The 72,089-nt window shown below is 43.4% G+C and overlaps 2 protein-coding genes and 1 long non-coding RNA gene across 3 annotated transcripts; all 3 read left to right on the top strand.

Annotated features, from left to right (window-relative positions):
• Positions 1 to 14,537: 14,537 nt before the first annotated feature.
• On the top strand, positions 14,538 to 15,548 carry LOC147985801 (uncharacterized). Its single transcript, XR_015615154.1, has 3 exons — positions 14,538 to 14,661; positions 14,744 to 14,773; positions 15,151 to 15,548. It is a non-coding gene; the product is annotated as an uncharacterized LOC147985801 (long non-coding RNA).
• Positions 15,549 to 46,490: 30,942 nt separating this feature from the next.
• Positions 46,491 to 51,276, top strand: LOC125538676 (NAP1-related protein 1). The gene is made up of 10 exons (XM_048701945.2): positions 46,491 to 46,745; positions 48,790 to 48,912; positions 49,016 to 49,066; positions 49,312 to 49,383; positions 49,456 to 49,569; positions 49,661 to 49,722; positions 49,907 to 49,967; positions 50,131 to 50,187; positions 50,284 to 50,322; positions 50,854 to 51,276. Exons 1-10 carry the CDS (start codon positions 46,623 to 46,625, stop codon positions 50,911 to 50,913), a joined length of 762 nt encoding a protein of 253 aa, XP_048557902.1. The 5' UTR covers positions 46,491 to 46,622; the 3' UTR covers positions 50,914 to 51,276.
• A 628-nt stretch (positions 51,277 to 51,904) lies between these two features.
• On the top strand, positions 51,905 to 55,285 carry LOC125538677 (ran guanine nucleotide release factor, putative (Mog1/PsbP/DUF1795-like photosystem II reaction center PsbP family protein)). The gene is made up of 8 exons (XM_048701946.2): positions 51,905 to 52,412; positions 52,550 to 52,850; positions 52,938 to 52,973; positions 53,067 to 53,204; positions 53,376 to 53,462; positions 53,699 to 53,746; positions 53,827 to 53,903; positions 54,845 to 55,285. Exons 2-8 carry the CDS (start codon positions 52,776 to 52,778, stop codon positions 54,990 to 54,992), a joined length of 609 nt encoding a protein of 202 aa, XP_048557903.1. The 5' UTR covers positions 51,905 to 52,412; positions 52,550 to 52,775; the 3' UTR covers positions 54,993 to 55,285.
• The last annotated feature ends 16,804 nt before the right edge of the window (positions 55,286 to 72,089 follow it).

Genomic DNA, 72,089 nt, shown 5'->3' with positions numbered 1-72,089 from the left:
GACGGGGCAGCCCAAAACCACGTCCAACACTTGCCAAAACTTCGTCCCTCGTTTTCTCTGTGTTTCGCACGCTCGACATTGTGTGGGCATTTTGACTATGCATCATATGAAGATGTGCTATGCATGAATGTTGATCAGCATGATGTTAACTGGCTGGTAGTTCCATTTTCGACCATGAATAAAACTTCCAACATGATGTTAACCCTGTTTGAAAAGGCCGTGTTAATATAAATGCTCTGCCTCTGAAATTTGCAGTTTCTTATCTGAAACTGAACTTGCAGTTTCTTATCTAAAACTAAAAGTTGCAGTTTCTTCTCTGAGAATCACATTGTCTGCACTTTTATACTCCTATGAAACTACATTTTTTTAAGTGCTAAAAATAGATCTCTAGAATTCATAAAATACTTTATATGCTCAATACTGCAAATCTGAAATTCAAAAGACATTCATATCTGAAAGTACTCTCAAAATACACAACACAAAACACAATTCACAACCTGCAAATACTAACAACCCTAAGCTCCTCCTGACAATTCACAACCTGCCCGACTATTGGGCTGGGGGGCCAGCCCCCTCCTATTTCTCGGCGGCAGACAGCCGCCCCGTGAGACGATGTGAACGGCGAGGGAGACGATGGCGGGGAAGCGTCGTCGGGCCAACTGCTTTTCTCCTCTTGCAGTTGGGTTCGGTCGACGAAGACTCCACCAGCTCGCTCTGGCAGGACACCCTCACAAACGGCACCCTGTAGATGCTCAATCCTTCAATCTCTAGTGGATTCTCCATCTGGGATCGATACTCCCACCACCGCTCCCTCACGATCGGATTCGGTGAATTTGTTTGCTCCATGGCCCAGAGGAGCAGCTCTATGTACTCTGGCGCGACTCCCTCCGGGAGTATCGCCGCCTTTTCGCTCTGTTGCAGATATTTGGCCATGGATGTCGCCGTCGCTGCTAGTTGGTCCTTGTTGTCAAACTAAGACTGTATCTCCAACATCCTAGCTAGCTTCACAGGGTCGCCGTACGCGATCATCATGTATCGGTTGTACTCCTCCATCGATCTACTTCTCCATAGCACCTTCACTCGCCGGCGGTGGTTTTTGAATGGAAGAGGAGAGGAGCAGCGCTGGTTTTGGATTAGAACGGGAGAGGAGTGACGCGGGTTTTGGACTGGAACAGGAGAGGAGGGGCGGTGGTTTTAAAATGGAAGAGGAGAGGAGCGGCGCTGCATTTAGATTGGAATAGGAGAGGAGCGGCGGTGGTTTAAGAGGAGAAGAGCGGAAGAGCGGCGCTGGTCTTGGAAATATTTTTTTGTTGTTTCGCGTATTTTGGGTCAAAGTTTGACCACGTACTGTATTTGACAAGAAAAATGTGAATGCATGTCACCAAAAATTGTATCATTTGGTTCGTATCTGAATGTACTTTCAAATTATACTCCCTCCATTTTTGTATACAAGGCAACAAACTCATATTACAGGTACCAAGGTAAAAATCAATGCTATGTTTAAGTCAATGTTGCAAGCTAGCTTGTCACCTTGATTGTCGTGTTAATTAATGTGGTTTTTCTCTCCCAAGCACAACAAGCCAACCCTCTTACTCCTCATTGGTTGATTAATGTTGGGAATGCAAGCTAACCTTCTCACTCCCGCATGCACACAAGGGATATTAATGTCCTCGGGTGCTAGTACGAGGCAAACTCCATCAATTTTGCCTCGATTAATGTTAGTGGCCTTGTATAGTTGCAAATTGTAATTTTGATAGTGGACTTCTATACAACGTATATCATATATTTTATGTGCGAAAATCATGGTCAATTATGACCCAGAATAAAAGGGAGACTAGTTAATGTGGGGTCGCTTTCTTAATTCAAGGGTAAATTGATTTTGATTTTGATCCAGTCAGAGCGCGTTGGCCCTCTCGTCCAATCCTAAATCTATGTCGCACGCTCCTCTCCCTCTTCTCCATTGCAATACCACCTCCTCTCCTCTCCATCATCTCCGTTCCAAAACCACCGTCTCGCCTCTCCCTCTTCTCTATTGCAAGACCACCGTCTCTCCTCCGTTTTCTAGATGCTTTGCTCCATGGCGTGGGCGCAATCCATGGATACAAAATTAGTATACTGTATACTATTTAAAAGTCGAGGGCGGGGCTTTTCCTGCGCGGTAGGCGGCGGGGCAGTTCCGCCTAGTCGGTTCGATAGAGACGCGAGAAGACGAGGGAGTAGGCCGCTGCAAACGTAGGGCTGTGTGATTTGACGGCGAGTTACTGCTGGACAGGTGGGGCCCCATGATTTGACTTGCCATTATCATTTTAACTGCGGCGCTACGACCGGCGTGAGTCTCCCAGATTCCTCACCACCTCCATACAGGTGCCTCTCCCAATGCTCCACCATGTAGAAGAGGCTGGCTCTTGCATGAGAGCCCACTTCTCCACTTTTTCCTTGCCTCTCTTTCCTCCACATATGCAAAAATGACATGTAAAGCGCACTATTGTACTTACTTTTACTTGCTCCTACAGATGCTTAAGCTTGCCACATAGGCATAAAGTCTGATGCGGCAAGTTAATCAAGAAGAGAGAGACTAGTTTGGTGACCCAAAGAAGAAACGGTGCTAAGCACGTGTACCTAGGTGAAAAGACAATTTTGAGTCTATAGCTAATTAAATGAAGCAAACTTAGCAACACCATTTCATTGGAAGAGGTCACTCCTTGGCAAATGTAATAAATACACGCGCTTAGCACCGTTTCTTCCTTGAGTACGAAGAAAGAGATAGAGAGGAGTAAAAAAATACACTTATAGCCAACCTTGTTGTAGTATGAGTGACTAAGTGATGACTATGTATGACATGCCAACATCAGATAGCCTAACGCACCATGTTAAATATCCAAGGGTGCGAGCGACGCGACGTCGTGGTAGGCACGACCATGATACGGGCTGCTGGCAGCCCTTGGATCTGAGATCAAACGGTCGCATGCTAAGTTGTTGAAAATTTGCAGAATAACCCTCCAGGATAGGATATTCACCCATAGGTCTAGAATCACGCCATGCAACCGTTCGATCTCAGATCCAAGGGCTCTCGGAATCCCGTATCATGGGAGAATGGAAAGCCACTACCCTGTCGTTCGCACGCTGGCAGTTCGCTCCTACTCGTCCCCGCATGTCCTTCAATACTATGGCGGTTTGCTCCTAGTCGTCCCGTCCATTCACATTACGGCAGTTCCACTAATCCTAACCCTCCTCCCAAATCCATGGCGTCCCAAATCTCCATGATCGGCGGTGAGTACAAGGTTAGAACCATCACCGGCGATGAGTTCGACGTCATCTACACCCGTTCTTCCGCGACGGTGGAAGGATGCCTTTCTCGCTTCAGCCGCATGTTCGAAAACTCAAATGATGAGTGGGTCGCTGGGCTAGATGTTGAGTACACCACAGTCCTGGGACGAGAGAAGGATCTAAAGGACGAAGAGAGGAAGAAGCCCGCCGTGATCCAGGTTTGCGTACATAATGTTTGCTTGGTCTACCACATATGCCATGCCGACATTGAGTGCCAGGATTTTAAGAACTTCCTCAAGGACAAAACAGTGAAATTCGTTACTGTAGACTTTGGTAACAACAAAGAAGTCATGCGTCAGATAGGCCTCATTGTAGGCAACACCTTCGACCTCCAGAAGAATCGGCTGGTGTCCTCTCGTCAGCCTTCAATGCTGACCCTGGCAGGAGCCATGGTTCATCCTTCATACGGTAAACTGGAGAAACCTCATTACATGTTTCATTGTCATGCATGGCAGTGGAATGTACTAGATATAGACCACATCCACTATGCTGCAATGGATGGCTACCTTTGCTTCAATATCTACAAGGGTTGGATGAAGAGCAACAGCCAAGTGTGCGGTTCAAACAAACAAGTATCGGCCAAGAGGAAGAGGGACAAGGACGAAGTCAAGGACGTGGACGAGGACTCCGAGTAAGGTGGCAGTGTCGTTGCTCATGGTGGTTCTAATGCAGTGTCTACCGGAATAGTTGCAAAGTTTAATTTCAGGTGTGCTTAATTTAATTTGAGGGGTGTGTTGTGCTGAGCCCCCAGCAGAACTATGTTATGTTTCTTCTCGTTACTTTAACTCTTCAGTACGTACATACTAGTACTTCTTACATTTCATCTTTTAGTTGGTATAGTACTACCACTCGTTTCTTCACATTATATACGTACAATATATATGGCCAACATCATATAGCTAGCAGTTTAGTTGTCAAAGAATTTCGGGGTGCTTAGTTTTGTCAAAGAATTCCAGGATGCTTAGAGGGTGCTTGGATCCAAGGGACTTATTTTAGTCTGACTAAAAATAGTCTCTTTAAGAGGCTAAAGTTCCAAGCACCCCTGACTAAAGAGGGGCTAAAACTAGTCTTGAGACTAAAAATTTTTAGTCAGGGGTACCCCTACTAAAATGTGGATTAGTCCTCTCTCTACTCATTTAACTCCTCTCCTTTAACACATGCGAGTTCTGGATTGGAGGGTTTGGAGGATAATAAATGCTCATTAACTTAATTTTAGCCTTTTTAGTATTTGGATCCAAGCATGGGTGAGGCTAGCATGTTTTAGTCCCACTACTTTTAGTCATGGGACTAAAACGTATCCAAGCACCCTCTTAGTTTTATTTGAGGGGTGGGTTGTGCTGGACACCATTATTGTGACTAGCCTTTTTAATAGTACTATATGCATAATTTGGCGACGAGCGCTCTCTATATGTACCACCTTTTTTTAATTTCAAGTTTTGCTCCATGGCGCAATCCATTGATACTACTGCTGTACAAAAGTATACGTTTTTTAAAAGGCTAGAGGGCGGGGCAGTCTAGCTTGGTCGGTTTCACGAGAGGCGAGGGCCTTTGTGATTTGACGGCTCATTACTGCTGGAAGGCGGGGAATTGTGATTTGACTGCTCGTATAAATGCGCCAACGACCTGATCGAGGAGGAGCAAAGAACCGTGCGGTATACTCAAGTTTTCCACTGGAGTAGTACTGCGATGGAGGAGCACGAAACACGGCAGCCCAGTGCCATATGGCGATAAAAAATGATCTAATTTGCTAGTCATCTCATTGTTAGCATTGTTCTAATCATTCCCTCAAAAAAACATTGTTCTATTCATGCTTCGCAGAGAACGTGCCACGTGCGGCGAAACACCCGAAGCAAAAGATGAAACACAGGAGCAAAAGAAGAAGGAAGATTATCACCCCAAATGATCTAATTCGCTGCGGAGTCGTAACTGCTTCTTCATCGCCTCCACGACCTCCATCTCCTTGCGCGTCTCCTCCGCCATCTTCATCATTGTGTCCATGACGCGGCATTTCTCGATGTGAGCCTTCATCATCTGTTCCACGGCCATATTATGTACCTTGACAGCAGCCGGGTGCTCGATGCGGAGCTTCGCCAACTTTTCCTTCTGTTCCATGGCGAGGGCCTGCAACATCTTCATCGAGGAACTACTATTCTCATGCAGCTTCTTCCAGCCGGCGTTCTTCTCCTTCAACAGGTCGATCTCGTGGCAGAGCTTCGCATTGTCCTCCCGAAGTTGCAGGATTTTGCCGGTCGCCTTCTTCTCCGAGGCAATGCTCTTCTTCAGCAGCATCACCAAGCCGGCGGTCAACTCCCCCTGCTGATTGAGCTCAGTGGGCATGTCGTCGAGGCTCTCCTTCAGCAACTCCATCAAGCCTTGGATGAACTCCTTCTGCTTATTGAGCTGATCGGGCATGCCGTCGAGGGATAACGACTCCAGCTCCGCCGACTCGGCATGTTCTCCTTCGCGGCTAGGGCGCTCCTAGGAGCCATCGCCTGCCCGTGAGAGATCTTTCGAGGTCTCTGCGTGGCGGTGAGCCCTCTCTTTTTTTCCACAGCCTTGGTTGCCGCTCCCTTGTTACGAGTAGTTCTCGACCTAGAGCTCTGCTCACCGGCCATGGCAATGACGGACAAAGAAGAAGCACTTATGAGGAGGAAAGGTAGAGTGATTTTCGGTTAGGTAGTTCCCCTTTTATAACCTAAGTACTAGCACTAGTACTAATACCTGCATAGTGGGAACACGTTCAGGTTTGGTACATACTACTAGTAGGTGTCAGCAGGCTTTCGAATGTGATGGGAACAAGGTAAAGATTAATTGATGGTTTTGGTTTCGATGCCCGAAACGGCTCCCGATGAGTTTAGCGGAACATAAATTTCAAGTACTACACTGCTCAAATGCGTAAATATTATGTTACTGTCAAAAATTGGCACAAAATATGAAGGAGACCAATGGAAGTACTACTAGCAACCCACAATTTAACTACTCGCATGCGTGCAGTGGAGTAATAATGTCTTTCTTCCACCCTCACGTCCACTCAATTTGCATGTGCTGTATTAATTGACCATCAATGAAGTGAACGACTTTACACACGTCAAATTATCACATGGGGTGGATCTTGGTACAAAATTGTGTTCGCTCGTGTACCCGCGTGTGCGTTCGAGGAATGAGTGTGTGCATGGCGTGCGTGCACATCTTCGCTTCGTGCATGTACCGCCAGTATGGCTCAGGGAGGATGAGTACATTCTTCTGGAACCAGCAGCACGTCACTGTGATCAATCCACGCAAGGAGGTCGCGACAACGCCTACACATGTGCCACGTGGCTTCATGAACTGTAAGAGAGACACTGTGTAGCGTGCCATTGGTATTCTAATTTACGTGTTTTGCACATACTCGAAGTACTAGTAAGGTACATGTGCATTGCACGCATCAGATTTTGCAACCAAATTATGAATAAATACCACACTATAGCATGTAAGCTCTAAGTCATATATGCCTGATGTAGCCCTTCGTTTAACTCTTATAGTTCATCTCATTCAAAATCAATTAGTTTTTATAAAAAAGCTAAGAACGCGGGAATAGGAAAAACATGGGATTATAGTGGAATGTCATCTTGAATCCTACAGGATTGTACGAGTGTTTGATTGTGCATAGAAAAAATGCAGAATTCTTTCAAAGAGGTTTGAGTGGATGGGATGTTTCCGATGAAATCTAGTGCAAATGAATCATATGGAAAAATTCCTATGGTTTACAATCCTACGAATCAAACAACCAAGATAGGAAAAATTCCTAATGATTAGAATCCTCCAAAATTCCTTTGAGAATCCTTTGAATCAAAGAAGCCCTTAATATATTTTATGATTCATGGAATTGTGCATTGTAAAGCATAAAGTAAAAACAAATAATGGCAACTCAACTAGAAAAAAGTTTGGGCAGTTATGATACGGAAGATTCTAGAACAAAAGAGAACCACTGTTGTTTTGAGGTTTGTGCATTATGCTTAAGTTCAACCATGGAGTCTGCTAGATTGTACATGTGGCAAAATTCGGTGGGGGCTAGAAGATGGTGCGAGGGGCCGAGTGGAGGGAGACTATGAAGGAATGCATAAGTGCGAGATCGATATTTAGAGAGAGGGGGCAAACACATGCACTGATGCGCGCAGTGGCGGAGCCATGAAAAATAAATGAGCTAGGGGGCCAAGCATTGCTAATCCTTTACGAGAAGGGTCAATTCATGAACTTAAACCATTTTTAGCAGCAATTGTCTAATGATCACATTCATATTAGCCTTGATATATAGTGATGTTAGGGGGGAGGGGCAGGGCCCTTACTGCCCCCTGTCTTCGCCACTGTGCACGCGTCTGAGAGATGAAGCGGAAGGCATGGATGATGAGAGGGGGACGTTGGATACATAATTAATGTGGGTGTATTAGCTATATATGTTAATCCTATATAGAGAGGCATAGATTGATCGATGTGGACGTGGGAAAGAGGGTGAGACCTCATTGGATATATCGATTGATCGGTTTGTGTGGAAAACTATGAAAGACCTAGCTATATACACACATACATAGAGGAACATCGATCGTTGCGCATGCACGCGTGAGAGACAAAGAATGCCCGATATGATGGAGAGGGGGATGTGTGTTGGTGTGTGCCTTCATGGGAGACCGACCTAAAGAAAAAGATTGCATGCGTGCAATGGATAATGCCGACTAGTAGTGTGTGTGCATGCATGCACGAGAGAAAGTTAGTGGTACAATTATAAAGAGAAGACTACTGTGTGGGTGTAAAAGAATAGCTGAATAGGTGAGGTCACAATCAATGTAAAGTTGAATTCAAATATTTGAATAAGAGATCCTGATGTTTGAAACCCATGCATGCATGAATATAACGGAGATCTGCGCGGTGTGGTTTGGAAACGAGCATGTTGTAATGTATACACATTGAACAAGGTCAGACTGGTTTGAATTTGAGATACTGATGGCAGACATCATTTGGCCACGTCGCATCCGTGCATGGACACACTATTCTAATTGGAGATGATGGGCGGCTTTTGCATCACATATCTATATCTATACCCCTATATATATATATATTATTTTTTATATTTTTTTTATTGTGTGCAGGTAACTTTAACTTTGAAAGATGGTCGTTGGATGAGGCGAATCCGATGGTCCAAAGATGGCAAATTTGAGCACTACAGGCCATTGGATATCATCTAGATTCCACCAGATATCGCCACATGTATAATCTAGAAGACTCCATGGTTGAACTTAAGCATAATGCACAAACATCAAAACACAAGCACTTCTTATTTGTTCTAGAATCTTCCGTATCAGAATTGCCCAAATGTTTTTGTACATGATTTGCCATTTTTTTTTTACTTTATGTCTTACGACGCACAATTCCATGAATCTTAAAATAGATTAGCTTTCTTATAAAAACTAGATGATTTTGAATGAAATGAACTATAAGAATTAAACGAACATCTACATCATGCATATATGACTCAAAGCTTCCATGCTATAATGTGGTATTTATTCATAATTTGGTTGCCAAATCTCATGCGTGCAATGCACGTGTACCTTACTCTAGTCTAAATGGTGTTTGTGTGTGTGTTGTGCGTGTTGAGGTGCAAATTGTCTTTTTTTGGGGTACACATTAAGCTTGTTCTTCCGAAATTTCAAGCCGCGCCCTGTTATGCCGAAAATTCAAGCTAGCGTCTCTGTCTATCGTGCTGCGAAACTCCCGCCTCTTCAACCCGCGCCTTGTTAGCCCGAAATATTTAAGATATATCTTTGTCTCGTTGTGCTCCGACAACTCCCTCCATCTCAACTCGCGCCTTGCTATTCCGAAATTACAACGCGCGCGAAAACTCCCACCTCCTGTGAAATCCTGACATGCAAAATGCCCGTAGTACCCCTGAACCAAAAGAACCACCTCAAATCGGTGGGGGTACTTTCGTAACTTACCCCACATTTCGGACAAGCGCGTCTCTAAGCCATGGTTCCCCACTGCCATCCCATCCGCCCACCCATTCATACACCATGGCCGTGAAAACCCGCGACGAAACCCCACACCCTGCTCCGTCCGCCACCTAGCCTGAGCCTCTTCCCCGACGACGTCGTCCCTAGCAACACCTCGACGTCCCTCATCCACCGTACCGGATGAGGATCCGTCGTCGATCTCATTGTCCCACCGGTTCAGCCACCCCGTCCTCCACCTCCAAGGAGTTGCCCCAACGTTCCCCTCGTCTTTCGCACCACCTCCATTCCCACACCGCCGTCTTCACCTGCACCACCGGAAGAGCATCATCATCACCGTTTCCTCGGATGAAGTTGCGGCCTAATCGGCGCCACCAAAGAGGTTGTACACTATTCACCGCATTTTCTTCTTAATTCGATCTCACGGTGCTGCGGGCGCTCGGTCCCGAGCCGACACGGCGCGGCTCCATCCACGGCGGCGTCTCTGGCCACTTCCTCCATGGCGTCGCTCCCTCGACGGCGACGTCCACATCAGTAGGACCTGCTGATGCTTTAGCTCTCGCTCGCGCTGCTACTCTGCTCTTGCTCTCGGTCCCCTGCCTGGTCTACTCTTGTTATTGCTCTTGCTCGCGCTGTTGCTCTCGCTCTTGATCTTGCTTGTGATGCTGCTCTGATTTAGCTACACTTCACTCCGATGCCGCCGGGGTGAAGGAAGAACCAGCCGCGACGGGGAGGGGGGCTCGCCGGAGAGGTACCCCACTATCTATCTTAGGGTTCAGGATGGGGGCGGTGGTCGCCGACGGTGGCGGGGCGTTGGCGGGGCGGTGGCATGGGGATCGCCGGAGAAAAAGCTCGGCACGGGGGGGGCTAGAGGGATGGCCGAGGCGGCGGTGGGGAGTGTTTTCGGGGCGGGCGGGGCGGCGCACCGCCGACTGCGGGCGGCGGGGGGCTGCTGTTTGGCCGGCTCAGGGGGGTGGGGGTTGAAGATGAACCGCAGACCCTTGATTTCGTATCCAACGGCTGCAAAATCGACTGACTAGAGATGAAAAAGGCAGTCGACCGACGTGTAGCCTCACCTTGCTAGTGCGTTCAATTTCGACAGCAAAATTCAGTTTCGACAGTTAAGTTTAGTTTCGACAGTTAAATTCAGTTTCGACAGTTAAGTTTATAGATGAGCGGCTGATGTATTTTACATCTAGCACTTTGTGGTTATGTATTTTACGTCATGTATTGGAGATGCTATTAGAATTCCACTCAGGTTAACGTTGTTCGTTGTCTCCCTTGTCCTGCTTCAGCCTCGGCGTCGTACAACTCACCGGAGCTGCTCCAACGATGAAACCCTCCATCACAGCGGAGCAGTACCTCGGGCTCCATCTCCAGATGCCTAAGATCTTCTTCCCCTCCTTCGACAGCCAAGTTAGCCGGAGCATCCTCACCGGCCAACCCAATCATGCTGAGATCGACATGGCTTCGCCAAAGAGGTTGTACACTTGTTGCATCTCTTTTTTACTCTACATGTTATATATATTGTCCACTGAGCACTCGTAGTAACGGGAAATATGATTATTTTATCCTACTATATGACAAGCAGTGAGGTACCAGGCAACTTAGCTATCTGTGATGGACTCTCTTGAACGCCATCATTATTTATCTCTGCGCGTTTGAGCTGTGCATTTGTCGATGGGCCTGGGAGTTGAGCTAGTATGGCAGTGGCCTGGGTCCAAAGTAATAGAAGTAGCACAAAAACATTTTTTTAGTGTAGGATTTTCCTTGCTCAAGCCTGCCTACTAGAATCGCCAGTGCTTGAAAGGAAAAGTGAATGAAAAACATCGGAATTGGAAAAGTTTCCTATGGTACTACTTTTCATGAATTTGGTGCAAAGGAATGGAGCAAAGGAAAACTGTAGGATTTGTTCCTTTAGTGTCTCCTTGAAAGAAAACCGTAGGAATTCTAATTTCCACTTCTCCTCCTTTTAATATTCCTATTCATCAAGCACAAGACTAAGAGATAGTAGCATAATAGCATTATAACCGTACATTTTCTTGTGGTTTGACTTAATCTCACCATGCTTTTTTGCATCCTGTGATCTTCCAATTGTTGTGAATCAAACACCTAGATTGGCAGAAATCCTGTGTTTTTAAATTCTCTGTTTTGCACGTGCATTCCTATCCTATTCCTATCTATTTCCTATCCCTGCATTGTTAGAATCCTCAAATTCAAACAAGCCCTTACTCAATTACTTCTGTTACAGATATGTGTCAAAGAAAACCTTGTGTGGTTTGTCCTGCTCCTGCGGAGTTGTGTTCCACCCCACTTCAGCTGCTCCAACGACGGAAGGGTTCACCACGGCAGGGATCCGCTCTCCAGACTGTCTTTCGCTGCCTCAGATCTTCTTCCCCGCCGCCGGCAGCCACGGCAACTGCATTACCATCATCAACTGAGCAGATGACCTTGAGGACTACACGGGTCCGCAAGAGAGGTTGCACTCTTCCGTGTCTTCTTACGTTATGTGTCGCTTAATATGATGACATGCTACATTATCGTCGTGTTCACCTATTAGACTCCGAGTGAGGTCCAAACTAATGCTGAAACTTGAGTTTTTAAATGGTTGTGGGGTACATATTGGGGCAGCAATCAGTACTATATGTCTACTCCGGTGTCTACTATGAGTTTCATGTTGGGTGCAAACAAACATTAAAGGAGCTATTATCTGTATTTTTTAACTAAAGCTATTATCTGCCTGCTATCATTGGTTTTGGGTCTATCCACAGTTTGCTACCATCACTCTGGATTTGTGCATGCACTCCTTACATAATCTCACTATGTTTTATTCCTATGCATGCCAGTTATTGTACACAATGGAACTGATCATGTAGAGCAAAAGAGACGAGCCTTGCGTGGCAATAAAATTTCATGTAGACATCATTCCATGGTGGGCGCAAAGGCAGCCCCCCCCCTCCACCCATTTCGGATCGTAATCAAGAGGAAGATAACTGTTATGAGGGGGATTCAGAAGGAGAAGACCACTCCTATTTACCCCATGAGGTCTTCGCTCTAACTTGGCATGCTGATGTTGGTAATATCATGCATATGGTGCCTTGCATTGCTTACTGTATACATTAAAGATGTCATCTGCTTAGTTTAGACATGCTTTGTGTCAATGCCATCTGTTTAGTTTCTTTATCATATATGTGAATCATGCAATGCCATCTTGTCTAGCCAGGCATCATATATGTGAATTTTGCAATGCCACCCTGGTTAGCCAGCCATCTTATATGTGAATTATATCATGCCATCATTTTTTTTATTACGTGTTAAATTTGTCAACAATTTTAGTACATTCAATTACTCTTCCTGTGCATCAGCCATTTGGCACGGTCATGGAAAAATCTGGAGTGGAAACAAGGTCTTCAGAGAAGGCAATGCTATCTGACGAAGCACATGTCTTGCTGGTTACCGATAGCTCCTCAGAGGAGGAGTCAGAGATAGATGATCAGTCATATTCCCCCCCCCCCGAGGTGCATGCCCTAACTTGGCAGGGTTATGTTGCTCATATCGTGCGTATGGTATCTTGCATTGCTATGCCATTTTCTTAGTTTAGACATGCTTTGTGTGAATGCCACTTGTTTAGTGTCTAATTACCATATATGTGAATTATGCAATGCCATCTTGTTGCAAGACATTATATATGTGAATTATGCAATGTTATCTTGTTGCAAGGCATTATGTATGTGAATTATGCAATGCCATGCTGTTTAGGCAAGTGTCATATATGTGAATTATATCATGTCGTCCTTTTTTGTATTTCTCATTGCTTTTGTCGACAATGTTTGTATATTCAACTGCTCTTCCTATGCATCAGCCATTTGAATTGGTGATGGAGAAATCTGGAGTGAAAACAAGGTCTTCAAAGCAGACAATGCTACCTGCTGAAGCAGATATCTTGCTAGTTACAGATAGCTCTTCAGAGGAGGATTCAGAGGCAGATGACCAGTCCTATTATCCCCCTGAGGTGTATGCTCAAACTTGGCAGGGTTATATTACTCATATAATGCATATGTTGTATTGCAATGCTTAGTTTTTACATCATATACACAATATTGAATGCCATCTCCTTAGTTGACACATCATATATGCGATTGCCCTCTGCTCACTTCATTAGTATATAAATCATATATTTGAATTATGTCATGCCATGATGTTTACATAGACAACATGTATCTGAATTATGGCATGCCAACCCATTTTCTAAAGACATAATATAGTTATATCATCTCATCCTGTTTACATAGTCATCATATTTAAATTATGTCATTCTATCCATGAATTATATCATGCCATCATGTTTCCATCGACGGCATGTTTGTGATTTATGGCATGCCAACCACTTTAATAGACACATCGTATAGTTATATCATGTCATCCTGTTTACATAGTCATCATATTTTGAAGTATGTCATTCTATCCTGTTTAGTTAGCCATCATACATGTGAAATTGTGCCATGCTATCCTGTTTAATTAGCCATCATATATGTGAAATTATGTCCTGCTATTCTGTTTGCTTAGACAACATAAATGTGAATTATTTCATGCCCTATTTTCTTCCCTACTATCCATTGCACCTATCTATCTTACAATGTCTGTACATTCAATTACTTTTCTTGTTTATCAGCCATTTAAATTGTAGGGAGTGATGGCAGTATCTGTGGGAGTAAAAACACGGTCTTCAGAAAAGATCGTGCTACCTGTCGATGCAGATAGAACCACGGTTGTACTTGCCCAAGAACCAGCCCCACCACACATATATGTGAAATTGTGTCATGCTATCCTATCTAGTTAGCCATCATATATGTGAAATTGTGTCATGCTATCTTGTTTGGTTAGACAACATAAATGTGAATTATTTCATGCCATGTTTTATTCCCCACTATCCAGTGCACCTGTCTATCATACAATGTCTGTACATTCAATCATTTTTCTTGTTTATCAGCCATTTGAATTGGAGAGGGTGATGGCAGTATCTAAGGGAGTAACAACACGCTCTTTAGAAAAGATAGTGCTACTAGTTGATGCAGATAGAACCACGATTGTACTTGCCCAAGAACCAGCCCCACCACACATAACCTAGACTCTCGCAGATTGTACCCCTACCCAGTTGGACAGAGAACTAGCTACACCCCTTCTAACCCCAACCCCAGCAGATAGACACCCAGTTCACGTTGACACAACACCGTCTCCACCACAGAGCACCCAAACACGAGTAGTTAGTAAGGCAACTGCAGTGACCAAATCACAAGGACCACCACTCCGAACCCGAAGTCAACGCTTAAAGCAGAAGAAGAATTGTTCTCAGGTCAGGTTCCGTAGCTATGGTTCATACTACTTTGCTCTTGCATCACTGTATTTACTGATACCAACTAATTTCAAATTTGAAGGATGCAATTGAAACTCCAATGGCGCAACAGGTATGTTTTAAACCTGTTTCTTCAACGTGTTTGGCTGTTTGCTGTTGTAACTTGCTCTATGTTGATTTCAGTTTCAATTGAATAAACAGTTATGTTCTCATGCCGTGCACATTACAAGTGTTGTTATTGCTGTGTAGTTTCCCACACTTATATTCTGACTATGCTGCTTTGTCTTAAATAGATATGATTCGAACTATATCTATCTTGATTTGGCAACATAAACTAGAATGATATAGACCATACAGTGACCATACTACATAGATATATGTTTGTTTCATGTTGTTATCCTGTCCACCTTACTACTGAACTGATTTACCAAAATGAGTTTCATATACTACATTGTAAACCTGAGATGTGTTTGTTTGTTTCTCTTTTAGAATGCGGATAAAATATTGGAGAAGAATACCCTGTTATGCAATGGTAAAGGAAGTAATGCAGATAAGGTTCAAGATAGTGAGACATCCCTGTTGGTCTCCAAGAAAGCTGATAAAAACTATATTGAAGACACTGAGACAACCCCAAAGTCCTGTCTTGATGTAGTGTTCGAGTTACTGGCTACCACTGCTGGCACCAGCTCTTCGAACTCATTGCCTGAATCAGTTCGGCTTCTTGACTCTCAACTTCAAGTTGAAAGACATCGATCAGATGTTATGCGACAGGAAGCCGAAGGACTGAGGAAGTCCCTGCAGAATTCAGATGCATACTTTCTGGTGCAACAGCAAGCGTTGGAGGACTTAAGCGCCAAACAAGAGAAAGTTAATAAGCTTGCTAAGCACCTTGCCAACATTATGGGTACCCAGGATATTGTTTCTTGAGCTCTTCTGAAGTGGTTTCAGTTCTGGACTTATTTTGTTGCGGTGTTTATATGCTGCTGTGTTCCCTATATTTGCACTGGTGGCGAACTTTGATGCCCAGTGGATGTAATATGTGTAATAGCCGTGATAGCCTAGTGTAAGTTGCTTGCTTATTTATTTCCTTGTTGTCTTGTTTATTTGTTTGCTTGTAGTCGGTGCAGTTCTTTTTCTACGGTTTGCTAGTGGCTGCAATAACATATTTTTTAAAACTAGGCCACAATAACCATGGGCTAATATTTACTGTAGTGACACTGGGCCTCCTACAGGTCGTAGAAACAGTGGGCCTTCTACGGGCCGTTTAAACAGTGGGCCTTCTACGGGCCGTAGAAACAGTGGGCCTTCTACGGGACGTAGAAACAATGGGCCTTCTACGGGTCGTATCATCAATGGGCCTTCTACGGGTCGTATCATCAATGGGTCTTATACGGGCCAAACAGACCGCATTCTGGCCGTAAACGGGCTAGAGTTGGAATCGTCCATTCATGGGCCGACCATAACGGGCCATCGTTAATAGGTTGTATTTGATGACGCTATGAAAACGGCCCAACGTATTAACAGACCACAAACGGGCCGACTGTAACCACGGGCTGAATTTGGCCCACAAGCAGAAAATGACAGTAACGGGCCATAAGTAAACGAATACTGGAAATGAGCCCAAGAATAAATGGGCTCTGAGAAGGCTGAAAGATAACATGGGCTGGAGACGGCCCAACGGAATAACGGGCCGTTAATGGGTATAAAGTGATACACTATTCATTACGGGCCAGTTTCACCACGGGCCGTTAATGGGTGTAAAGTGATACACTGTTCATTACGGGCCAGTTTCACCACGAGCCGTTAATAGGCCAAGAGTTACATAGGGCCTCATATGGGCCGAAAGACGTCATGGGCCATACATGGGCCAGAAGTGAAAACGGGCCGGAATCATATTGGATGGCCCAGATGACGCTACTGGGCCTAATTCGGATAGGGCATAACGGGCCTTGGGTTAGCGGGCTGTAAATGGGCTATATGCGAATAGGCCGTTAACAGGCTTTCCATGGGCCGGCCCGCCACCTTTTGACCAAGTCAAACGGGCCAGCCTTTTCACAGGAATGGGCCTCTGTTCGGCCGTGCCACGTGTCAACGTATCATAGGCGCCTTCTGTCCAATGAGTGGATGACATCTGTGAAGGAAATATGCCCTAGAGGCAATAATAAAGTTATTATTTATTTCCTTATATCATGATAAATGTTTATTATTCATGCTAGAATTGTATTAACCGGAAACATAATACATGTGTGAATACATAGACAAACAGGGTGTCACTAGTATGCCTCTACTTGGCTAGCTCGTTAATCGAAGATGGTTATGTTTCCTAACCATAAACAAAAGAGTTGTTATTTGATTAACGGGATCACATCATTAGGAGAATGATGTGATTGACATGACCCATTCCATTAGCTTAGCACCCGATCGTTTAGTATGTTGCTATTGCTTTCTTCATGACTTATACATGTTCCTATGACTATGAGATTATGCAACTCCCGTTTGCCGGAGGAACACTTTGTGTGCTACCAAACGTCACAACGTAACTGGGTGATTATAAAGGAGCTCTACAGGTGTCTCCAAAGGTACATGTTGGGTTGGCGTATTTCGAGATTAGGATTTGTCACTCCGATTGTCGGAGAGGTATCTCTGGGCCCTCTCGGTAATGCACATCACATAAGCCTTGCAAGCATTGCAACTAATGAGTTAGTTGTGAGATGATGTATTACGGAACGAGTAAAGAGACTTGCCGGTAACGAGATTGAACTAGGTATTGAGATACCGACGATCGAATCTCGGGCAAGTAACATACCGATGACAAAAGGGAACAACGTATGTTGTTATGCGGTCTGACCGATAAAGATCTTCGTAGAATATGTAGGAGCCAATATGAGCATCCAGGTTCCGCTATTGGTTATTGACCGGAGACGTGTCTCGGTCATGTCTACATTGTTCTCGATCCCGTAGGGTCCGCACGCTTAAGGTTTCGATGACAGTTATATTATGAGTTTTGATGTACCGAAGTTAGTTCGGAGTCCCGGATGTGATCACGGACATGACGAGGAGTCTCGAAATGGTCGAGACATAAAGATTGATATATTGGACGGCTATATTCGGACACCAGAAGTGTTCCGGGTGATTTCGGAGAAAACCGGAGAGCCGGAGGGTTACCGGAACCTCCCCGGGAGAAGTAATGGGCCATATGGGCCTTAGTGGAGAGAGAGAGGGGCAGCCAGAGGTGGGCCGCGCACCTCCTCCCCCCTGGTCCGAATTGGACTAGGAGAGGGGGCGGCGCCCCCCTTTCCCTCTCCCTCCCCACTTCCTTCCCCCTCCTAGTAGGAGTCCTACTCCTACTAGGAGGAGGACTCCTCCTTGGCGCGCCTATAGGGCCGGCCGGCCTCCTCCCCTTGCTCCTTTATATACGGGGGCAGGGGGCACCCCTAGACACACAAGTTGATCCACGTGATCATATTCTTAGCCGTGTGCGGTGCCCCCTTCCACCATAGTCCTCGATAATATTGTAGCGGTGCTTAGGCGAAGCCCTGCGACGGTAGTGCATCAAGATCGTCACCACGCCGTCGTGCTGACGGAACTCTTCCCCGACACTTTGCTGGATCGAAGTCCGGGGATCGTCATCGAGTTGAACGTGTGCTAGAACTCGGAGGTGCCGTAGTTTCGGTGCTTGATCGGTCAGGCCGTGGAGACGTACGACTACATCAACCAAACGCTTCCGTTGTCGATCTACAAGGGTACGTAGATCACACTCTCCCCTCTCGTTGCTATGCATCACCATGATCTTGCGTGTGCGTAGGATTTTTTTTGAAATTACTACGTTCCCCAACAGTGGCATCCGAGCCTAGGTTTTATGTGTTGATGTTATATGCACGAGTAGAACACAAGTGAGTTGTGGGCGATATAAGTCATACTGCTTACCAGCATGTCATACTTTGGTTCGGCGGTATTGTTGGACGAAGCGGCCCAGACCGACATTACGCGTACGCTTACGCGAGACCGGTTCTCCCGACGTGCTTTGCACATAGGTGGCTTGCGGGTGACAGTTTCTCCAACTTTAGTTGAACCGAGTGTGGCTACGCCCGGTCCTTGCGAAGGTTAAAACAGCACCAACTTGACAAACTATCGTTGTGGTTTTGATGCTTAGGTAAGATTGGTTCTTGCTTAAGCCCGTAGCAGCCACGTAAAACTTGCAACAACAAAGTAGAGGACGTCTAACTTGTTTTTGCAGGGCATGTTGTGATGTGATATGGTCAAGACATGATGCTAAATTTTATTGTATGAGATGATCATGTTTTGTAACCGAGTTATCGGCAACTGGCAGGAGCCATATGGTTGTCGCTTTATTGTATGCAATGCAATCGCGCTGTAATGCTTTACTTTATCACTAAGCGGTAGCGATAGTCGTGGAAGCATAAGATTGGCGAGACGACAACGATGCTACGATGGAGATCAAGGTGTCGCGCCGGTGACGATGGTGATCATGACGGTGCTTCGGAGATGGAGATCACAAGCACAAGATGATGATGGCCATATCATATCACTTATATTGATTGCATGTGATGTTTATCTTTTATGCATCTTATCTTGCTTTGATTGACGGTAGCATTATAAGATGATCTCTCACTAATTATCAAGAAGTGTTCTCCCTGAGTATGCACCGTTGCGAAAGTTCTTCGTGCTGAGACACCACGTGATGATCGGGTGTGATAGGCTCTACGTTCAAATACAACGGGTGCAAAACCGTTGCACACGCGGAATACTCATGTTATACTTGACGAGCCAAGCATATACAGATATGGCCTCGGAACACGGAGACCGAAAGGTCGAGCGTGAATCATATAGTAGATATGATCAACATAGTGATGTTCACCATTGAAACTACTCCATCTCACGTGATGATCGGACATGGTTTAGTTGATTTGGATCACGTGATCACTTAGAGGATTAGAGGGATGTCTATCTAAGTGGGAGTTCTTAAGTAATATGATTAATTGAACTTAAATTTATCATGAACTTAGTCCTAGTAGTATTTTGCAAATTATGTTGTAGATCAATAGCTCGCGTTGTTGCTTCCCTGTGTTTATTTTGATATGTTCCTAGAGAAAATTGTGTTGAAAGATGTTAGTAGCAATGATGCGGATTGGATCCGTGATCTGAGGTTTATCCTCATTGCTACACAGAAGAATTATGTCCTTGATGCACCGCTAGGTGACGGACCTATTGCAGGAGCAGATGCAGACGTTATGAACGTTTGGCTAGCTCAATGTGATGACTACTTGATAGTTTAGTGCACCATGCTTAATGGCTTAGAATCGGGACTTCAAAGACATTTTGAACGTCATGGAGCATATGAGATGTTCCAGGAGTTGAAGTTAATATTTCAAGCAAATACCCGAGTTGAGAGATATGAAGTCTCCAACAAGTTCTATAGCTAAAAGATGGAGGAGAATCGCTCAACTAGTGAGCATGTGCCCAGATTGTCTGAGTACTACAATCACTTGAATCAAGTGGGAGTTAATCTTCCAGATAAGATAGTGATTGACAGAATTCTCTAGTCACCATCACCAAGTTAGTAGAACTTCGTGATGAACTATGATATGCAAGGGATAACGGAAACGATTCCCAAGCTCTTCGTAATGCGGAAATTGACGAAGGTAGAAATCGAGAAAAACATCAAGTGTTGATGGTAGACAAGACCACTAGTTTCAAGAAAAGGGCAGAGGGAAGAAGGGGAACTTCAAGAAGAACAGCAAGCAAGTTGCTGCTCAAGTGAAGAAGCCCAAGTCTGGTCCTAAGCCTGAGACTAAGTGCTTCTACTACAAAGGGACTGGTCACTGGAAGCGGTACTACCCCAAGTGATTGGCGGATAAGAAGGATGGCAAAGTGAACATAAGTATATTTGATATACATGTTATTGATGTGTACTTTACTAGTGTTTATAGCAACCCCTCAGTATTTGATACTAGTTCAGTTGCTAAGATTAGTAACTCGAAACGGGAGTTGCAGAATAAACAGAGACTAGTTAAGGGTGAAGTGACGATGTGTGTTGGAAGTGGTTCCAAGATTGATATGATCATCACCGCAGAATCCCTATATTTTCGAGATTAGTGTTGAACCTAAATAAGTGTTATTTGGTGTTTGCGTTGAGCATGAATATGATTTGATCATGTTTATTGCAATACGGTTATTCATTTAAGTTAGAGAACAATTGTTGTTCTGTTTACATGAATAAAACCTTCTATGGTCATACACACCAACGAAAATGGTTTGTTGGATCTCGATTGTAGTGATACACATATTCATAATATTGAAGCCAAAAGATGCAAAGTTAATAATGATAGTGCAACTTATTTGTAGCACTGCCGTTTAGGTCATATTGGTGTAAAGCGCATGAAGAAACTCCATGCTGATGGGATTTTGGAATCACTTGATTATGAATCACTTGATGCTTGCGAACCATGCCTCATGGGCAAGATGACTAAGACTCCGTTCTCCGGAGCGAGCAACTGACTTATTGGAAATAATACATACTGATGTATGTGGTCCGATGAGTGTTAAGGCTCACGGCAAGTATCGTTATTTTCTGAACTTCACAGATGATTTGAGCAGATATGGCTATATCTACTTGATTAGACATAAGTCTGAAACATTTGAAAAGTTCAAAGAATTTCAGAGTAAATTGGAAAATCATCGTGACAAGAAAATAAAGTTTCTACGATCTGATCATGGAGACAAATATTTGAGTTACGAGTTTGGTCTTCAATTAAAACAATGTGGAATAGTTTCACAAACTCATGCCACATGGAACACCTCAGCATAATGGTGTGTCCGAACGTCATAACCGTACTTTATTGGATATAGTGCAAACTATGATGTTTCTTACCGATTTACCACTATAGTTTTGGGGTTATGCATTAGAGACAGCTGCATTCACGTTAAAAAGGGCACCATCTAAATCCGTTGAGACAGCACCGTATGAACTGTGGTTTGGCAAGAAACCAAAGTTGTCGTTTCTTAAAGTTTAGGGTTGCGATGCTTATATGAAAAAGTTTCATCCTGATAAGCTCAAACCCAAATCGGAGAAATGTGTCTTCATAGGATACCCAAAGGAGACAGTTGGGTACACCTTCTATCACAGATTCGAAGGCAAGACATTCGTTGCTAAGAATGGATCCTTTCTAGAGAAGGAGTTTCTCTCGAAAGAAGTGAGTGGGAGGAAAGTAGAACTTGATGAGGTAACTATACCTGCTCCATAATTGGAAAGTAGTTCATCACAGAAATCTGATCCTATGACTCCTGCACCAATTAGTGAGGAAGATAATGATGATGATCATGTAACTTCGGATCAAGTTACTACCGAATCTCGTAGGTTAACCAGAGTGAGATCCGCACCAGAGTGGTACGGTAATCCTGTTCTGGAAGTCATGTTACTAGACCATGATGAACTTGTGAACTATGAGGAAGCGATGATGAGCCCAGATTCCGCGAAATGGTTTGAGGCCATGAAATCCGAGATATGATCCATGTATGAGAACAAAGTATGGACTTTGATGGATTTGCCCGATGATCGGCAAGCCATAGAAAATAAATGGATCTTCAAGAGGAAGACGGACACTGATAGTAGTGTTACTATCTACAAAGCTAGAATTGTCGCAAAAGTTTTCGACAAGTTCAAGGTGTTGACTACGATGAGAGTATCTCACTCGTATCTATGCTTAAGTCTGTCCGAATCATGTTAGCAATTGCCGCATTTTATGAAATCTGGCAAATGGATAAACAAAACTGCATTCCTTAATGGATTTATTAAAGAAGAGTTGTATGTGATGCAACAAGAAGGTTTTGTCAATCCTAAAGGTGCTAACAAAATATGCAAGCTCCAGCGATCCATTTATGGACTGGTGCAAGCATCTCGGAGTTGGAATATACGCTTTGATAAGTTGATCAAAGCATATAGTTTTATACAGACTTGCGGTGAAGCCTGTATTTACTAGAAAGTAAGTGGGAGCACTACAGCATTTCTGATAAGTATATGTGAATGACATATTGTTGATCGGAAATAATGTAGAATTATTCTGCAAAGCATAAAGGAGTGTTTGAAAGGAATTTTCCAAAGAAAGACCTCGGTGAAGCTGCTGACATATTGAACATCAAGATCTATAGAGATATATCAAGACGCTTGATAAGTTTTTTTCAATGAGTACATACCTTGACAAGATTTTGAAGTAGTTCAAAATAGAACAGTCAAAGAAAGAGTTCTTGTCTGTGTTACAAGGTGTGAAATTGAGTAAGACTCAAAACCCGACCACGACAGAAGATAGAAAGAGAATGAAAGTCATTCCCTATGCCTCAGCCATAGGTTCTTTAAAGTATGCCATGCTATGTACCAGATCTATTGTATACCCTACACTGATTTTGGCAAGATAGTACAATAGTGATCTAGGAGTAGATCACTGGACAGCGGTCAAAAATTATCCTTAGTGGAATAAGGATATGTTTCTCGATTATGGAGGTGAAAAAAAGGTTTGTCGTAAAGGGTTACATCGATGCAAGTTTTGACACTAATCCAGATGAATCTAAGTCTCAATCTGGATACATATTGAAAGTGGGAGCAATTAGCTAGAGTAGCTCTGTGCAGAGCATTGTTGACATAGAAATTTGCAAAATACATACGGATCTGAATGTGGCAGACCCGTTGACTAAACTTCTTTCACAAGCAAAACATGATCACTTTTTGGGTCTTAATCACATAGCGATGTGAACTAGATTATTGAATCTAGTAAACCATTTGGGTGTTAGTCACATGGAGATGTGAACCAATCACATAAAGATGTGAACTATTGATGTTAAATCACATGGCGATGTGATCTAGATTATTGACTCTAGTGCAAGTGGGAGACTGAAGGAAATATGCCCTAGAGGCAATAATAAAGTTATTATTTATTTCCTTATATCATGATAAATGTTTATTATTCATGCTAGAATTGTATTAACCGGAAACATAATACATGTGTGAATACATAGACAAACAGAGTGTCACTAGTATGCCTCTACTTGACTAGCTTGTTAATCGAAGATGGTTATGTTTCCTAACCATAAACAAAAGAGTTGTTATTTGATTAACGGGATCACATCATTAGGAGAATGATGTGATTGACATGACCCATTCCATTAGCTTAGCACCCGATCGTTTAGTATGTTGCTATTGCTTTCTTCATGACTTATACATGTTCCTATGACTATGAGATTATGCAACTCCCGTTTGCCGGAGGAACACTTTGTGTGCTACCAAACATCACAACGTAACTGGGTGATTATAAAGGAGCTCTACAGGTGTCTCCAAAGGTACATGTTGGGTTGGCGTATTTCGAGATTAGGATTTGTCACTCCGATTGTCGGAGAGGTATCTCTGGGCCCTCTCGGTAATGCACATCACATAAGCCTTGCAAGCATTGCAACTAATGAGTTAGTTGTGAGATGATGTATTACGGAACGAGTAAAGAGACTTGCCGGTAACGAGATTGAACTAGGTATTGAGATACCGACGATCGAATCTCGGGCAAGTAACATACCGATGACAAAAGGGAACAATGTATGTTGTTATGCGGTCTGACTGATAAAGATCTTCGTAGAATATGTAGGAGCCAATATGAGCATCCAGGTTCCGCTATTGGTTATTGACCGGAGACGTGTCTCGGTCATGTCTACATTGTTCTCGAACCCGTAGGGTCCGCACGCTTAAGGTTTCAATGACAGTTATATTAGGAGTTTATGAGTTTTGATGTACCAAAGTTAGTTCGGAGTCCCGGATGTGATCACGGACATGACGAGGAGTCTCGAAATGGTTGAGACATAAAGATTGATATATTGGACGGCTATATTCGGACACCGGAAGTGTTCCGGGTGATTTCGGAGAAAACCGGAGAGCCGGAGGGTTACCGGAACCTCCCCGGGAGAAGTAATGGGCCATATGGGCCTTAGTGGAGAGAGAGAGAGGGGCAGCCAGAGGTGGGCCACGCGCCTCCTCCCCCCCTGGTCCGAATTGGACTAGGAGAGGGGGGCGGCGCCCCCCTTTCCCTCTCCCTCCCCACTTCCTTCCCCCTCCTAGTAGGAGTCCTACTCCTACTAGGAGGAGGACTCCTCCTTGGCGCGCCTATAGGGCCGGCCGGCCTCCTCCCCTTGCTCCTTTATATACGGGGGCAGGGGGCACCCCTAGACACACAAGTTGATCCATGTGATCATATTCTTAGCCGTGTGCGGTGCCCCCTTCCACCATAGTCCTCGATAATATTGTAGCGGTGCTTAGGCGAAGCCCTGCGATGGTAGTGCATCAAGATCGTCACCACGCCGTCGTGGTGACAGAACTCTTCCGCGACACTTTGCTGGATCGGAGTCCGGGGATCGTCATCGAGCTGAACGTGTGCTAGAACTCGGAGGTGTCGTAGTTTCGGTGCTTGATCGGTCGGGCCGTGGAGACGTACGACTACATCAACCAAACGCTTTCATTGTCGATCTACAAGGGTACATAGATCACACTCTCCCCTCTCGTTGCTATGCATCACCATGATCTTGCGTGTGCATAGGAAATTTTTTGAAATTACTACGTTCCCCAACAATCTGTCCCGACGATGAGCCGACACGTGTTTCCTCCAGCCAATGATGATTTTACACGTGGAAAATCCCCATTGGTCGGGGCTGTTAACGGGTTATCGGATCCAAAACCTGACCCGATAGCTTAACGGTGTTCCGTTACGGTGGATGCCACGTGTCGGTCACCCTTGACGAAAGCACTTCTGTGACGCGCGATTTATCATCATGGAAGTGAGCACTTCCGCGATGATAATTTTGGTAATGTCATGGAACACTTCTACGACAGCACAGGTATGACTATCTTGATTCTGTCATAAATTTGTCATGGATGTACATGCATGACAAAAAACGCGACCTACTGTGACAAACACGTATCATCGCGGAAGTGTATTTTTTTGTAGTGTATGTTGCTCATATTGTGCGTTTGGTGTCTTGCATTGCTATGTCATTTTATTAGTTTAGACATGCTTTGTGTGAATGCCACTTGTTTAGTGTATAATTACCATATATGTGAATTATGCAATACCATCTTGTTGTAAGACATTATATATGTGAATTATGCAATGCTATCTTGTTGCAAGGCACTATATATGTGAAGTGTGCAATGCCATGTTATTTAGCCAATCATCATGTATGTGAATTATATCATGCTATCCTTTTTTGTATTACGTGTTCCATTTGTCAACAATGTTTGTATATTCAACTACTCTTCCTGTGCATCAGCCATTTGAAGCGGTGATGGAAGTATTTGGAGTGAAAACAAGGTATTCAGAGCAGACAATGCTACCTGCTGAAGCAGACATCTTGCTGGTTATAGAGAGCTCCTCGGAGGAGGATTCAGAGATTGATGACCAGTCCTATTTCCCCCCTGAGGTCTATGCTCAAACTTGGCAGGGTTATATTACTCATGTCATGCATGTTGTCTTGCATTGCTTAGTTTTTACATCATATATGCGATTGCCATCTGCTTACTTGCTTACTATATAAATCATATATTTGAATTATATCATGTCATCATGTTTACATACACAACATCTATCTGAATTATGGCATGCCAACCCACTTAATAAAGGCATCATATAGTTATATCATCTCATCATGTTTAGTGCTTACAGTCATCATATTTTGAATTATGTCATTCTATCCGTGAATTATATCATGCTATCATGTTTCCATAGGTGGCATGTATGTGAATCATGGCATGCCAACCTATTTAATAAACACATTATATAGTTATATCATGTCATCCTGTTTACATAATCATCATATTTTGAACTATGTCTTTCCATATTTTTTAGTTAGCCATCATATATGTGAAATTGTGTCATGCTATCCTATTTAGTTAGCCATCATATATGTGAAATTGTGTCATGCTATCTTGTTTGGTTAGACAACATAAATGTGAATTATTTCATGCCATGTTTTATTCCCCACTAGCGAGTGCATCTGTCTATCATACAATGTCTGTACATTCAATCATTTTTCTTGTTTATCAGCCATTTGAATTGGAGAGGGTGATGGCAGTATCTAAGGGAGTAACAAAACGCTCTTCAGAAAAGATAGTGCTACTAGTTGATGCAGATAGAACCACGGTTGTACTTGCCCAAGAACCAGCCCCACCACACATAACCTAGACTCTCGCAGATTGTACCCCTACCCAGTTGGACAGAGAACTAGCTACACCCCTTCTAACCCCAACCCCAGCAGATAGTAACCCAGTTCCAGTTGACACAACATTGTCTCCACCATAGAGCACCCAAACACGAGTAGTTAGTAAGGGAACTGCATTGCCCAAAGCACGAGGACCACCACTCTGAATCCCAACTCAACGCTTAAATCAGAAGAAGAATTGTTCTCGGGTCAGGTTCTGTAGCTATGATTCATACTCCTTTGCTCTTGCATCACTGTATTTACTCATACCAACTATTTTCAAATTTCAAGGATGGAATTGAAACTCCAATGGCGCAACAAGTATGTTTTAAACCTGTTTCTTTAACTGGTTTGCCGTTGTAACTTGCTATATGTTGATTTCAGTTTCAATTCAATAAACAGTTATGTTCTCATGTCATGCACATTACAAGTGTTGTTATTGCTCTATAGTTTCCTACACTTATATTCTGTCTATTCTGCTTTGTCTTGAACAAATATTATTTGAACTGTGTCTCTATCTTGATTTGGCAACAAAAACTAGAATGATATAGACCATAAAGTGACCATGGTACATAGATATATGTTTGTTTCATGTTGTCATCCTGTCCACTTTACTACTGAACTGATTTACCAAAATGAGTTTCATATACAACATGGTAAACCTGTGATGTGTCTGCTTGTTTCTCTTTTAGAATGCGGACAAAATATTGGAGAATAGTACCCCGTTATGCAATGGTAAAGGAAGTAATGCAGATAAGGTTCAAGATAGTGAGACATCCCTGTTGGTCTCTAAGAAAGCTGATAAAAACTATCTTGACGACATTGAGAGAACCCAAAAGTCATGTCTTGATTTAGTGTTCGAGTTACTGGCCACTACTGCTGGCACAAGCTCTTCGAACTCGCTGCCTGAATCAGTTCGTCTTCTTGAGTCTCAACTTCAAGTTGAAAGACATCAATCAAATGTGCTGCGACATGAAGTTGACGGACTGAGGAAGTCCCTGTAGAATTCAGATGCATACTTTCTGGTGCAACAGCAAGCGCTGGAGGATTTAAGCACCAAACAAGAGAAAGTTAATAAGCTTGCTAAGCATCTTGCCAGCATTATGGGTACCCAGGATATTGTTTCTTGAGCTCTCCTGAAGTGGTTTTAGTTCTGGACTTGTTTTGTTGCGGCGTTTATTTACACTGGTCACCAACTTTGACAAGCAGTGTATATGATATGCTGCTTTGTTCCCTATATTTGCACTGGTGGCAAACTTTGATGCCCAATGGATGTAATATGTGTAATAGCTGTGATAGCCTAGCGTAAGTTGCTTGCTTATTTATTTCCTTGTTATCTTGTCTATTTGTTTGCTTGTAGTTAGTGCAGTTCTTTTTTCGCGGTTTGCTAGTGGCAGCAATAACCTATTTTTTTAAAACTAGGCCACAATAACCATGGGCCACATATTTACTGTAGTTACCATGGGCCTCCTACAGGCCATATAAACAATGGGCGTTCTAAGGGCCATAGAAACAATGGGCCTTCTAAGGGTCGTAGAAACAATGGGCCTTCTACGGGTCATATGATCGATTGTCCAAACATGGGCCAATAACAGGCCGCATTATGGGCCATAAACGGGCTAGATTTGGAGTCATCCGTTCATGGGCCGACCATAACAGGCCATCATTAATCAGCCGTATTTGATGACGCTATGAAAACAGCCCAACGGATTAACGGGCCGCAAACGGGCCGATTGTAACCACGGGCTGAATTTGGCCCAGAAGCAGAAAAGGATAATAACGGGCCATAAGTAACCGAATGCTGGAAATTAGCCCAAGAATAAATGGGCCCTGAGAAGGACGAAAGATAACACGGGTTGGAACCGGCCCATTGGAATAATGGGCCGTTAATGGGTATAAAGTGGTACATTGTTCATTACGGGCGAGATTCACCACGGGCCGTTAATGGGCCAAGAGTTACAAAGGGCCTCATATGGGCCGAAAGACATCATGGGCCATACATGGGCCGGAAGTTACAACGAGCTGGAATCATATTGGATGGCCCAGATGAAGCTAATGGGCTTAATTCCAATAGGCCATAATGGGCCGTGAGTTATGATACGTCTCCAACGTATCTATAATTTTTTATTGTTCCATGCTATTATATTATCTGTTTTGGATGTTTTATATGCATTAATATGTTATTTTATATGATTTTTGGGACTAACCTATTAACCTAGAGCCCAATGCCGGTTTTTGTTTTTTCCTTGTTTTAGAGTTTCACAGAAAAGGAATACCAAACGGATTCCAAACAGAATAAAACTTTCACGATGATTTTTCTTGGACCAGAAGACACCCAGGAGACTTGGAGTGCAAGTCGGAAGAGCCATGAGGCGGACACAAGGGTGGAGGGCGCGCCCAGGGGGTAGGGCGCGCCCCAACCTTATGGGCCCCTCGTAGACCTCCTGACCTAGATCTTCCTCGTAGGGAGCCACGAAACCACTTTCCACCACCGCAACCTTCTGTACCCATGAGATCCCATCTAGGGGCCTTTTTCGGTGTCCTGTCGGAGGGGGATTCGATCACGGGGGGCTTCTACATCAATACCATTGCCTCTCCGATGAAGCGTGAGTAGTTTACCTCAGACCTACGGGTCCATAGCTAGTAGCTAGATGGCTTATTCTCTCTCTTTGATTCTCAATACAAAGTTTTCCTCGATGTTCTTGGAGATCTATTCGATGTAATACTCTTTTGCGGTGTGTTTGCCAAGATCCGATGAATTTGTGGATTTATGATCAGCTTATCTATGAATATTATTTGAATCTCCTTTGAATTCTTATATGCATGATTTGATATCTTTGCAAGTCTCTTCAAACTATCGATTTGGTTTGGCCAACTAGATTGGTTTTTCTTGCAATGGGAGAAGTGCTTAGCTTTGGGTTCAATCTTGCGGTGCTCGATCCTAGTGACAGAAGAAGAACTGACACGTATTGTATTGTTTCCATCGAGGATAACAAGATGGGGTTTTCATCATATTGCTTGAGTTAATCCCGCTACATCATGTCATCTTACTTAATGCGTTACTTTGTTCTTATGAACTTAATACTCTAGATGCAGGCAGGAGTCGGTCGATGTGTGGAGTAATAGTAGTAGATGCAGAATCATTTCGGTCTACTTGACACGGACGTGATGCCTATATTCACGATCATTGCCTTAGTTATCGTCATAACTTTGTGCTTTTCTATCAATTGCTCGGCAGTAATTTGTTCACCCACCGTAATAATTTCTTTCTTGAGAGAAGCCACTAGTGAAACCTATGGCCCGGGGGTCTATTTTACAACATATTAGTTTCCCGTCAACTTGCCAATTTCTGTCGCCGTTTCCTTACTTTGCAATCTTTTACTTTCCGTTCCATAAACCAAAAATACCAAAAATATTACTTTACCGTTTATCCATCTCTACCAGATCTCACTTTGCAAATAACTGTGAAGGGATTGACAACCCCATTGTCGCGTTGGTTGAAAGTTGGTGTTTGTTTGTGTAGGTATTCAGTGGCTTGTCGCGTTGTCTCCTACTGGATTGATACCTTGGTTCTAAAAACTAAGGGAAATACTTACGCTACTTTGCTGCATCACCCTTTCCTCTTCAAGGGAAAAACCAACGCAAGCTCAAGAGGTAGCAAGAAGGATTTCTGGCGCCGTTGTCGGGGAGATCTACGCCAAGCCGAGACATACCAAGTACCCATCATAAACTCTCATCCCTCGCATTACATTATTTTCCATTCGCCTCTCGTTTTCCTCTCCCCCACTTCTAAAACAATTTTTGAAAAGATTTGGCCTTTTCTTTGGCCCTTCTTTTCGTTCGATCTTGTGTTACCATGTGCCTTCTTTTTGCTTGCATCTTCGCTTGCTAAGAGTTTATGTATCCCCATCCACTTGCTAACCTTTTTAAAGGATCCAATTATGATGAACCTATTGCTAGTGAGTTGAGTGCACTAGATTATTGTAGGATCGAAAGTATGTCTAGAGGGGGGGTGATTAGACTACTTGACCAATTAAAAATCTATCCTTTTCCCAATTTCAGTCTTTGGCAGATTTTAGCTATCTTAGCACAAGTCAAGCAATCTTAACACAATTCAAGCAAGCATGCAAAGAGTCTATGAGCAGCAGAAAGTAAAGCATGCAACTTGCAAGAATGTAAGGGGAAGGGTTTGGAGAATTGAAACGCAATTGGAGACACGGATGTTTTTGTCGTGGTTCCGATAGGTGGTGCTATCGTACATCCATGTTGATGGAGACTTCAACCCACGAAGGGTAACGGTTGCGCGAGTCCACGGAGGGCTCCACCCACGAAGGGTCCACGAAGAAGCAACCTTGTCTATCTCATCATGGCCATCGCCCACAAAGGACTTGCCTCACTAGCGGTAGATCTTCACGAAGTAGGCGATCTCCTTGCCCTAACAAACTCCTTGGTTCAACCCCACAATCTTGTCGGAGGCTCCCAAGTGACACCTAGCCAATCTAGGAGACACCACTCTCCAAGAAGTAACAAATGGTGTGTTGATGATGAACTACTTGCTCTTGTGCTTCAAATGATAGTCTCCCCAACACTCAACTCTCTCTCACAAGATTTGGATTTGGTGGAAAGAAGATTTGAGTGGAAAGAAACTTGGGGAAGGCTAGAGATCAACATTCATATGGTGGGAATGGAATATCTTGGCCTCAACACATGAGTAGGTGGTTCTCTCTCAGAAAATGTGTATTGGAAGTGTAGGTATGTTCTGATGGCTCTCTTCACGAATGAAGAGTGGGTGGAGGGGTATATATAGCCTCCACACAAAAACTAACCGTTACACACAATTTACCAATCTCGGTGAGACCGAACTGAGAAACTCGGTCGGACCGATTTAGCAAACCTAGTGACCGTTAGGATTTTCGGTGGGACTGAGATGCAACTCGGTAGGACCAATATGGTTAGGGTTAGGGCATAACGTAATCTCTGTGTGACCGATTACACAAACTCGGTGGGACTGATTTTGGTAATAAGTTAATCCAGAGAGTTGGTCAGGTAAACTCGGCGGGACCGATTTGCTCATTTCGGTGGGACCGAAATGTTACAAAAGGGAAATAGAGAGTTTACATTGCAATCTTGGTGGGACCGATCGCTCATCTCGGTAGGACCGAAACGTTACGAAGGGAAACAGAGAGATTACAACCCCATCTCGGTGCGACCGAGATCCCTATCGGTGAGACCGATTTGCCTAGGGTTTGCGGCAGTGGCTATGACATCTGAACTCGGTGGCGCCGGATAGAAAGAATCGGTGGGGCCGAGTTTGACTTTTGGTTTAGGTCATATGTGGATGTGGGAAGGTAGTTGAGGGTTTTGGAGCATATCACTAAGCACTATGAAGCAAGAACCTCATCAAGCAACACCTCATCCCTCCTTGATAGTATTGGCTTTTCCTATAGACTCAATGTGATCTTGGATCACTAAAATATAAAATGTAGAGTCTTGAGCTTTGAGCTTTGAGCTTGAGCCAATCTTTTTGTCCTTAGTATTTTGAGGGGTCCACTTTCCTCATCCATGCCATGCCATTCATTGAGCTTTTCCTGAAATATTAATCTTGGAATAATGTTAGCTCAATGAGCTATATGTTATTAGGAATTACCAAAACCACCCAGGGATAGTTGCACTTTCAATTATCTTTATGGAGTTTTGCTTGAAATTCGTGAATCCGAAAATTGTGACAAAGTGCTTTATAAAGTGATTCATGATAGATCTTTGAATAAAAAGCATGATTGCAATGATGTTACTATAAATTCTATTAATATCAATTGTGCTAATAATATGCAAAACCCTAAGCTTGGGGATGCTAATTTTGATATGTCTACCACTTGTTGCAATGATCATGATTGGGGTGATTCTTCTTATGATCTTCAAAATTTATTTAAGCCCCATGATGAATATGAGATTGATAATAATGCTTGCAATAATACTTAAAGTGGGTTTGGAAGAGTGTTGAATTTAGATCCCACATATTTGGATAATGTTCAATCTTATGAAGTTTTTGATAAAAGTGGGTTCGGAGAGGTCATGACTTTATTTTATGATAATCCCACTATTTCGAAAGAGTGTCAACTTTGCATGCATGTGGATCATGAAGAGAAAATTTTATGTGATAGTTATATTGTTGAATTTGATTTTGATGCTACATGTAATTATTATGAGAGAGGAAAATATGGTTGTAGAAATTTTCATGTTACAAAATTACCTCTCGTTAGGTTGAGATTGCTCTTGTTTCTTTCTTCTTCCTTGCATATGGTGGTTTTTGCTTGTCTTCATAATTTGTTTGCTTATGAAATCCCTATGCATAGGAAGCATGTTAGACTTAAACTTATTTGTCATATGTTTTATGATGCTCTCTTTGTGCTTCAATTCTTGTCTTTCATGTGAGCATCATTGAAATCTCAATGCCTAACTATGGGCGTTAAACAATAGTGCTTGTTGGGAGGCAACCCAATTTTATTCTTGTTTTTGCTTTTAGGTCCTGTTTTGCATTAAATAATTCATCTAGCCTCTAGTTAGATGTGGTTTTATGTTTTAGTTAGTGTTTGTGCCAAGTAAGACCTTTGGGATAGCTTACGGTGATAGTTGATTTGATCCTGCTGAAAAACGGAAACTTTTGCGTCCAGGAGATTAGTTTTCATTTTTAACAGAAGTGCGATAAAATACTGACTCTTTTGCAGAGGATTTATAAACAAATTATCCAGGCCTTCCTAATTTCTCAGGATTTTTGGAGTAACAAAAGTATTCGAAATATCTAGATTGCTACAGACCGTTATGTTTTTGACAGATTCTGCTTTTCGCGTGTTGTTTGCTTATTTTGATGCATCTATGGCTAGTATCGGGGGGTATGAACCATGAAAAAGTTGTAATACAGTATATATTACACCAATATAAATAAAGAATGAGTTCACAACAGTACCAAAAGTGGTGATTTATTTTCTTATACTAACTGATTTATTTTCTTATACTAACAGAGCTTACGAGATTTTCTGTTGAAGTTTTGTGTTGTGAAGTTTTCAAGTTTTGGGTAAGGATTTGATGGACTATGGAATAAGGAGTGGCAAGAGCCTAAGCTTGGGGATGCCCAAGGCACTCCAAGGTAATGTTCAAGGATGTGAAAAAGCCTAAGCTTGGGGATGCCCCGGGAAGGCATCCCCTCTTTCATCTTCGTCTATCGGTAACTTTACTTGAGACTATATTTTTATTCACCACATGATATATGTTTTGCTTGGAGCGTATTGTATGATTTGAGTCTTTGATTTTTAGTTTGCCACAATCATCCTTGCTCTACACACCTATTGGGATAGACATGCATGAATCGTGATTTGTTAGAATACTCTATGTGCTTCACTTATATCTTTTGAGCTAGGCAATTTTGCTCTAGTGATTCACTTATATATTTTTAGAGCACGGCGGTGGTTTTATTTTATAGAAATTGATGAACTCTCGTGCTTCACTTATATTATTTTGAGAGTCTCTAAACAGCATGGTAATTTGCTTTGGTTACAAAATTAGTCCTAATATGATAAGCATCCAAGAGGGATATAATAAAAACTTTCATATAAAGTGCATTGAATACTATGAGAAGTTTGATTCCTTATGATTATTTTGATATATGAAGATCGTGATATTAGAGTCATGCTAGTAAGTAGTTGTGAATTTGAGAAATACTTGTGTTGAGGTTTGTGAGTCTTGTAGCATGCACGCATGGTGAACCGTTATGTGATGAAGTTGGAGCATGATTTATTTATTGATTGTCTTCCTTATGAGTGGCAGTCGGGGACGAGTGATGGTATTTTCCTACCAATCTATCTCCCTAGGAGCATGCATGTAGTACTTTGTTTCGATGACTAATAGATTTTTGCAATAAGTATGTGAGTTCCTTATGACTAATGTTGAGTCCATGGATTATACGAACTCTCACCTTTTCGCCATTGCTAGCCTCTCTAGTGCCGCGCAACTTTCGCTGGTACCATAAACCCACCACATATCCTTCCTCAAAATAGCCACCATACCTACCTATTATGGCATTTCCATAGCCATTCCGAGATATATTGCCATGCAACCTTCCACCGTTCCGTTTATTATGACACACATCATCATTGTCATATTGCTTTCCATGATCATGTAGTTGACATCGTATTTGTGGCAAAGCCACCATTCATCATTTTTTATACATGTCACTCTTGATTCATTGCACATCCCGGTACACCGCCGGAGGCATTCATATAGAGTCATATTTTGTTCTAAGTATTGAGTTGTAATTTTTTGAGTTGTAAGTAAATAAAAGTGTGATGATCTTCATTATTAGAGCATTGCCCCAAGTGAGGAAAGTATGATGGAGACTATGATTCCCCCATAAGTCAGGATGAGACCCCGGGCGAAAATATATTAAAAAAAGAGGCCACAAAAAAATGAGAGAAGGCCCAAATAAAAAAATAAGAGAAAAGAGAGAAGGGACAATGTTACTATCCTTTTTACCACACTTGTGCTTCAAAGTAGCACCATGGTCTTCAAGATAGAGAGTCTACTATGATATCACTTTCATATACTAGTGGGAATTTTTCATTATAAAACTTGGCTTGTATATTCCAATGATGGGCTTCCTCAAATTGCCCTAGGTCTTCGTGAGCAAGCAAGTTGGATGCACACCCACTTAGTTTTCTTTTTGAGCTTTAATAAACTTATAACTCTAGTGCATCCATTGCATGGCAATCCCTACTCACTCACATTGATATCTATTAATGGGAATTTCCATAGCTCATTGATACGCCTAGTTGATGTTAGACTATCTCCTTCTTTTTGTCTTCTCCACAACCACCGTCTATTCCACCTATAGTGCTATGTCCATGGCTCACGCATGTATTGCGTGAAAGTTGAAAAAGTTTGAGAACATCAAAAGTATGAAACAATTTCTTGGCTTGTCATCGGGGTTGCGCATGATTTGAATATTTTTTGTGATGAAGATGGAGCATAACCAGACTATATGATTTTGTAGGGATAAGCTTTCTTTGGCCATGTTATTTTGAGAAGACATAATTATTTGTTAGTATGCTTGAAGTATTATTGTTTTTATATCAATATTAAACTTTTGTTTTGAATCTTACGGATCTGAACATTCATGCCACAATTAAAAAGAATTACATGGGAAAAATATGTTTGGTAGCATTCCACATCAAAAATTCTGTTTTTATCATTTACCTACTCGAGGACGAGCAGGAATTAAGCTTGGGGATGCTTGATACGCCTCCAACGTATCTATAATTTTTTATTGTTCCATGCTATTATATTATCTGTTTTGGATGTTTTATATGCAATAATATGTTGTTTTATATGATTTTTGGGACTAACCTATTAACCTAGAGCCCAATGCCAGTTTCTGTTTTTCCTTGTTTTAGAGTTTCATAGAAAAGGAATACCAAATGGAGTCCAAACAGAATAAAACTTTCGCGATGATTTTTCTTGGACCAGAAGACACCCAGGAGACTTGGAGTGCAAGTCGAAAGAGCCACGAGGCGGCCACAAGGGGGGTAGGGCGCGCCCCCAACCTTGTGGGCCCCTTGTAGACCTCCTGACCAAGATCTTCCTCCTATATATACTCTTATACCCCCAAAACATCCATGGGAGCCACGAAACCACTTTTCCACCGCCGCAACCTTCTGTACCCGTGAGATCCCATCTAGGGGCCTTTTCCGGCATCCTGCCAGAGGGGGATTCGATCACGGAGGGCTTCTACATCAACATCATTGCCTCTCTGATGAAGCGTGAGTAGTTTACCTCGGACCTATGGGTCCATAGCTAGTAGCTAGATGGCTTCTTCTATCTCTTTGATTCTAAATACAAAGTTCTCCTTGATGTTCTTGGAGATCTATTCGATGTAATACTCTTTTGCGGTGTGTTTGCTGAGATCCGATGAATTGTGGATTTATGATCAGCTTATCTATGAATATTATTTGAATCTCCTCTGAATTCTTATATGCATGATTTGATATCTTTGCAAGTCTCTTTGAACTATTGATTTGGTTTGGCCAACTAGATTCGTTTTTCTTGCAATGGGAGAAGTGCTTAGCTTTGGGTTCAATCTTGAAAGTATGTCTAGAGGGGGGGTTATTGCATCTCGATCGTAGTGATACACATATTCATAATATTGATGCCAAAAGATGCAAAGTTGATAATGATAGTGCAATATACTTGTTGCACTGCCATTTAGGTCATATTAGGGTAAAGCGCATGAAGAAACTCCATGTAGATGGACTTTTGGAAACACTTGATTATGAATCATTTGATACTTGCGAACCATGCCTCATGGGCAAGATGACTAAAACTCCGTTCTCCAGAACAATGGAGCGAGCTAATGACTTATTGGAAATAATACATATCGATGTATGTGGTCCGATGAGTGTTGAGGCACGCGGCGGGGTATCGTTATTTTCTAACATTCACAGATGATTTAAGTAGATATGGGTATATTTACTTAATGAAACACAAGTCTGAAACATTTGGAGAATTCAAAGAATTTCAGAGTGAAGTAGAGAATCGTCGTAATAAGAAAATAAAGTTTCTACGATCTGATCGTGGAGGCGAATATTTGAGTTACGATTTTGGCCTTCATTTAAAATAATGTGGAATTGTTTCACAACTCACACCACCTGGAACACCACAGCTTAATGGTGTGTTCGAACGTCGTAACCATACTTTATTAGATATGGTATGTTCTATGATGTCTCTTGCCGATTTACCACTATCGTTTTGGGGTTATGCATTAGAGACAGCTGCATTCACATTAAATAGGGCACCATCTAAATCCGTTGAGACGACACCGTATGAACTGTGGTTTGGTAAGAAACCCAAGCTGTCGTTTCTTAAAGTTTGGGGTTGCGACACTTATGTCAAAAGGCTTTAGCCTGATAAGCTCGAACCCAAATCGGAGAAGTGCGTCTTCATAGGATACCCTAAGGAAACAATTGGGTACACCTTCTACCACAGATCCGAAGGCAAGATCTTTGTTTCCAAGAATGGAACATTTCTAGAGAAGGAGTTTCTCTCGAAAGAAGTGAGTGGGAGGAAAGTAGAACTAGATGAGGTAATTGTACCTTCTCTCAACTTGGAAAGTAGCACATCAGAGAAATCTGTTCCCATGATGCCTACACCAACTAGAGAGGAAGTTAATGATGATGATCATGAAATTTCGGATCAAGTTACTACTGGACCTCGTAGGTCGAACAGAGCATGTTCCGCACCAGAGTGGTACAGTAATCCTGTCCCCGAAGTCATGTTACTAGACCATGATGAACCTACGAACTATGAAGAAGCTATGATGAGCCCATATTCCGATAAATGGCTTGAGGCCATGAAATCTAAGATAGGTTCCATGTATGAGAACAAAGTGTGGACTTTGGTGGACTTGCCCGATGATCGGCAAGCCATTGAGAATAAATGGATCTTCAAGAAGAAGAAGACGCCGATGGTAATGTCACCATCTACAAAGCTCGACTTGTCGTAAAAGGTTTTTGACAAGTTCAAGGGGTTGATTGCGAGAAGACCTTCTCACCCGTAGCGATGCTTAAGTTAGTCCGAATCATGTTAGCAGTTGCCGCATTTTATGATTATAAAATTTGGCAAATGGACGTCAAAACTGCATTCCTTAATGAATTTCTTAAAGAAGAGTTATATATGATGCAACCAAAAGGTTTTGTCGATCCTAAAGGTTCTAACAAAGTGTGCAAGCTCCAGCGATCCATCTATGGACTGGTGCAAGCATCTCGGAGTTGGAATATACGCTTTGATGAGGTGATCAAAGCATATGGTTTTATAAAGACTTACGGTGAAGCCTGTATTTACAAGAAAGTGAGTGGGAGCTTTGTAGCATTTCTGATATTATATGTGGATGACATATTGTTGATCAGAAATGATACACAATTTCTGGATAGCATAAAATGATACTTGAATAAGAATTTTTCAATGAAAGACCTCGGTCAAGATGCTTATATATTGGGCATCAAGATCTATAGAGATAGATCAAGACGCTTGATAGGACTTCCACAAAGCACATACCTTGATAAAGTTTTGAAGAAGTTCAGAATGGATCAGTCAAAGAAAGGGTTCTTGCCTGTGTTACAAGGTGTGAAGTTGAGTAAGACTCAAAACCTGACCATGATAGAATATATAGAGAGAATGAAAGTCATTCCCTATGCCTCAATCATAGGTTCTATAAAGTATGGCATGTTTTGTACCAGACCTGTTGTGTGCCTTGCCATGAGTTTGGCAAGGGGTACAATAGTGATCTAGGAGTAGATCACTGGACAGCGGTCAAAATTATCCTTAGGTACCTAAAGAGGACTAAGGAAATGTTTCTCGATTATGGAGGTGATAAAGAGTTCATCGTAAAGAGTTACGTCGATGCAAGCTTTGACACTGATCCGGATGACTCCGAGTCTCGATCTGGATACATATTGAAAGTGGGAGCAATTAGCTAGAGTAGCTCCATTCAGAGCATTGTAGACATAGAAATTTGCAAAATACATACGGATCTGAATGTGACAGACCCGTTGACTAAACCTCTCTCACAAGCAAAACATGATCACACCTTAGTACTCTTTGGGTGTTAACAACATGGTGATGTGAACTAGATTATAGACTCTAGTAAACTCTTTGGGTTTTGGTCACATGGCGATGTGAACTATGGGTGTTAAATCACATGGTGATGTGAACTAGATTATTGACTCTAGTGCAAGTGGGGGACTGAAGGAAATATGCCCTAGAGGCAATAATGAAGTTGTTATTTTATATTTCCTTTTTCATGATAAAGGTTTATTATTCATGATAGAATTGTATTGATCGAAAACTTAAATACATGTGTGAATACATCAACAAATATCATGTGATGGAGAAGACCCATCCGCTAGCTTAGCATAATGATCGTTCAGTTTTATTGTTATTACTTTCTTAATGTCAAATACATATTCCTTCGACTACGAGATTACGCAACTCCCGTATATCGGAGGAATACTGTGTGTGCTATCAAATGTCATGGCATAATAGGGTGATCATAAAGATGCTCTACAGGTATTTTTGAAGGTGTTTGTTGAGTTGGCATAGATCGAGATTAGGATTTGTCACTCCAAGTATCGGAGAGGTATCTCTGGGCCCTCTTGGTAATACACATCATAAGCTTGCAAGCAAACGACTAAAGGAGTTAGTCATAAGGTGATGTATTATGGAACGAGTAAAGAGACTTGCCAGTAACGAGATTCAACTAGGCATGAAGATATCGACGATCGAATCTCGGGCAAGTAACATACCGATGGACAAAGGGAATTACGTATGTTGTCATAACGGTTCGACCGATAAAGATCTTCGTAGAATATGTAGGAGCCAATATGGGCATCCAGGTTCCACTATTGGTTATTGACCAGAGAGGTGTCCCGGTCATGTCTATATAGTTCTCGAACCCATAGGGTCCGCACGCTTAACGTTTGATGACAATATAGTATTATATGAGTTATGTGATTTGGTGACCGAATGTTGTTTGGAGTCCCAGATGAGATCATGGACATGACGAGGAGTCTCTAAATGGTCGAGAGTTAAAGATTGATATATATGACGATGGTATTCGGACACCGAAAGTGTTTTTTTGGGGGGGGGGTACCGGGTACTTATCGGGTCACCGAAAGGGGTTTCGGGCACCCCCAGCAAAAGATATGGGCCTTATGGGCCAAGAGGGGAAACACACCAGCCACAAGGGGCTGGTGTGCCCCCCATATGGCCCGGCCTAGGAGGAGAAGGAAAGGGGGTAAGTGAAAGGAAAGTGTGGATTAGGATTCCCACTTCCTTCCCTCTTCCCCCCCTCTTTCCTTCCCCCCGGTTATATATGGCAGGGGGAGGGCATGCCTTGGGAGGGACTCCAAGTAGGATTCCTCCTACCTGGGCACCTCCTATGGCTGCTCCTCCCTCCCTCCCACCTATATATATGTGGGAAGGGGGCGCCTGAAGGGGGCGCCTAGCGCACATCAAATCAATTGTTAGCTATTTGTGGCGCCTGATCCCTCCACCGTTTACACCCCCGGTCATATTTTCGTAGTGCTTAGGCGAAGCCCTGCAGAGATCACTTCACGATCACCGTTGTGCTGAGGAACTCATCTACTACCTCGACGTCTTGCTGGATCAAGAAGGCGAGGGACGTCACCGAGCTAAACGTGTGCAGAACGCGGAGGTGTCGTACGTTCGGTATTAGATTGATTGGATCGCGAAGAAAGTTTGACTACATCAACCACGTTGTGAAACGCTTCCACTTACAGTCTACAAGGGTACGTGGACACACTCTCCCACTCGTTGCTATGCATCTCCATGGATAGATCATTGCGTGTGTGTAGTATTTTTTTTCCATGCAACGATTCCCAACACATGTCTCCCATCTTAGAATCATGTTGCAAACCCTTAGGAAAGAGCGCCTTAATGATAATATGGACAAATTACTTTTTGGTGTTGATAAGCTTTTTTTTTGGGGTTTGGTTGTCTCTTCTAAGGGTGTTCATGTAGATGAATCCAAGATCAATGCTATTAAAACTTGGCCTCAACCAACCAATTTGCAACAGGTGCGAAGTTTCCTTGGCCTAGCCAGTTTCTATCGTAGATTCTTTAAGACTTTAACACCATTGCTTCTCCTTTACATGCTTTGAGTAAGAAGAATGCACCATTTGTTTGGGGACCATCTTAAGATACCGCATTCAATGAGCTTAAGAATTTGCTTACACATGCTCCTTTGCTCGCATTAACCAACTTTGATAAACCATTTGAGATTCATTGCGATGCTAGCGGTTATGGCATAGGAGGTGTGTTAATGCAAGAGAAGCGCCCCATAGCTTACTTTAGTGAGAAACTTTCCGGAGCGCAACTTAACTACCCCATCTATGACAAAGAGCTATGTGCTTTAGTGAGAGTCTTGCATGTTTGAGGGCATTATCTCCGTCTTCATGAGTTCATTCTTCACACGGATCATGAAACACTTAAGTATATTAAGGGTCAAACTAAGTTGAACAAGCGTCATGCTAAGTGGAGTGAATTCATTAAGTCTTTCCCTTATGTCATCAAGTACACCAAAGGTAAGGAAAATGTTGTGGTGGATGCGCTTTCCCGTACATGCATGCTTGTTACCCAACTTGAATTGAATGTCATTGGTTTTGAGCACATAAAAGACTTGTATGTGCATGATCCTACTTTTGCTATTCCTTATGCCAAATGTTTTACGCATACATCTTGGGAACGCTATTTCATCAAAGATGGTTATCTTATGAGAGCTAACAAACTATGTATTCCCGAGTCTTCTCTTCGTTTGTTACTTTTGTAAGAATCCCATGGAGGAGGACTAATGGGACACTTTGGACGTGACAAAACATTTGCTACGCTATCGAAGAACTACTTTTGGCCCAAGATGTTCCGCAACGTCTCACGCTTCACCAAACGATGCTCTACATGTCAATAAGCTAAGTCTAAAGCTCAATCTCATGGCCTTTATATGCCACTTCCTATTCCATATCACCCATGGGAAGATATTAGTATGGACTTTGTGCTTGGTTTGCCTAGAACTCGTAACGGCAAATATTCCGTGTTTGTTGTTGTGGACCGATTCTCTAAAATGGCTCATTTCATTCCATGCAACAAGATAGACGATGCTTCACATGTTGCAAATCTTTTTTGTAGGGAAATCTTACGCCTACACGGAGTACCAAAGACTATTGTCTCGGACTGCGACATCAAGTTCTTGAGCTACTTTTGGAAGACATTATGCGCCAAGCTCGGAATCAAGCTTTTGTTCTCTTCGGCATACCATCCTCAAACCGATGGCCAAACGGAGGTGACGAACCGAATGCTCTCCACTCTACTATGCGTGTTGATCAAGAGGAACATCAAGGAGTGGGAGGAGTGTCTACCCATCGCCGAGTACGCCTACAACCGCGCAAGACATTCGACTACCGGCAAGTCTCCCTTCGAGGTCGTCTACGGCTTCAACCCGTTGTCCCCATTAGACATTCTCCCTCTACCACTACAAGAGCACATCAATATGGACGCAAGTGCATGAGTGAACTATCTCAAGAAGATGCATGAAGATGCAAGGCACACCATCGAGCGCCAAGTACAACGACTTGCGACCAAGCTCAACATCAACAAGCAACCCATGATATTCAAGATTGGAAATCTTGTGTGGCTACACCTTCGCAAGGACCGCTTCCCCAACAAACTAATCCAAGCTTATACCTCGATCCGATGGACCCTTCAAGGTGCTAGCATGCTACAACAACAACGCTTACAAGATTGACCTCCCGCGCGACAAGTACAACATGAGCGACGTCTTTAATGTCAAAGATGTCTGTCCCTACCATGGTGATGAAGCTTTCGATCCGAGGTCGGATCTTTCCTAGGGGGGGAGATGATGCGGAGCATCCCAAGGTAATCCCCATGGACCTACCTACATATCCCACGACACCACTTAGACCAATGACATGAGCTCGAGCAAAGGCTATCAAAGATAAGGTGAACTCGCTCTTATCTGAACTACCACTTTCTACATATGAGACATGGTTACTGCCTCAAGCGAAGACCCTATGTGTGATCAGGTATTTGGAGGAAGGCCACGGATCAGCTACACCCAATGGACAAGACGGCGAGGACACCAAGTACAAGGAACAAGAAGAAGAGCTACGGGGAAATCTCCAACCACCGGACGACCGAGACTTGTTGGACGTCCGACGCCTGGAGCATCAGCCAACCTGCTAAGTCCCAGCCTGCGCACGCTCCAGTGACCGGACGACCGACGCCGATCGGACGTCCGACACCTCCCAGCTCCCGGACGACCGACACCACCATCACCGAGCCAAAACATCGAAAGTATGGAAGCCTCCGAACGACCGACGTCTCGGACGTCGACCCCGACCAGACGACGGCACAACCTAACCAGAGCCGAAACGTCGAACTTTTGACAGGTACCAGACGTCCGGACCCTCACGAGCCTTCGGACGACCGGTGACTATCGGACGTCCGACGCATGTGTGTTGAACGCGTGTTGGGCCGAGGCCCATGTACCCCTTCGTCCACTTAGACTATATATACTACTCCTCCCTCTTTCTAGGGTTAGCAAAGGATTAGCTCATTTGAGAGATAGATCTTTGCTCATCCACTTGGTTACTTCTCCATTGGAGTTCATGACCTCTATGGAGAAGATCCCCAAGCGGATTCAAGACCCCTAACGGGAAGACCCTCAAGACCTCCTCACGGAGAAGAACTTTACCTTATATCGTCTTTGTTGATCGTGGATCGTGTATCTCTTTGTGTTTCGAGGATCTAGCACATGTGTAATCGAATCTTGTTGGTTTGAGTGATTCCTCTCGTGTTTTCCCTCGTGTTCTTCGTAGGATCCCCTCCATTCCGTGAAAGATCGGGCATCTAGCGTTCTACCCTACAACAGGTTAGGAAGGTGTCCATTGAATAAATAATTAAAAGCATTAAAAATGAGCAAAGAATCATGTTCATGGACACCATTTCTCTTAATGAGAAGGCGGGACCATACTTGGAGCTTTGCCGCGATCAAGTGTTAGTGATGAGGTCTAAGGGAGGCTCCATGGGAGGGTTTGGAGGATTTGGATGATTCATGGGTGGAGGCATGGGTGCCATGGGAGGATACATGGGTGACATAGGATGCATGAGTCGCAATGGTGCCAATGGAGAGAATGCAAGCACTAGTGATGTTAATTGTGGCAATGATATTTGATAGCCCTATGCATTCATGTTCTATGCACCTTTTTTTTATGTTTGTGATGCAAGATGCTTGAATTATGTGTATTTGAACTTGAATTTGATATGTGCTTGGTTATTTGTGTTGTTATCTTGCAAAGTTTTAAATGGCATCTTGTGATTTACTTCAATAGTATGCAATTGCGGAGTAGAGAAGAAGGGCATATTTCTAGGGCACCAATTTCAGGTCATCTGAAGAAGCAAGAACTTTTCTTGTGCCAAAAGAACTTATCTCTCCTCACCTACAACCATCTTCATGGGACCAAATTTCTGGTCATCTGTTGGATATGCTTTTATGAGTTGAGCTCTTTTGGTCCATGGACAACTATATGAAGAATGCTAATTCCTTTACTGATTTTTTTTCACGTGTTAGTTTTAATCACTGTCCTAGAGGCCAATAGAGCACCCTGTTTTTTAGGTAAGCATGGTGAGGGTCATCTCATTTGTGTGTGGGATGGTGACCCTCCAATTTTTTCAATTTCTGTCATTGCGGACAATGTCTCGATAATGCCCAAGTAGTAATATACACCACCATGATGGCTTTTACATACAATGGATATCGTGTATTGTACCGTATATTTCTACATTGTCTAAAAACATGTAGGACTTTGCAGGTGATGCCTTTGAATGGATTGATGGGGTACTAACACGATAAAACAAAAATGGGCCACAAAGATTCATGATAAAACTAAAAGTCACATCAAGACTCTTCAATGTCATCATCTCTAGCTTTACATCTTGCATATTGGCATTGAACCATGACTAGTGACGAAACGGTAGAAGATCAAACTGGCATAAACTGGACTAATAGTCTTTTGAAAAGACGCACAAGTTGTCCACCTCAACAGATAAGCGATAATAAGTGTTGTGGCTAGGTACATGCCTCTTGTAAATGGAGTTGTCAACTGATGATTCATTGTCGTGTTTGTAAAAAAAAACCGAGGTGCACAAGAGCCAATGACCAAAGTACACTTGACATCATTTTTGGCCACGATGTCAAGACATGCCAAAAGTGTTGGATGACACAACAATATTAGTGGCAATCAATCTATGGGTCCTAAACAGCCGAAAGTCTTCATTATCGACAATGTTAACCATAAAATACCGCACCATCTGCAAATATAGTAGTGAAAGTTAACCAATATGTTAGAAGCTGAAATCTACAATCCCACGTCTCAAGATGGAGGGAAATCGATCTTTGGGACCCAAACACCACAATATTGGTTGTCGCCAATGTTAGCCATAGCATTGGCAGCATGAGGCTATAGAGCCGTGATTTTTGTGAACCTGCCTTCACTACGTAAATCAAATATGTTAGAAAATCTCTAAACCTGCATATCCACAAACTCTTCGCCCCCGACACCAAAGATGAAAATAAGAGGGTGGGAGGGGGGGGGACATAAAAAATGACAACTTCGGCCGAGAGACTAGGGTTGTGAACTTGCATCTCACGGCAACGGTGCGGATAATGCGAAGATAAGAGTATTTTACTTTTCAACGCCAAAAGAAAAAAAAAGTATCTAAATGCATTCTATAGATTTTTTGAGAACTTCAATCCTGTAGTCCAAAGCTCAGGTGTAAAATGAATTTTACTCTTTTTTCATAACATGAATTTTAAACGTTTGTATTCTCCAATCTTTCATTTTGTTTGAGGCACCAGCTGCCCTTTTTTAGGGCAAAATACCACTGAACGTTTTTTTCTTAGAACAATAAAGCCGACAGCTCGCGTAAAAAAATGCACCGCGAACACGCGGCCCCCATAAGATGAGGCCCAATTAGAACTCTCCTCGCTCCCCACAGCAGTGGTTGCGCAGCCAGTCAAGTCAAGCCTTCCCCGGAAACCCAAGGCTAAAACCCTAGAGCTCGCGGAGGGTTTTATCGAGATGGCGACGGCGGAGCAGAAGGGGAAGAGGCCGAGGATCGAGGCGGAGGAGGGCAACAGCATCGACGACGCCCTACTGCTCTCCATCGAGAAGCTCCAGGAGATCCAGGACGAGATCGAGAGGGTGAGTCGCTTCGTTCTCGCCTGCTGACACCTGTCGCGGCGCGCTCCGGTTGCTCGGCCTTTGATTTTGGCGCCGTTCTTTTCATTTTCGGAGCAGTCTGGACGAAGGCTGCGCGGAATTTAGGGGAATTTCAACTCCCGATTTGTTTATGTGCGAGGGGGCTGGTCTCGCCGCGAGGCAGCGTTTGGTGACCGACTGATCTGGGTGTGCCCTCGATAGGAGTATTGGGTGATTGGGTTGGAATTCTGTGCTTCCCCTCCAGGCCCAGGGGTCGAGCTAGTAGAACCTTCTTAGACTTTTAGGTGGTGGTAGATATATTTGGAGACCTCTGCTTGTGCTGCTGCAGAATTGTGGCCTGTGTCCGTGTTCTCTGTCGATACTTCAAATCACTTGTTCGTGAGCTTATGCACACTGGATTGTAGACGTTTACAGTAGCTTTGGGTGCACTTAAATGTTTGTGAGCACTCCCAGAGCAGGGTGTGTGACAACTGGAATGATCTATTTTAGATTCATTTTGACAGTTGGTGGTCTGAAAATACAGTAAGTTTTGAATACCTCACTTGATTGAAGTTGTTGTGGAAAGTAAACACAAGAATGCCAGCTAAATACCCCCATGTACATATAGAACCCCTATACTCTTCAGACAAAAATAAGTTAATTTCCTTTAGGATTACAAAATGATCGCATGCCTTGCTCTGCATCTTGCCTTTCTTCACAACATGCATGACATGTCAATCTCCATTACCACCAAATATGGCGCGTCTTCACTCTGTTATATTACCAAACCAGCTTTAGCTCCTGTTTCTATGGGCTCCATACTCTTTCCATTATGTTAAATTTTGTGTCAATGAAACTTAGTTCTGTAACTGGACTCGGTGTAAAGAGCACAGTTATGCATTCTATGTATGAGATAATGATGAAACACCAAAGGATTTATTTGATTCCTTATTAGAGTAAGGCACCTTATCTGCTAATTAAACGGTCTTTTAATTGCTTAGTACTCTTGTCTCTCTGAAACAGAATTATTGCCTGAATATCTACAGTGACAAGAACATATTGTGAATGGACAGGCTATATCTGGCTGGAATATTTGAATGCGGTTAAATTACTAGGCAGTTAGCTTCATTGTTTTTATGGTGCCCATAAGGCGTCAGGGCGCCCTCTGATGGCAGGGCGTCGAGCTCGCCTTTGACAGCTTCATAAGGTGTCCGCCTTGGACAGTAGGGCGTCTGAATCGGCCACCTAGGCGCACCCCATGGGCTGCTCCCAGGCGGGAAAGAGTAGCCCGCGCAGAAATTTTCACGGGAAAGACTGGCTCACATGTGAATAGGTATGAGGAGGAGGGAGGGAGAGAGTATTGAACCTCCAATCCAAGCGAGAGGGATTCCTCTTCTCCTCTCTCGACCTTTGGCGGCGTCTCCTTCCTCCACGGCTTCGATCTGTGCCCTTCCTCCTCTCTGGCTCAGCTCCTCCAGTCCTCGGGCGCAACAGCAATGTGTGGCTCCTGTACTTGTCTCACTTCTCCCCTCCCCTGCCCTCCTCTGCTCTTTCTTTCATCCCCTCCCAGTGCTCTGTTTCTCCCAGCAGTGTAGCTAGATGTGCTTGGCTGCTCCTTCCCCTCCGCATCTGTTTCCTCCCAAATCTGCTTCTCCACCCACAAGGCAGCAGCCCCACCACCGCTTCTCTCCTTCCACATGCTTTATCTGGTTGCTCTAGTGATGTGGCTCTTCTCTCTTTTTCTTTGATGGATGATTGGGCCTTCTCTCAGTGCTGCCGCAGTAGCCAGCTCTCCCTGCTCTGATGGATCCTGTGGCTGGTAATGCTTATGATCTCCAATGATCCTATGAGAAGATCTACATGCAATGATCCAGCTTGGAAGTATGGGTTCTGACCAGATTTAGAGTGCCATATATTATATATTTATGTGTCTAAGGCGTCGCGTCGCCTTACGCTTTAAGTGCTTGAAAAGGTGAGGCGGGGGTACAGCGCCTCGCCTTACCACCTTACAAAGATTGGTTAGCTTATATAGATTCATTTACTGCAGGTTAATGAGGAAGCCAGTGATAAAGTCTTGGAGGTGGAACAGAAGTACAATGAAGTTCGCAGGCCAGTTTATACTCGACGGAATGAAATTATCAAGGAAATTCCGGACTTCTGGTTGACTGCGGTTTGTTACATGTTCTATGCTGATTTATATGTCGTCTGTTTATTTCCTGAAACTGCTGATTGGTATAGTCTCATCCTTACTAATTCATGCATTTCCGCTGCAGTTTCTAAGCCATCCTATGCTTGGTGAACTTCTGACTGAAGATGATCAAAAGGTACATTGTTTTGTGGGAAGTTTAGCATCTACACTCTTTAACTTTTAGCATTTGTATCAAATGTGGCAACAAGTAATAAAATACTCCCTCCGTCCCATAATATAAGAACGTTTTTGACACTAGTCTAGTGTCAAAAACGTTCTTATATTATGGGACGGAGGGAGTACTAAATTACTATATCAGATTTGCTGAGTAATTATGTGGAACCATACTCATACTATTTGATCACTTTTGTTCCATTGTAGATATTCAAACACTTGGTGTCTATCGATGTGGATGAGTTTCAAGATATTAAATCAGGCTACTCCATTACTCTTGTAAGCTTCTTTTGCATCTACAAGCTATGGTTTCCTTCCCTTTGCTTACATGTTTTGAACTTGAACTGGCAGGCATTCTCTTCTAATCCATATTTTGAAGATACAAAGCTTACAAAAACATGTTCATTCAGTGATGATGGGAAAATAACTGTGAAGGCCACCACCATCAATTGGAAGGATGGAATGGTACTGTGCCTCGTTAATCGTATAAGCGCTTCAGCAAAAATGCTTCTGTATGTAAAATTAGATCTAACAAGTTTTCCAATAATACATTAAGGATATTGCAAATGGAAAGGCATACACGGAGAATGGGGAGAAACGACTATTGATTGATGAGAGGTTGGTGTTTTTTTATCTTCTTCTGTGCTACAAATTATTAATTTTTTCTTCATGCCTTATCTGTACTATATGATTCTTTCTAACATAGAGAGACGTCATCATTCCATTTGAGTTATAATATGCAAGTATGAAATTTGTGAAGGGGATTCATGTTCTGTTTTCTTTTCCTTTTTTTGTTTTGCAGTTTCTTCACTTGGTTCAATGATGCAAAGAACAAAAGTTTTTCTGATGGAGTGATGGATGAGGTATAGGATTACGTGTCTCCTATGCTTTTAGATCCTGCTAAATCAGGATTGTTTCAATTGATCGGAAGTTTTGTCGCTCTGAAGTCTGGCAGACAGAATGACATAAATTTGGAACTCTAATTCTTCCTCTTGATTTATTCTCTGAGAAATTCCAATCTTGCAGGTGGCAGATGTTATCAAGGAAGAATTGTGGCCTAATCCTTTGAAGTATTTTAACAATGTTAGTGCTTCTAGTGTGATATAAGTGGTTTATTTTGTTGGGTCCTTTTTTTCATTGTGGATCTTTGTGTCATGTCCCTTGAATCTTTGATTGCAGGAGGCTGAAGATGAATTTGAAGATGACGAGGATGAAGAGGTAATCCTGTTTTCTTTATCAGCAGTTACATACTTCCATTACTTCCGTATATATGATACTCGTTGGGTGTGTGCACTTGTGCAATAATGCATAACCTTCTTGTAGTTCATTTGCAATGGTGTACAATATCCTGATACTCATGCAATAATGCATAACCACCTCAGTTATCCTGATGGCTTTTTTGACTTCTCAATACGTATTTCCTGTTCATACCACGACACTGTGCATCATCTGTTCATCACAGGTGCTCTAATCCCAACAGCAAAAGGAATTTAGGTTGACATTAGCACGCAATGCACTACACATCTAACATTTTGCCCAACTTCCTTAAATTTGCTAGCTGGCATTGTGTCAGGTTTTTATGCTCTCATGAGGCCTGACGGAAATGAGTTTGAGTTGTGATGTTCACTTGGGGCCTTATTTTTGTTCTACGCACATAAATTTAATATGAAGCCTGATGCTGATTGCCGAGTTTCGTTGCACTTTATCTCCTTGGTACATGTATTTATCATTCTTTTGCAACTTCTGTAGGGATTTGATGAAGACGACGATGATGAAGATGAAGAAGAGGAGGAAGATGATGAGGAGTGAAGCCCTCTTTCATGCTGAATTTCAGTTGGCTTCGACAACTCCTGTGCGTGTAGAGTGGAGATCCCGGGTCTCCTGGGGACTGAAAAGCAAGGTGGTGTCCCCTTTTGTGGTGTTTTGTTGCTTGACTTAGCTGGATCTGTAGGATTGTAAGGTTGATCTGCGGGAACTTGTTTTGATCTGCTCATACATTTGGAGTCCCGCAGATTCCAATATGTGGCATTTCAAGTATATTGTTATTGTGGGATGTAGTAGTTCCGGATATGCAAGGTGTCTGTGTTTCCTGAGATACAGTTGCTTTAATGACTGTTAGTCAACAATATTTAACTTATATGGTAGCACAAAATTCATGCCGTATTTCAGTTACTCCTCGACAGTATCATTTTTGTATCCCATCATTCACATATTTTTAAACTGTTTGTTGATCAAAGCTTTTTTCCTTTGAGGTGTTGATGAAAGCTAGAGCGTGTTACATTTGCAGAAGGATGGAGTATATTTATTCCAGGGAGTGAGGGTATTTTACAGCCCGTCTGTCTTGCAAGAGATGGGAACGCCTATAGATCAGGCACCTATTTTATTTATTTATTTCACCAGTCACTTTTACCCTGGACTAGATCTTCATCCAACGGCCCAAAATATGTCGACACGTTTGTCTTCAACCTCCTATTGCCACCACGCTGCTATCTCAATTAAGGCCCCGTTCGGCAATGCGCCGGCTCCTTGAAATCCATGGATCTACGGAGCATGGTTTTGCCTGCTCCAAGACTTTTCACTGCAGCTCCGTCCGCTCCTGGAGCGGAGCAGTGAAGCGGATGGACACCGAACGGGGCCTAAGTTTCTTCCTCGCCTCCACCCGAGAGGTCCTAGTCCAGCCAACGCTCATCGCTGCTGCTCCTCATGGTGTTCCCGTCTTTGGCCATGCGCTGCGCGGAATTGACTGACGCCTCAAAACATTCCAGGCGTCTGACAATTAACAAAGCCAGCGGTTTCTTAGTTCTGCATCTGGTTACAAATTCGGTTATAGATCACGCAACCGAATTTTACTAGTTCCACCTGGTTTGGTAACCATCATTTGGCATCGGAATCATGGAATTGGAGTCAAAATCCAGACGTTTTCTTGTTCGGCCGCTAGCACCGGGATCAGTATTGCCGATTGGCCCCCAAATCTCAGCCCCGTACGGCCGCTTCCACGGGATGGCGCTGAGACTGATCTCGAGGCCTACTCGCCGCTGATAGGCATTCTCACCGCCGGTGATTCCTCCTCTCCATTTCATCACCTTCCCGACCCTAGGTCTCCTCTGCCCTACTCCTTTTCTAGCCCTAATCCCCACCGAACGGATCCAGACCCGCCTGATTCTCCACCAAGCTGGCGTAGGGTCCTCCCCGCTGGGGCAGGGCCGTGCACCGTGACGCCTGCCTCCGACGTCTCCGCGTGCGGCGCACCATCCCGCCTCCGCCGCCACTCGGCTCCGTCTCCCCACGTCCACGCCTCAGCGCTCCAGGTATCGAGCCTCTTTTTTTTTTTCCGGTTTGACCCCGTTACCGGTTAATAGAGGCGTTCCGTTGATTTAAGCAATTTTGGTTGCGGAAACCGAATTTGTTTTTAAAAAAAAACCATGCTCTGGCTGCCTGGCTGCAGGAAGGAAGCGGAGCAACCGCTGGCACGGCGTAGCATCCACGCAGCCGCGGTGGCGTAGCATCGACGCGCGGCGAGTTCGCTCCCCTCCCCCCCCCCGGCCGCCTATAAAACTCGCTCGAATCGCGAACCCGCCGACCCTCTCCGGCTCTCTCCCCCACCCCCGTCTTCTCCCAGGCTCCAGAAGCTTGTTTGGCCGTCTAGCCGCAGGACCCCCGAGGCTCAGAAGATGGCCGGCGAGAGCAGCACCAGGCGCCCCCTCTTCGGCGGCGCCATCTCCACCGCCTTCCCCGCCCGGTTCCAGGTACTGCAACGCCCTTTTCCCTCGCACTCATCCCTTGCACCTCCTCCTCCTGCTCGCGCTGACGCCGTTTCTGTTTGGTTTGGTCAGGATGTGAGCAACATTCGCGAGGTCCCCGACCACCAGGTTCGTCCGGTGCCCCCGTTTAGTGTTGTTTGGAGCGCGCTCGTTGGGGCGTTCCCGTGCTGATCGATGTGTGTGGTTCTGCTGCCTACGCAGGAAGTTGTCGTCGACCCCGCCCGTGACGAGAGCCTCATCTTCGAGCTGCTCGACCTCAAGGGCGAGGTGGAGGACGGCGGCAGCGCGCTCTGGTTCCTGCGCGACGTCGCCAACGAGCAAGATGCGGGGGATAACTTGGTAATGTCAGCAGCATCCTGGTCCACTCTGTCAATAGCTTGGCCCTATAAATTTTGTTTCATTCCTCTGCTTCATGTGCATTGGATGGTCATGAACTCACGGTTGTTAAATTTCCGATCCAAGTGGATTTTAGTCATGTTGGTAACTCATCTCATTTTTTTTGTCGGTTAGGTGGTCGAGCACTCTGGTACAGTTGAGTTGGCTGGTCTGCGTTCCGGGGAAGCACCTGCAGTGGCTGGAACTGCAATTGGCAAGCTGGTTAGCAAACGTCCTGTGCCATATCCAGATTACCCTGCTCCTTGCCTTCAATCGACCTCCAGTTGATTAGTTTTCACCTGTGCTTCCCTGGATATGATACCTTTAGTTGCACAAGTCAGCTCAGTCTCATAATTTGATATTTCTGTTCCTTGGCATTCATTATATGATGGCCACTTCGCACTGGCAGTGAATAAAATGTACTTAAAGGATCTCATGCTTGATTTCGGCATCTGTAGGCTGTTTCAAAAGGGAGGCAAGGCAGAGAAGCACAGAACATTGTTCGGGTGAGTACACCCATCCCTTGGAATTATGGTTCAACAGTTAATGCTTGTTTTTTCAACTGAGCGTTGGGCTACCTTTGCAGCTGTACTTAGCAAACATACGTCTCAAGAATGCAGCAACTGATGTAGTTATCACCGCATATGAGCCGCTGTTGATAAAGTAAGCTGAGTACACCAGTATGACATACTTCTATGATTAACGGGATTTTAAAAGCAATCCTATATATTTTTTTGTTTCTTATTTAGATATGGAATAGCTAGTACTATTCATTGTCATTTGTTAATCACTTAATCTTTGTATGACTTGATTATTATCCAGTGATGTGCTTAGGAGAACTATGTATTACTCCCTCTGTCCCACAATGTAAGACGCTTTTGCAAGCTAGTTTAGCTTCCAAAAGCGTCTTATATTGTGGGACGGAGGGAGTATTTGATACAAGCTTTCCTTGCATATAAGTCTGATATATATCAACATGTTTGAATGACGATCAATAACTTCTTATGCAGTAACAATTATGCTTACTAGTCATAAGTTTTTTCAAACTCCTTTGTCTCTGTCATCTTTATAAATACAGAACGATAGGCCTGCTGTGCTCAAATATTTCAGTCAGTTCTCTATCTAAGCTAGGCACGTTGAATACGATTGTATATCGTAGTAGTATGGTCAATGGCAGAACTAAAATTTAAATATGAAGAAAATAATTACTTTCCTGATGATGGCCTGTTGTGCTCAGGCCCTCAGTTACTTCCTTCAGTTTTCTAGCTCAAGCCCTCAGTTAGTTCCTTCAGTTTTCTACCTAGGCTAGTCATGTTGAATGCTATAATAGTACCGCGGGGAGAACAAAATGCCAAAATTAGATTTCTTTTCAGTTGAAAATGCAGATGACACGGCATAATGATGCATCACAAGTAATGTAGAGATAGTCGTATTAGATCTGAGTCAAAGTAAGCAAAATTAGTATGAACTTTCATATCCAAATTAAACGACTAGCTAGGTTGTTGATGCCTTGATTTTTATGCTAAAGTATTATGTTTGTGCTGCCCACTTCTCCAATGTTGGGCTGCCCCTTGAATGATATATTTTTGTCATTTTTATTTCAGTCCTTTGAGTGAAAGTGCTCAGGCCGTTGCAGCTGGACCAGCAGTGCCCGCAGAACAGGCAGGATGCTTGCCAATGTCCGAGGTCTTCAGACTCGCAGTCATGAACTTCGATGTCCATGATTGGAACCTTTTCAATGGCAGCGGTTGAAGTAGAGAGGGTATGACATCTCAATGCTAGAGTGGTTCTAGAAAAGTGTTCTGCAAGAGTGTTTGGGGAATGTACTTTCCTTGAGAGAAACTGGTATCTGAATTGTCCTTTAGAGTAGCTTTTTTTTGTTGCTGAAAATGCTATCACTTGGCATATGTAGTGTCATCCAAAGAACCCTAGTCGAAGTTCAATATATCATGTTAGCTTCTACTAGAAATTACTTGAATTGAATGAAGTACTTGCTATTTCATTGATAAAGACCGCATATGTCTCATCATGGGGCATTGAAAGTACAGAGAGCTCAACTCTGAATTCAAAATATCTTGATTCTATCAAGTTAAACACGAACCATTTGGGTATAGAGATTCGAGATGTTTTGATCCATTTGAGTGCTTCAGAGTGGAAAGACACCCTCTGTGGTCTGTGCATTGTATGGCCTGCAATATTCATCTCTCATGAGTTACATGTATTCTTGACCACTCACTCTGATTGGCACCAAGGATATATAAGGATGGCAAACATGTGAACCATGATGTCCAACGAAAATACGACCCACAAAAGCTGTGGGTCTACTCTCTAAGTAGTTCATGCCATCATCCAACTAGGCTCGGCGCGCAGATCACAATCTCCTTGCTTGTGAGTCAGTTTGTGTGATAATGAGCTGCATGGTTGTGCTCCCTTAAATTTTGCAATTGCCATCAGAAGTTCAAATTTTTCATTTTTATGGTAACTTCAGTTTATGGTTCAAACTTTTCTTTCTGAGTTGATCATGCATGTTTAGATAGACAATAAAAGGTCAAAATGATGGAAAGGTTCGAAGAACGAGTTGAATTCTACATCAGAATCTGGCAAACGATAGTATACTGGTAGAATGCTCGTGCGTTATTATGAGCTACAATGCATATAAATGAATTAAACAAATTAATAAGATCGTCTTCAAGGTGAACCTTATTTTTCTTCCATATGTACGGGCATGTCCGGACATCAAACGGGCGTCGCCCAAAATTCAACCATCCGGACATTTCGGCCTTCCTAAAACCAGCCCGTATGTGGGACAGAAATATGGTTGTCCGGACTATCTGCCATGTTATCTCCAATACATTGTCCCAACACAGAAAACTTACCCCCACTACGCACTCTTCCCTTTTCATGTTGGACCCTCTCCTTCCCACTTGGTTTCCCGCCGTAGCGGGACATTTCTCGCTGGAGCTCTCTCCTTTAATACCAGATGACGCAATTCCCAGTTGCCACACCGTCACAATTCTCGATACTTGGATCACTATTGCTGATGGCTCGTATCGCACTCTCGACTGCTCCAACATGAACATTTAGCACTGCAACTGGATTGACCGTGATTCTATAATAAAACACTATAAATCTAATTGCAGTACAAAATATTGCAAGACGAAATTTAGTTGCGTAGTAAAATATCTAGATAATTCCCAAGCTAATTTCAATTCACATGAATGTTGTTGAACTAAAAAGGCCATTATGAACAATACGTCTGCCTAATATCTGTAAAACCTATGTAACTTATAGCAGGATCACAAATTTGATACCTGACACAATTTGATGGGAAATGAGCTTTGTAAATTTAATACATAAAAGCCAACTTGCGACCAGGCGCTGAGAGAGGGATGGCAAGCAAACCCTTTTTATGACAATTTTAGTCTTGAGACGAGATCAAACAATTGCAGTTCAAACTAAAAATGCTCGCTAAATCGGTCGTAAATGCCAGAACCTCGTGGTGATCATTCGCCAGCTAAGGGGCTCAATTTAATAAAAGCATGGTCAGGTATTATTTATTAGAAATATACACCACTGTACAACAAGTCAGATCCTAAATCTACCAGCTTGATCACCAACCACACGGACCTAAAACTACACCGAAGATTGATCTTAAATTAGCAATCTCCATGTTGTTATATCCAGGCATAGCTATGACATGTTGCCCACACTATGGTCATTTATATCCATTACACTATTACCTTTCTATAGTTTTCTTTTTTCAAGAAACTTCCAATCTATTCATCTTCAAACATGACGGTACAAATAACAAGAGAGGTAATAAAAATTACAACCATGTCTGTGGACCATCTAGTGATGACTACAAACACTGGAGCGAGTCGAAGGCACGCCGCCGTCATCCCTTGCTTACCGAAGCCGGGCATACCTTATCAAGCTAGTTTGCCAAGCTAACTTTTGAATGTAAAATTAACTAAGTTTGCCAAACTAACTTAGATGTACACCATCTGCCTTTTCTGATATGGAAAAATCAGTAGAACTCACGTGAATGACAAATAAAACTCTTTTGTTGCAAAGCTCTGGAAGAAAGATCGTAGGGGCATCACCGAAGACAATCTGAGTCGGTAAACAAACGGCGTCAATCAAATGTGTATCACTTGCGCGCATCCGCTTGGCCCGCACAGAACCTAGACTTGCTAGAAGACAAATGACTGGATGGTTTTGTCTCCAGGCTCATCATGTAAGAGTGATGTGTACTCGCACTGTTCCTAAATACAGTACAAGTCTTTTTAGATATTTCAATGGGGACTACATACGTATGAATGTAGACATACTTCAGAGTGTAGATTCACTCATTTCGCTCTGTATCTAGTCCTTTAGGAACCGAGGGAGTATATGTTCCCTTGTGTAATACAGAATGAGTAGTCAATACACTGCTCGGTTTTGACATGTTTAGTGTTCATGCAATTGACTCCGATAAGAAAAGTACCTGAGTTACAGCTTTAACTTTTAACAGAAATGTGCCACAAAAATATAATGACTTTTCTCTTGGCACAAATCACATTTTCATGTATTCATGCTACCAGTATATTCTAATAAGTGCTCCATGAGGCCATTGTTGTGCGATTATTTAGTTATTATCAAAAGTCTAAATATAAATTGTACTCTAAAAGGGCAAATATATATAAATATTTTGAATCTGCATATTGTATTCTGCCATGCACCTTAAAATAAGCATTTTTCCTAAGCAAAATATTATGCATGTTGGATACTGCCGTGCACTGGCATGTACTTAGAACCACATATGTGAGCATTTTGCCATTGCCAAAAACAAATCAATGTGCATCGACAAAAAGAAATAAAAGAGAGTGATCTAAATGCTCTTATATTTCTTCACGGAGGGAGTACCTTATAAGACGGATGCTTTTACCAATATATATTTTCAATCATAGCAGTTGATACAATCTACATTAGCAAAACACATTAGTTCAAAATAATATATTAGTGACATGCAAATAAAAGGATGATAGCAGTGGCTCTATCAAGCGATGCCAACCTCGTTCCAAGTAAGCAAAAGAGCAGAACTCCCTTGAATGAGTATAGTAGTTAGTACATCTCAGGATGATGATGTTTGCATCATTGTCGTGCGTATTCAAGAAAAGAAATGGCAGTTACTTTAAAACAAGGGTTCCTTGAAACAACTAATAAAACAACCTTTCTATATATAGCTAGTGAATCAAATGAAGACTTGCATTGTTGGGGCACCAAAATCACAGAAGTATTTGCATCAAGATAGAAGAGAGGAAATAGTTCTGCACCACTTTACCTTCTTTCAAGAAACTTCCACTTGTGAGGGGAGCATTAGCAGGTTCATTCTCATGGGTAAACACAACATCATCGAGTGACCTTGTCATGCAGGAGGTTCCAGAGCTCCTATATACACTTCTGACATCAAGCACCCGGATAATTTTCTCACAACATCCGCTGTTCGAGTGAACCATCTAGTGCCTCCCCAGGGATTTGCATTGCGGACAATACCTATTTGTTGCAGAAAGAAATCTCGGTCAATGTTGTGATTTAGTCAGTCAACATACCAAGACAACAAACATGAAGATCGTAAATAAGTTGTGTTTAAATCAATAAGCCGAGGAGAATTACCTCAACAGATCCATCAGTGAAACTGATCCCCCGCTGAGGTACGTGCGGAGAATGTGAACATTAATTAAGAGGCTGATTTGAACCGAGATATCATGAATATCTTGTTTTTGCCGCTGTTGAAGCAGCTGCTCATTGGAATATCAATAAGCCTGTAGCCTCCTCCAATAGGAACCTAGGCAATGCAACAAACAAAAATGAACAAGATTTAGGCTGTTGATCTGAAGATAATTTGGCAAGTTGTATGTATAGTCACTCCCTTTAGCGTGAGATCATGTCGGTTAACGTGGGGGCATCATTGGACCGGCTACAGAAATCACTGCTACTAATAAGAATGTTAACACAATGCAGAAACTGGTCCTATCCAAATTAATTGCCATGTGCAGATAACAAGTGAAATTAAATAAAGGTCTATTTCCTATCTACTTAAAGCTAGGAAGTCGTGTACAACATATCCGATAATGACAGAAATTTTCATTCCTTTATGCAACTGAGATGTATCAAATCAAAACTAAAAATCTAGTGTTAATACTACAAAACTGGATGTTGAGTAAATCTTCATACAGCAGGTGCAACCCTTGTGCTTTGAGGGGAAAAAATCTGAGTCTCGGTGGCACAACCAGTAAGACTGCTTCAACCTCATTCAGGGCGGCATAATTCCCTCAGACACAATGTGCTAGGCGGACTCGATGATTGTTCTTGGCGATGGAACCATGTCCGGTAATACGTAGAGTCCCCTCAGAAATAGATCCTTAACTCCTAAAGAAAAAGAAGAAACAACAGTCAGCTCCATGTAATAAATTATGAAGAAAATAAGAAACAACAGTCAGCTTCATGCAAGAAACTTGCATCTGGAGTAACATCAATAGAAGTTACTAAAGGTTGACCAACTATTCTTGCCCGCTCCACAGATCTGTAGCACTATTAAACTATTGATGCAATTGAAACCACTATTCTTTTAGTTTTAATTGATTTTCAAAGCAAGCCGGTTGAAAGTGTAGCTCTGAGATTCCAGCTCTACATGGACCAAGTAAACCAAAGTAAGCTAGCTATGTGATGTGGACATAGCTCCCAGTTCACATCACTGTGACTATAAAAGCTACTTGTAAATTTGACTCTCTGTCATGTCTTACTTACAGATATTTTCATCACCTTGGCAAACTAAGTAAAAACATGACAGTGTTACTTTCTCAATACTTGAGACAAGAAGATACAGTGTGATATCAGAGAAATAACATTAACCTTCCACTCGGCCTGTCTGATGTCTAGTCCTGCAGCTGCACGTCGCGACCGCCGCCAGCGATGGAGGCACGACCATCGTCATCATCTCCACGTGAGGCGTATCCTTCCTCCTCCGTGCGGGTTCTCTCCTACAAGTCTCCCCCTGCCAGCCCCCCTCCCCTCCGCAGCCGCCGCACGTCGGCCACGTGATGTTGTCAACTTCATGGGCGGTAGAGGCAGGGACAAGTCACCCGTTCCGGAATCACGGCGATTCCCACTGAGTGCTTGGCTTGCCTGCTGTCCATTTGTACGGCTCTACATCGCAACTACTATCATCAATGGAGCCACGGCCGTCGTCCTCTCCGTCTCAGGCTCAGACATACATGAGCTAGATAAATCCTTATTACTCTCCACAAGAAACATTGTCAATGACACATATACAAGCAAGCTATATCACAAATTATTCTCAGGAGCTAGTTAAGTTACCAGCAATAATTTATTATTAATCTCAAGCACTACTTTAATTCAAAGAACATAAAAATGAGGAAAATCTGAACAAACATAACCATTTGGATTTTGGACATTGCTGAGATCAATATTCAGATATCTTGATGTTTAGAAAATCCTATCAATGCTTTTGGAATAGTTATGGTCAGACTGGGCTATTTGTTTGGAGATTTGACCAATACACATTATATTCTCATATGGCAACTTGTACATGAACACATATACATGAACACCAACATGCTGAGATCAATTTTTTTTGCGAACGTACTTGCTGAATAATATGCAGTCCGCAAGACTACAATCAAAACATTGTGTCTCTCACTTAGGCTTTACATACTACTGAAGAATATATAGTCTGCAATCAAAATATTGTATCTCGGTCTTTTGTCAGCAACATCTAAGATTTCGTCAACTCTGACAGTAAAAGACCAATAAGTGCAAGAATTGAAACATGGAAAAAGCTTACGTGGACATGATACCATCGGGTTGTATGCCAAGATCATGGTTGTAGAGCTCCCTCTATCTCCCTTGCCAAGCTCTCCCTCCGACCAGCAGTAGAACAACTGCTCCTGCTGCTTTTGAACTCTCTCCTTCCACGTTGCTGCAGATTAGTTGGTGGCGTAGGCCAACTCTCCCTTATATCATCACGTTGAACAAAGTATGCATCTATGTTTACTTTCCTTGTATTATCACATCGGATGGTATAAATTTGATTGTGTCCCTGTCATAAATCTGAATCTTACACAATATGAAAAAGAAAGACATATTTGTTAATACAACATAAGACAGATTTGTCAATACAATATAGTGATAGTACATGCACTCACAGGATCGGTATGTGGTATCACTACGGCAGGATGCTGCTAATGCGACACTATGATCAGAGACCCTTCGACGAAATTATGTGCGATGCAATAATTGCAAACGATGGTGTAAAAAACCGTCAAAAATTGCAATGACGGATACATCAAACACGGTTCAGATTTTAGTTACGTGTGCAACGCAGGGCATACAGTTGATCCAGACGAACTGTTTGTGATTAGACAGAACAACAGAAACGGGCAGCCATATTAATGTGCGTGCGATATACGGCATACAATTCATTTCGATGAACCGTTTGTTATTAGGGAAAGCAATAGAGGTCAGCCAGATTAAGGTGTGTGTGATATACGGCATATGGTTCAGTCGAATGAACTATTCGATTATGGAAAATAACATAAACGGTTCAACTTAATAAGATGTGTGTGATACGCGGCGAAAAAGCCTGGAGGTTAATCATATCACTTTTTTGGAAAACATTTAATTGCGTTGAATGTATATAGTACTCCGTCTTATTAGTTGAATTAACCTTGAGGTCCATGTTTTGGAAACATGTCATAAAGTAACGGGATAGACCTTCATTCAAGCCAATCAACATGTGTTCAAAAAACAAAAAATATCAAAATGGAAACGGTTCAACTGAACAAGATGTGTGTGATACGCGGCAAACAGGTCCGTAATCAGAAATGTGTGCGAAGACCAATAATAGCACATGCGATTGCTGCTAATAAGCCATGTGATTTGCTCTGTCTACAGAAGAATAACATGTATATATATGTATAACTGACATAAACATCCAATTACATAAGTGACTATACAGATCATTCACACACACCTTAATAACAATTGCATGCATTCTAAAGTAGGAGAAACGATCGTCTAGTCATCTACTTCTTGTGACGCTCTCGCCACTACTCTGTGGCTTGATCCCTCGTCTGGGGCAGGAAGAAGACACTTCCTCATGTCAACGATCCGCCTGTACATCTCATAGCTTGTGTACGCATCCTTGGCCACGTACTTGACATGTTGTTCACCCAGTCTCTCATGCTAGATACTGTTCCAGGCGATCTTGTCCTTCTTGCTCTTATCCTTCATCTTAATGTAGTAGGGGTTGATGATGATAGAGGCGAGGTCAACCAGGGAGTTCAATTTGTTGTTGTCGCTGCCCCAGACCTTGTAGTGGTCTTGGATGTTGACAAGATTCGGGCATTTCAAGCCCGAAACCTTGAGCGTTTTTAGATCGTTGGTGGTGTCCACCATAGAGAAACTATAGTCGTAGCTCTTTATAAACCTGGAGAAACGCTCACAAGGCCTTGTTGCCAGGTGGTAGTGGTAGACGAGGATGTCATGTCGCACGCACAACTGGGTGACGACAACCTTCTGATCGTGCCCGGCACGACCGATGGTGTACTCAAGGTCGAAGTTGACCACTTGGTACTTTTCCTCGGCAAGGAACTGCTCCATAGCTTGGATGGAGCTCTCCACCGAGACCGGATCGTTCGTGTACACCACCGAGAGGGCCTTACCCCTCACGTGGGTGTCCACTATGTGATGCGTGGTGAACTGCCCGCTGTTGTCGTCGTCGGCCGCTAGGAGTGCCATTGGAGCCACGGGAAGCGCCATTGGAACCGCTGGATGTCTTTTATGTATGTGTCGTCGTGAGTGTGCTTATTGTGTCGTGTGACGCGAGAGATGAAAGGTAAATGGCCACTTGAATAAATGGGGGCCGGGTGGCCTGGATTTTTGGCGCGTCCGCATGACAGTTTTTGCAGCGGGTAATTGCATTGTCGCGCAGCGCCCGGCGCAACCTCATGCACACGAACGTGCGTGATCGTGCGCCGGCTCCAAACACAGGCAGCGCGCATGGAGGGACGAGGGCAGAGAACCCGGAGGGACGCGAGAGCAGAGCGCGCGTAGCGGGACGCGAGCATAGCGCGCTGCGGCCGCCTCAACCGCAAGCAACCACACGCATAGAGCAGTTGAACACGCAGGAAACGGTCGCCTACAAGCCGTCCGACAGTTGCGTTGCTGCGTAGAGAGAGGTCGTGTGCTACTACCTCCATCTTGGTATATAGTCCCCTTTATATTATTTTTCCATAATTTGCCTTAAATTTAACCAACAAAATATTAATGCATGTTATAAAAATTATATAATTGGAAACTATGTTCAAATACGAATCCAACTATATAATCTTTGGCGACATGCATTCGTATTTTATTAGTTAAATCCTACTTATAAACCAGGACGGGGGTATAGTAGGTAATTAAATCGTAAACTTTTTTTATTAACTGTATGTGCACGTGGCCTTTCGTCCTCCTCTCGCACATCTTGTCACCCCGCTGCCGCAGACGGCTTCAAGCGCAGGCTTGAGCAGCGCGCGGGGGTGTTCTTTTGGCCAAACGGTGGTGAGCCCGTTCCCGCGCAACCGCGTAGGTTCCCATGCAAGCTTCCTGCCCGACTCGGTGAAATCCCCCAAAATCCCAATGCTTACCAGCCTACTATATAAACCCTCAGGGCCGGCGAGTCCCGCGTCGCATTTTCCCCTCCCTCCCTGCAGCTTATCTCGTCTGCTTCTCCCACAATCGCCAATGGCACCGGTCCGTCGTCGTCTCTCAGCCACTCCACCGTCATCAGAGGACAGCTCCAGCTGGGAGGCTACACCGCGGCAGCGGCGCAGTCCCCGACGTAGTGTAGTGCGCGTGGCATCCCTGTTGGGTGTGCGCGGAACACCTACCACACGCTCCGCCGCCGCTGCCCGTCGGCAGCTGTTGCCGGCCGTCGTTGCCGCCACACCACCGTCGAAAGCCAGGGCCATCGCCCGCTCCGCCGCCGCAGGCCGAAGGAGGGAGATGGCCGTCGTGGCCACCACCCCACTACCGGCCACTGTGGCCATCACCCGCTCCGCCACCGTGGCCCGAAGGCGAGAGGTGGTGGTCGTGGCCGCCACCCCATTGTCGTTCGCCGTGGCCGCCAACCCATCGTCGACTGCCAGGGTCATCATCCGCTCCTCCACCGCCGCCCGAAGGTGGGAGGCGGAGGTGGAGACTCGCACATGCGTCAGCGACCTTGCGCGCTACACCGAGTTCCTACGGGAGGAGGAGGAGGAGCGCCTCGTCGAGCAAACAAAGAGCCTTACCGCCACCATGGCCGCGGCACACGCCACCTCAGAGGCGAGGAATTAGGAGATCTACGAGGAGAACCACCGCTTCGAGAGGGGTCGTCTGGAGCGGCAGAGGGCGTTCGAGGCGAGCGTCGCTGAAGGTGCATCAGCGGCAGGCACCGTATTGCAGTTGTCCAGCTCGTCGGTAGGCTCCTCCTCCTCTGCCTCTTACTGTGCATGCTCGGCAGAGGAGAGGCTGCCGGAAGTAGTACAAAGCCCCTCAATAGTAGTAGTAGTATTTAGGGGTTATTTTGTTCAGTTCATCTGACTATAGATGTGGTGGAACTGTACAACGTACTTAAAATTAGCTAGTATATATAGTTAAACTAGCTATTTCAGTACGTGCTTGGCAACAATTGGGGAAAAGTTTGATCGGTTCAGCTGTCGAGTTGAACTGTTTGTATAAAGAACGACTGCTTAATCTATGAATGAAATCTATGATTAATTACTAAATTTTAATTGCAAAAATTAGATAGTGCTAGTGATTTTTAGCTGCATATTTTGACAAATCACAGTGTTAAAAGGTTGACAAATGGCAATGTTACTAGATCAACAAATGTCAATCTTTTTAGTTTGACAAATGGCAACATACCCAATATGAAAGATGACCAAATTGTTTGTACGTGGTTGCACACGAGTCATCCAAAACAACCATTTGCGTTGAAGGGATGCACAAATCCTGCGCTGCGAATTTTCCTTTGACTTAAGGGGGAAGACCATAGCTCTCACTTTGCATATGGATGTTCTATCTAAAATGTTTGCGATCAAGAGCTGCACAAATCCTGCTCGGCACATTTTCCCTTGGCTTCCTGGGGAAGCTGTCAGTTTGCATACAGGTGTTCTAACTAAAATGTTTGCGATGAGTGTTTTATATTTAAAAACCATTGACACATTTTTCAAAAGAAAATCGTTTGATAAGTCTGTACATTAAGAGAGAAAAACGTAAGTTCGTTCAAACCATATCTTTCATTCAGTCACACTGCAAATTCATATTCATATGATCGAGATATAGTATTAAACCCCCCAAAAAACTATTTCTTGCGGTGGCGGAGGCGGCGTGTCGCGCCGTCGTTGTCGTTTTCGTCCTTTGGGACGCCGTTGTTGAAGTCTTCAAGGAAACACAGAATGTTCTTCACTTGTAAATCAAACATCATGTCGTCGCGCGATCAACGGGCGAGGCGCGGGAGGATGGCAACTGGTGGCGCTGAGAGGTAGCGGTCTACGACTGCGTCCCATGTCGCTGAGGGGGGCGCGTGCACATGCACGGGCACGGCGGGTGCAGCCAAATGCATGGGGACCAGCGCCATGTTGGGTGGAGGGGCACGCACGGGCATGGGCACGGGCGCTGGTGCTGGCATGTACACGAGCTCGCATGGGTCCACGGAGACCTCGCCGACGTCCGCGGCTTTCAGCTCTGCGATAGTGCTCGACGACCAGCCCGTTAATGCTACTGGGATGGTCGCTGGCGCGGGCGCAGGGATGGGAGCTAGGACGGGAGCAGAGGCAGCAACTGCCGTGGCCAGCTTGTTCAGGGCCATGTCCATGAGGCCCCATTCCTCCTTATTTTCTATCTCCTCCGGCTCGGAGTCGACTTCACCAAACTTGAAGACTAGTGGCAGATGATCCTTCTACGTAATGGGAGGCGAATAGTAAGGCCGCCCGTATTAAACAGCGGCTCGGGCGCCATTAATGGAGAGGAAGGCAGGCGACCATGGAAGTCAAAGGGCTTGATTCCCAATGAGCCTGCGCAGCATAGAGCTCACACGCTTCCCGGTGAGCCTCTGCATTGGAGGACAGCTTACATGCCTCTCGGTCAGCCTACGCATCGGACTACGCTCGCCCGCTTCCCGTTCAGTCAAGCAGCTATACGCACGGCACCTCCTATAGCCATTAAAACCAAGACACGTGGCATCACATGAATGGTTAACAGAACGCACACGATTTGAATTATACAAATGTTTGAGATATTAAAGTGGCAGCTATTTTTTCGAAATGCCTTTGTTGGCTGTTATTCGAGTGTGCCTTCTCTCAAAATGGACACGAAAAATACCACAGCATGTCGGGCGCCATTCCATGATAGGATTGCCAAGTTTCATGAATTTTAGACGAGTTTTGGATTTACTAGAATTTAAAAACAAAGTATCTCAACATTTTGCCGGCAATCAACAGTGCCCTGGTGGTTTGAAATTCATTCCCATTTCTTGCATGGGACCTAAGCATACACCCAAGGACACATATTTGATCTTTCAACCAATTTATATGCACTGGAGCATGTACTTGTAGTTCAAATTTGAATTATGCACATAAAATGCCTAGAAAACCAAGTTAATGTATAAAAATGTCCAAATGAACCCCGAAAATTTCCAAAATTTAACACAACACTCCTGTTATTCTATGTTGACACTAGAAAAAATTTGAAAGTAGTAAGAGGCAAGGGATATCATTTCGTCCCCAAAGGTGGCATGTTCCCTATCGAAACCATTAGGCTTGTTGTGAGAAGCTCTGGTTTGTGAGAAGCTTATACCCAAACCTGCCCCAAATGGGACAAAATTTTTACCACGGCATGTTGATGCCGCTCCATGATAGCATGCCAAGTTTCATGAATTTCAGACGAGTTTTGGATTTACTAGAATTTAAAAACCAGATATCTCAATGTTTGTGGTTGAGTGACGGTGGCAGGGTGTTTGACATTCATTCCCATTTCTTGCATGGGACCTAAGCATGCAAGCAAGGACACAGATTTGAATTTTCAACCAATTTATATGCATTAGAGCATGTGCCTGTAGTTCAAATTTTAATTATGCACATAAATGCATTGAAAACTCAGTTAATGTACAAAATGTCCAAACAAGCCCCGAAAAATTCCAAAATTTAAGACAACACTCCTGTTGTTCTATGTTGACACTAGAGAAAAATTGAAATCAAGAAGAAGCAGCGAATATCGTTTCGTCTAGAAAGGTGAAATGTTTCCTACCGAAACCATCAGGCTTGTTGTGAGAAACTCTGGTTTGTGAGAAGCTTATACCCAAACCTGCCCCAAATGGGACAAAAAATTTACCACGGCATGTTGATGCTGCTCCATGATAGCATGCGAAGTTTCATGAATTTCAGACGAGTTTTGGATTTACTAGAATTTGAAAACCAGGTATCTCAATGTTTGAGGCCGAGTGACGGTGACAGGGTGTTTGACATTCATTCCTATTTCTTGCATGGGACCTAAGCATGCAACCAAGGACACATATTTGAATTTTCAACCAATTTATATGCATTAGAGCATGTGCCTGTAGTTCAAATTTGAATTATGCACATAAATGCATAGAAAACTCAGTTAATGTATAAAAATGTCCAAACGAGCCCCGCAAAATTCCTAAAATTAATACAACACTCATGTTGTTCTATGTTGACATTGTTGGGAAATGTAGCATGCAATTTCAAAAAATTTCCTATGCTCACGCAAGATCTATCTAGGAGATGCATAGCAACAAGAGGGGGAGAGTATGTCCACATACCCTCGTAGACCAAAAGCGGAAGCGTTTGACAACGCGGTTGATGTAGTCGAACTTCTTGTTCTGACCGATCAAGCACCGAACGTACGACACCTCCGAGTTCTGCACACGTTCAGCTCGATGACGTCCCTCGAACTCTTGATCCAGCAAAGTGTCAAGGGAGAGTTCCGTCAGCACGACGGCATGGTGACGGTGATGGTGAAGTGATCCGCGCAGGGCTTCGCCTAAGCACTACGTGAATATGACAGGAGGCGTAAACTGTGGAGGGGGGCATCGCACACAGCTAGGAATCAATGTTGTGTGTTCTAGCGGTGCCCCCCCCCCCACATATATATAGGTGGGAGAGGGAGACGGGCAGAAAGGGGCGCCCCAAGTAGGAGTAATCCTACTTGGGTGCCTCCTCCAAGTCAGCCTCCCCCTTCCATAAGTGTCGGAGGGGGAAGGAAAGAGAGGGGGGAAGAGAAGGAAAGGGGGAGGCCGAATCCTCCCCTTTCCTTTCTCCCTTCCCCTCATTCATTCTCCTCATATTCCTCCTATATGGGGGCACACCAGCCCACCAGGGGCTGGTCTGTCTCGCTCTTGGCCCAATAAGGCCCATATCTTTGCCGGGGGGTGCCCGAAACCCCTTCCGGTGACCCGATACGTACCCGATACCCTCGAAACACTTCTGGTGTCCGAATACTATCGTACTATATATGAATATTTACCTCTCAACCATTTCGAGACTCCTTGTCATGTCCGTGATCTCATCCGGGACTCTGAACAACACTCGGTCACCAAATCACATAACTCATACAATATAAAATCATCATCGAACGTTAAGCGTGCGGACCCTATGGGTTCGAGAACTATGTGGACATGACTGAGACACTTCTCCGGTCAATAACCAACAGCGGAGCCTGGATGCTCATATTGGTTCCCACATATTCTACGAAGATCTTTATCAGTCGTACCGTATTGACAACATACGTTATTCCCTTTGTCATCGGTATGTTACTTGTCTGAGATTCGATCGTCGGTATCTTCATACCTAGTTCAATCTTGTTACCGGCAAGTCTATTTACTCGTTCTGTAATACATCATCCCGCAACTAACTCATTAGTCACATTGCTTGCAAGGTTTATTATGATGTGCATTACCGAGAGGGCCCAGTGATACCTCTCCGATACTCGGAGTGACAAATCCTAATCTTGATCTATGACAACCCAACAAACACCTTTGGAGATACCTGTAGAGCATCTTTACAATCACCCAGTTATGTTGTGACGTTTAATAGCACACAAGGTATTCCTCCCGTATCTGGGAGTTGCATAATCTCATAGTCGAAGGAATATGTATTTGGCATGAAGAAAGCAATAGCAATAAAACTAAACGATCATTATGCTAAGCTAACATATAGGTCTTGTCCATCACATCATTCTCCTAATAATGTGACCCCGTTCATCAAATGACAACACATGTCTATGGTTAGGAAACTTAGCCATCTTTGATTAACGAGCTAGTCTAGTAGAGGCTTACTAGGGACACTGTGTTTTGTCTATGTATCCACACATGTATCAAGTTTCCAGTTAATACAATTCTAGCATGAATAATAAACATTTATCATGATATAAGGAAATATAAATAACAACTTTATTATTGCTTCTAGGGTATATTTCCTTCAGTCTCCCACTTGCACTAGAGTCAATAATCCAGATTACATTGTAATGATTCTAACACCCATGGAGTCTTGGTACTGATCACGTTCTGCTCGTGGAAGAGGCTTAGTAAATGGGCCTGCCACATTCAGGTCCATATGTATTTTGCAAATATCTATGTCTCCTTCCTTGTCTTGATCATGGCTGGAGTTGAAGTGTCTCTTGATGTGTTTGGTTCTTTTGTGAAATCTGGATTCTTTCGCCATGGCAATTGCTCCAGTATTGTTACAAAAGATTTTCATTGGACCCGATGCACTAGGTATTACACCTAGATCAGATATGAACTCCTTCATCCAGACTCCTTCATTCGCTGCTTCCAACGCAACTATGTACTCCGCTTCACACGTAGTTCCTGTGACGACGCTTTGCTTGGAACTGCACCAACTGACAGCTCCACCATTCAATATAAATACGTATCCAGTTTGTGACTTAGAGTCATCCGGATTAGTGTCAAAGCTAGCATCGACGTAACCATTTATGACGAGCTCTTTGTCACCTCCATAAACAAGAAACATATCCTTAGTCCTTTTCAGATACTTCAGGATATTGTTGACCGCTGTCCAGTGATCCACTCCTGGATTACTTTGGTACCTCCTTGCTAGACTTATAGCAAGGCACACATCAGATCTGGTACACACATTGCATACATGATAGAACCTATGGCTGAGGCATAGGGAATGACTTTCATTTTCTCTCTATCTTTTGTAGTGGTCGGGCATTGAGTCTGACTCAACTTCACACCTTGTAACACATGCAGGAATTCTTTCTTTGACTGATCCATTTTGAGCTTCTTCAAACTTTATCAAGGTATGTGCTTTGTGAAAGTCCAATTAAGTGTCTTGATCTATCTCTATAAATCTTGATGCCCAATATATAAGCAGCTTCACCGAGGTCTTTCGTTGAAAAACTCTTATTCAAGTATCATTTTATGCTATCCAGAAATTCTATATCATTTCCAATCAATAATATGTCATCCAGATATAATATTAGAAATGCTACAAAGCACCCACTTACTTTCTTGTAAATACTGGCTTCTCCAAAAGTCTGTATAAAACCATATGCTTTGATCACTTCATCAAAGCATATATTCCAACTCCAAGATGCTTGCACCAGTCCATAAATGGATTGCTGGAGCTTGCACACTTTGTTAGCACCTTTAGGATTGACTAAACCTTTTGGTTGCATCATATACAACTCTTCTTTAAGAAATCCATTAAGGAATGCAGTTTTGACGTCCATTTGCCAGATTTCGTAATCAGAAAATGTGGCAATTGCTAACATGATTCGAACAGACTTAAGCATCACTACAGGTGAGAAGGTCTCATCGTAGTCAACTCCTTGAACTTGTCAAAAACCTTTCGTGACAAGTCGAGCTTTGTAGATAGTAACATTACCATTAGCATCAGCCTTCTTCTTGAAGATCCATTTATTCTCTATGGCTCGTCGATCATCGGGCAAGTCAACCAAAGTCCATACTTTGTTCTCATACATGGATCCTATCTCAGATTTCATGGCCTCAAGCCATTTTGCGTAATCTGGGCTCATCATCGCTTCCTCATAGTTCGTAGGTTCGTCATGGTCTAGTAACATGACTTCCAGAATAGGATTACCATACCACTCTGATGACCCACAAGTGTAGGGGATCTATCGTAGCCTTTTCGATAAGTAAGAGTGTCGAACCCAACGAGGAGTAGAAGGACATGATAAGCGGTTTTCAGCAAGGTATTTTCTGCAAGCACTGAAATTATCGGTAATAGATAGTTTTGTGATAAGGTAATTGGTAACGGGTAACAAGTAATAAAAGCAAATAAGGTGCAGCAAGATGGCCCAATCCCTTTTGTAGCAAAGGACAAGCCTAGAAAAACTCTTATATAAAGGAAAGTGCTCCCGAGGACACATGGGAATTATCGTCAAGCTAGTTTTCATCACACTCATATGATTCACGTTCGGTACTTTGATAATTTGATATGTGGGTGGACCGGTGCTTGGGTACTGTTGGGGATATTACTACTGGACGTAAACCAGCAAGGAGTAGCCGGATTAGCTTTATGAAGATTAGAAGCCCATGAAGATGTAAGAATGATGGCGCTTTATGAAGGCCCAAGGCCCAGAGGCGAGTTAAGGCCTGTAGATGTAAACCGACCTAATTATGTAACTTGCATTGTAAGATAGGAAGTGTAGAGACCAAACCGGACAAATCTATGATCCGGCTTCGGGACTCTGTAAACCAGCGGGCGTCAACCTATGTATATAAAGGGACGACCCGACAGCGGTTTAGGGACGACA

The sequence above is a fragment of the Triticum urartu genome, chromosome 2A (assembly GCF_056163025.1).
Source record: "Triticum urartu cultivar PI428250 chromosome 2A, HENAU_Tu73, whole genome shotgun sequence".
NCBI classification, from domain to species: domain Eukaryota; kingdom Viridiplantae; phylum Streptophyta; class Magnoliopsida; order Poales; family Poaceae; genus Triticum; species Triticum urartu.
This window is presented reverse-complemented; position numbering and strand designations above follow the sequence as displayed.

Excerpts from the sequence above, each read along its gene's own strand:
- LOC125538676 (XM_048701945.2), top strand. The coding sequence starts at position 46,623 with ATGGCGACGGCGGAGCAGAAGGGGAAGAGGCCGAGGATCGAGGCGGAG. Across the intron at positions 49,384-49,455 it reads CAGGCTACTCCATTACTCTT|GCATTCTCTTCTAATCCATA; the intron begins GTAAGCTTCTTT and ends TTGAACTGGCAG. Across the intron at positions 50,188-50,283 it reads CTTTGAAGTATTTTAACAAT|GAGGCTGAAGATGAATTTGA; the intron begins GTTAGTGCTTCT and ends CTTTGATTGCAG.
- LOC125538677 (XM_048701946.2), top strand. The coding sequence starts at position 52,776 with ATGGCCGGCGAGAGCAGCACCAGGCGCCCCCTCTTCGGCGGCGCCATC. Across the intron at positions 52,974-53,066 it reads GCGAGGTCCCCGACCACCAG|GAAGTTGTCGTCGACCCCGC; the intron begins GTTCGTCCGGTG and ends CTGCCTACGCAG. Across the intron at positions 53,463-53,698 it reads GAACTGCAATTGGCAAGCTG|GCTGTTTCAAAAGGGAGGCA; the intron begins GTTAGCAAACGT and ends CGGCATCTGTAG.